General features: G+C 38.4%; 1 protein-coding gene across 1 annotated transcript; it reads left to right on the top strand.

The window, feature by feature from the left end:
• Positions 1-13934: 13934 nt before the first annotated feature.
• Positions 13935-55497, top strand: VGLL3 (vestigial like family member 3). Its single transcript, XM_068968132.1, has 5 exons — positions 13935-14060; positions 26015-26300; positions 37110-37643; positions 54660-54792; positions 55371-55497. Exons 1-5 carry the CDS (start codon positions 13935-13937, stop codon positions 55495-55497), a joined length of 1206 nt encoding a protein of 401 aa, XP_068824233.1.
• The last annotated feature ends 16592 nt before the right edge of the window (positions 55498-72089 follow it).

Raw genomic sequence — 72089 nt, 5'->3', positions numbered from 1 at the left:
GGATTCCTTTTTTATTAAATCTCTATTTAAGTATATAAATAAGTAGTACTATAAAATCTTACAATTCTAGCCAAAGTTACTAGAGGAAAAATAATCTCAACAAACTTTACACAGGGAGCCTGCTGACTGTTTCAAAACTGCGTGAACAGAGGTACAGAGTTTCAGTGAACCTCCAGTGAGTGAGAAATTGGTGAAGCAGGTGATGATGCCACTTGCTGTATGTCCCTGGTGGATTCACTGGAGATAAAGTCTCATTTTTATTAAACAAACAAAACTAGAAGGACTGAAAATAGACTCATTATTAAATTATAAGTAGGTGAAACTTCATCCTTGGAGTCTTTACATGAGAGCTTCAACTTGTAACAAGCACTGTGTGCTCTGAGCTAAACACATCATAAGAGAAGTAAATAAGACAGAGAAGTGGCACTTTATTAGATGTTTAAAGTCATCAGGGAAAAAAATACCATCTTGAATCAGAGTACAAATAATATCTCTGTAAGAAACCTTGCCTAAGAAATTCTTGCATGGATGTTTTAAAAACAATCTGCAGAGAGAACATGCTGACTCTTATAAGCTTAGCCATTAAATCTCACCAGGCTGGAGAGAACACAGTAGTGCAAAACACAACAGGCATGTGCCATGCACAACTCTTGCATGTCCTGTGCCCTAGATTGTCTATGGATTCACAGGCCTGACTGGTTGGCTTGTGCATTTTCAGATCTGAACTCTTAAAAGGACCCACAAATTATTTTTTTAAAGTATTTAGTTGTTCTGTAGTTTGTCTGTTTCACAACTTGCTGAGGAAGGTTTGTGACAGGGAAATAAGCTAACATTTTGAAGTTCAGCATGAGTTGATTTCTCCCCTATGAGCTTTATATATAGTATTTATTAATCCTCACACAAGTCCTATAAATAAAACTATCTCCATTCAGACATAAGAAAACTGAAGTTCAAACTTTTGTCTGGAGCTAAGGCTTGTGCTCTTTTCATCCTTCATGTAAGTATCTGAAGGCTCTTTGTGACACTGATTTTACTAGTCACCCTGCAGCACAGCCAGCACCTGCTCACTTGGTAAGGAGCTCAGCCAGCTGGTGACTTCCCTGATCAATGTCCCCTACAAGACTTGCTGTCCTGCCCACCTGCCTACTCTGCTGTATTCCCTTCAAAGTCTCCGTTTCCTACAACGAAGGCCACATTTCTGGTAATATCAAAGGTTATTTGATTTTCTTCTCTAGTTTTATTGAAATAAAATTGACATAAATCTGTAAATGTTTTTAGAGAAAGGAATCCTTCTACATTGCTGGTGGCAATGTAAATTAGGGCAGCCACCATGGAAAACAGTTATGAAGTTTCCTTAAAAGAACAAAAACAGAGTTACCATATGATTCTGAAGTCCCATTCCTGGGTGTATATCCAAAGAAAACTCTAATTTGAAAAGGGACATGTACTCCAATGTTCATCGCAGCATGTTTTGCAATAGCCAATATATGGAAGCTACCTAAGTATCTATTGACAGATAAACAAATAAAGGAGATGTGGTGCATATGCATAATGGAATATCACTCAGCTGTAAAAAAAAAAAAAAAGAATGAAATAGTGCCATTTGCAGCAACATGAATAGACTGAGAGATGCTCATACTAAGTGAAGTAAGTCAAACAAAGGCAAATGTCATATGATATCACTTATACATGAAAAATAGGCTCACAGACATAGGACAAATCTTATGGCTACCAAAGGGGAGACGTCAATTTCTAGGATTGTGTCCGAATTTTTGCAACCCCATGGACTGTAGACTGCCAGGCCTCTCTGTCCATGGGATTCTCCAGGAAAGAATACTGGAATAGATTGCCAGTTTCTCCTTGAGGGGATCTTCCTGACCCAGAGATCGAACACTCATCCCTTGTGTCTCCTGCATTGGGAGGCAGGTTCTTTCCCACTGGTGCCGCCTGGGAATAACTGAATCACCTTGCTGTACAACGGAAACTAATGTAACATTGTAAATGAACGATACTTCAATTTAAACAATGTTTAAAAACTGTATAAGTTTAAAGCCTAATATGTAATATGACTTATGTACATCATGAAATGATTACCATGGTAGGTTTAGTGAACATTCATCATCTCATATACATTAAAGAAACTGAAAAAAAAAAAGTTTTCCTTGTGATAAGACTTCTTACAATTTACTGTCTTAACAGCTTTCAGAGATAATGTCAATTATCTCTACATTGTTGCACATTACATCGCTAGTACTTACTTACAACTGGAAGTTTATACTTTTTGACTACCTTTATCTAATCCCACCTAGCCCCACCCCGACTTCTGGTAACCACAAATCTGATACTGCTTTTAACAGATTATGAAAAGAACCAAATAGAAGCAAAAAATTTAACATAAAAGGATTTATCAGGAAAACAAACAAACAAACAAACAACTTCTCAATTCTACCCAAAGAGGAAATTTTGAAGCTACTTCTGTAATCCCTAGCGATTAATTTTTTAAATGCATTTCAGAACTTTCGGCTCTTCCCTGATGGCTATGAGGTTAAAGTGTCTGCCTCTGATGCGGGAGACCTGGGTTCGATCCCTGGGTCGGGAAGATCCCCTGGAGAAGGAAGTGGCAACCCACTCCAGTATTCTTGCCTGGAGAATCTCATGGACGGAGGAGCCTGGTGGGCTACAGTCCATGGAGTCTCAAAGATTCGGACACGACTGAGCGACTTAACTTTCAGAACTTCCAGGAGCTCCCTACTCACTTCCTTCCAAACCAGTTCTTAAAGCCAGAAACTCAGGTTCAGCAGGAAATTTTAATTAAATTGACCCATTAGACAAATAATTGATGAAGGAAATTTCTGTGAGCCTTATTAATTCTTTTATCTATCTTTTAATCTCTTTCACAACACAAACACATAAAATTAAATACAAATATAGACCATTTTGTTAGACTTAGTGCTCATTAATTTTTATATAAAGTATGGTATGATGATATTTTTTTAGAAAACACGTGTTTTGGAATCAGACCTGGGGTCAAATCCTGACTAGGCACTCACCAGGTAGGTGATCTTTAAGCTATTTAATTTTTCTGACTTTTAGCTTTTTCATATCTAAAATGGTAACACCATCTAATTCATGGGATTTTTGTGAAAATTAAATGAGTGAGAGAAAAGGAATCTTAGCATAAACGCCTGGTTCATTGCAGGTGCTCATAAAATGTGAGTTCCCTTTTTTCATCATCTTCCCCATGAAGACTCAAAAATACTGATCCATATAAACCTACTACATTATTCATCTTCTCATAAAGCACATGCTTTAAATCATCTAACAATTCTATAACCTACATTTTGGGTGGTGAAACATCTACTGCTGAACAAAGCCTATCCCTATAACGGTGACAATATTGAACCTCAAACGAAATTATCCTTTCATAAAGCATACAATCATGATTTCATTAAGTATAATATAGTAGTGAATATGAATAAAATATGGGCTTCTCAGGTGGTGCTAGTGGTAAAGAACCCTTCTGCCAAGACAACTGAGGTAAGAGAAGTGGGTTTGACCCTTCAGTCGGGAAGATCCCCTGGAGGAGGACATGCCAATCCACTCCAGTTCTCTTGCCTGGAGAACCCCCATGGACAGAGGAGCCTGGCAGGCTATAGTCCATAGGTTGCACAGAGTCAGACACAACTGAAGTGACTTAGCATGCATGCAAGAATAAAACATATATATTTTATTTCTTCTTGGATCATAGTGAGGAGATAGGAAGAAAAAGAGGGGGTTAAAAAAGCCTATATATCAAAATAAGATAAATACTAGGAAGGAGATGTGAGCAGACTGTTATTGGAGAGAATAGTGGGGGCAGAATAGGGGTGTACTTTAAATTGAAGAATGTCTTTGAGGAAGCACGTTTAAGCTCTATATGGTAAGTAGGCCAAGTTGGAGGAAATTTTTTCCAAGGAAAGGGTGATTGCAAAGACTTAGGGAGAGGGCTCATTGGACTGAAGCAAGTGGTAGGATGACATGTGCTAGAACAAAATTGCAGAGTGGATAGGACAAAATGGGTAGAAATGGTACAGGTTAGCTGGCAGAGGCAGAGAGAAAGAAACATAGAGAGAAAGAGAAAGAGGGGAAGAGAGAATTTATGATTTAAAAAAAAAGCATTATATTCACCAGTGAGTTAAAACTTAGTAGAGCTAGCTGGATTAAGAGTCAGATGCTGCTGCTGCTGCTGCTGCTGCTAAGTCGCTTCAGTTGTGTCCGACTCTGTGCGACCCCATAGATGGCAGCCCACCAGGCTCCCCTGTCCCTGGGATTCTCTAGGCAAGAATACTGGAGTGGGTTGCCATTTCCTTCTCCAACGCATGAAAGTGAAAAGTGAAAGTGAAGTCACTCCGTCGTGTCCGACTCTTAGCGACCCCATGGACTGCAGCCTACCAGGCTCCTCTGTCCATGGGATTTTCCAGGCAAGAGTACTGGAGTGGGGTGCCATCGCCTTCTCCATGAATCCTTTATTATTATTTCTTGAGTTGGTATAAATTACTTCTTGGCTTCCCTGATGTCTACGACTGTAAAGAATCTGCCCCCAAAGCAAGAGACCCAGGTTCACTCCTTAGGTCGGGAAATCCCCTGGAGGAGGACAAGGCAACCCACTCCAGTGTTCTTGCCTGGAAAATCCCATGGACAGAGGAGGCTGGCAAGCTACAGTCCATGGGGTAACAAAGAGTGGGAAACAACTGAGCGACTAACACTTTCACTTTCTCATATATATATATGATATATATATATATATATTTTTTGTCAATCTGAATATGATATTAGCATTTAAACATTGGTTTATGCATTTTTTGAAAAGATGTGGTTCCTAAACATGGATCAATTTTTCACCTGGTGGTCAACTGAAGAAAAGGCAAATTTTTCAGTGCTGGAGGTTAAATTGTCTGTTGAACTTTCTGAGACACAGTATATGTGATTTTGTTCACTGCGGGGGTTTGAAGAAATTTTCAATAACAATTTGGGCCATGCATAGTTTCACTTGCTTTATTTATTGACTTTCAGTTCAGTTCAGTCACTCAGTCATGTCTGACTCTTTGCGACCCCATGGACTGCAGCACACCAGGCCTCCCTGTCCATCACCAACTCCTGGAGTTTATCCAAACTCATGTCCATTGGGTCAGTGATGTCATCCAACCATCTCATTCTCTGTCATCACCTTCTTCTCCCACTTTCAATCTTTCCCAGCCTCAGGGCCTTTTCAAATGAGTCAGTTCTTCTTATCAGAATGCCAAAGTATTGGAGTTTCAGCTTCAACATCAGTCCTTTCAAAGAACTTATTTCCTTTAGGATGGACAGGTTGGATCTCCTTGCAGTCCAAGGGACTCTCAAGAACCTTCTCCAACAGCATAGTTCAAAAGCATCAATTTTTCTACACACAGCTTTCTTTATAGTCCAATTCTCACATCCATACATGACCACTGGAAAAACCATAGCTTTGACTAGATGGACCTTTGTTGGTAAAGTAATGTCTCTGCTTTTTAATATGCTGTCTAGGTTGGTCATAACTTTCCTTCCAAGGAGTAAGCGTCTTTTAATTTCATGGCTGCAATCACCATCTGCAGCGATTTTGGAGCCGAAAAAAATAAAGTCAGCCTCTGTTTCCACTGTTTCCCCATCTATTTGCCATGAAGTGATGGGACCGGATGCCACAATCTTAGTTTTCTGAATGTTGAGCTTTAAGAACCCCATATAAGATTTATTTCCATTCCATGAGTCTTGGGCTCTGGGCTAGATGCTAATTTTTGTAAGTAACTTGCATATAGAGGTGATTTGAAGATGGATGAGATCTCAGGATGAGGGGATAGAGTAAGATGAGGAAAAAAAGCCAAGCAAAAGACTAAAAAACTAGATATTTAGAGTTTAAGTAGAGGGACATTTGGTGAAGGAGATTGAGAAAGAATAGCCAAAGTATAAGAAGGCAGATTATCAAAGAAGGACATAATGGTAGGATGTCAAGAGAAGAGGTGTAAGGAGAGATTAATCCACAGTTTCAAAATTTACAAAGCATCAATTAGGATGAAGTTAAAGACATAAAGTTAGAATTGTTGACATGATCATTACTGGTGACATTAATAAATTTTGGTGGGGTGATGAGGCAGAAATATGATTGTATATGGGTGGAAGAGTGAATAGAAAAGGAGAAGGTGGATTTTTGAAGGTTGGTAATGGTGGATAAGATAGGAGACAGTAGTTATAAGAAGATGTGGGTCAGCATGCCGGAGGAACACAGTGAAGTTGCTGGGCACTGAAGAGAGTACCCTGAAGGAAGGTGATCTTAGATGACAACTGCTAAGTGGTTTAACTGTTTTACATGTGACTTTTGATCTTCTGTTTTTATGTCTATTCTACTAGTATTATCAGCATCACCTTTTGGTCCAGACAACTAGAGTCTCTCCTTGGCTCCTGAGATTTAGAGAGCCTCTCACTGGTTCCTCTCCTATCATGCCTCTGCTCAGAGGTAACTGTAGGGCAAAGGGGACATGCCCACCGAAGTCCTCTCTTCTAGCCTCCCCTGCCCCCCATTAAACTGGTGATTAGTTTCCTACTGCTGCTGTAACAAATCACCACAAACTCAGTGACTTAAAGCAATGCAAATTTATTGTCTTATAGTTCTGGGGGTCTGAAGTTCAAACTGGTGTGGTTGGCAGGATTGCATTTCTTCTAGAGACCCCAGGGGAGCCTACTTCATGCCTTTTCCAGCTTTTAGAGGTCATGTACTTCTTGGTTCATGTTTCTTTTCCATCTTCCAAGTCAGAGATGGCCTGGAGAGTCTTTCTCGCTTCCTGTCAATAGGACACTGACTCTTCTGCCTCCCTCTTAGAAACACCCTTGTGATTACTTACACTGGGCTCACCCAGATAACCTAAGATCATTTTTCTATCTTCAAATCTACTCATTAGTAGCCTAAATTCCACTGCAGTCTTAACTCTCTTTTGCTGTATAAGATAAACGTATCCATAGGAATTATTCTGTCTAGAACACCTATGTTTTTGTACTCAAGGGTTGACAGCTTCCTGAGTAGACGAACCAAGTCTACTTCTTCAGAGCCATACTTCCTAGAGCAGGCTGCGTTATCAGTGGGCTCGGCTGAGACCAGAGGGCTAGCCAAGAATCAACTCTTTATACCTTAGGAAGAATGTTTGGATACACATGGTGAGCCATCCAACACATGCCCTGCAGATCTCATTTGTTTTCTCACACTAAGACTCTAAGCTAAAGATAAGCCTAGCTTTCATCCTTCTAAAACAAAAGGCAGCCCCTGCTTTGCCCTATCTTATCCCAAGAGATATTGGGGAAATCCACTTCAAGTTACCCCTCCAAATGAAACTGGTTTGCGGAGTTCACCTCATTAAATTCCAGCTAGAAAATTTGGAAGTATTCTGGGAAATTTGGTGTGGTGCCAAAAATATAGTGACTATAAATCCTGACTCAGAGAGTTGGAAACATTGAAGGTATTCTAAGTATTCTATTGGTGGTTTCCCAGGTGGTACAGTGGGAAAGAACGTGCCTGCCGACGCAGGAGATACAAGAGATGTGGGTTCATTCACTGGGTTGGAAGGATCCTCTGGAGTAGGAAATGGCAATCTGCTCCAATATTCTTGCTTGGAAAGTTCCATAGACAGAGGAGCCTGGTGGGGCTATGTCCATGGCATTACAAAGAGTCACATACAACTGAGCATACACACATACAAGCATTCTATTAGAACCGCAGTGGCTGGAATATAAAACAGTAGGAGGATAAACACCAGCTAGGCTTGAGTTTCATGGCACTCAACCAGAAGAGAAGCGGGGCAGACTGAAAGAAGAAAATAAAGATAAATGAGTAATTTTTGAGGAACTTGAACTCAGAAATGCAAATCATCAAATTTCATCCCATTACTATGTTATTCCAAATAATTGTGACACCTCTGCATGACAGATATGAAAATAAGTACATCATTGGTCAGACTGAAATCTCTGATCTGGATGACTCACTACTGTTAAATGCAGTCAGCCTACATTCCCCCCAACCCACTCCTTTTTCACAACTCTAGGTTCACCAAAAGATGATCTCATCTAAAACCTTGGCTTATATGCACAAATGAATATGCATGAATAGGTACATGTATGCACACCCACATATATATGTGTGCATGTAAATATATATATATGCATGTAAATATATATATATGTGTGTGTGTGCATCTGTTTTATATATATATTATTGTGGGTGGTAGAAAACTGAACTAAGAGACCAGACACCAGGAGGCTTTGATTTTAGTTCTGCCTCCATTTCCTTCGTTGTTCAGATCAGTCATGTCTGACTGTTTGTGACCCCATGGACTGCAGCACATCAGGCTTCCCTGTCCTTCACCATCTCCCAGAGCTTGCTCAAACTCATGTCCGTTGAGTCGGTGATGCCATCCAGCCATCTCCTCCTCTGTCCTTCTCTTCCATCTGCCTTTATCTTTCCCAGCATCAGGGTCTTTTCTAATGAGGAGGCTCTTCCCTTCAGGTGGCCAAAGAATTGGAATTTCAGATTAGCATCAGTCCTTCTGATGAATATTCAGGATGGATTTCCTTTAGGATTGACTGGTCTGATCTCTTTGCATTCCAGGGGACTCTCAATAGTCATTTCCAACACCACAGTTCAGAAACATCAATTATTCGGCATTGAGCCTTCTTTGTGGCCCAACTCTCACATCCATACATGCCTCCTGGAAAAACCATAGCTTTGGCTAGACGGACCTTTGTTGGCAAAGTAATGTCTCTGCTTTTTAATATGCTGTCTAAGTTGGTCATAGCTTTTTTTCCAAGAAACAAGTGTCTTTTAATTTCATGGCTGCAGTCACCGTCTGCTGTGATTTTGTAGCCCAAGAAAATAAAGGCTCTCACTGTTTCCATTGTTTCCTCATCTATTTGCCATGAAGTGAAGTGACTGGATGACAGAATCTTTTTTTGAATGTTGGGTTTTAAACCAGCATTTTCACTCTCCTCTTTCACTTTCATCAAGAGACTCTTTAGTTCTTCTTTGCTTTCTGCCCTAAGGGTGGGGTCCTCTGCATATCTGAGATTATTGATATTTCTCCCAGCAATCTTGATTCCAGCTTGTGCTTCATCTAGTCCAGCATTTTGCATGATGTACTCTGCATATAAGTTAAATAAGCAGGGTGACAATATACAGTCTTGATGTACTCCTTTCCCAGTTTTGAACCAGTCCGTTGTTCCATGTCTGGTTCTAACTGTTGCTTCTTGCCCTGCATACAGGTTTCTCAAGAAGCAGGTAAGGTGGTCTGGTATTTCCATCTCTTGAAGAATTTTCCACAGTTTGTTGTGATCCACACAAAGGCTTTAGTATAGTCAATGAAGCAGAAGTAGATGCTTTTCTGGAATTCTCTTGCTTTAGATCACTTGTTTGCTTATCTTTGAAAGAAGATGTTGTAGATTAGATGATCATTTTAATCTCTTCTATTCTAAAACCCTAAACTTCTACCTAGGGGAAGTCAGACATATCTTCTCTCCTACAAGAACTCCAACTTAGCTTTCCTTAATAGGAATTCTCCTACTTCTCTGTCTGGGCATAATTTATCTTCATTTTCTTCTATCAGTGCAGGATAGGGAGGAAGAAAGACACCAAAACATATATATTGCATTCTAGAAAATTTTGCCAAACACCTCCAGACTTTTGAGTCTATGACATTGGTGTCTGAGAACTACATCTTTGTCATACATTAAATATTTGCAACATACTAAACAGAGGCTCTATGGGGCATGAGGAAGATGCAGAAATTGGAGCATGAACATGTTTGAGCTAGTTTTGCCTTTATTTTCTAAGTCAGCAAATAGAACCTGAAAATGTTCTAAATGTTACATATACAAGATATATATGATTCAGCAATAGTCTAGTGGAGGAGACATATTGCACACATAATTGTACAAAAATAATCAGTTTTAGACATATTATCTGAAGATAAAGTTGGGAGGTCTCAATTCAGATGGCTGAATGGACAGTTGCAGGAGATGGTGACATAGGTAAGAGCCAAAATTTGAATGTTAAAGAGTTGGGACTGCAGACTGTCAAGAGCTGCTGGGGAAATTTTTCTAAAAAGAGGGGCAAGCATCATTACTTTGTTGGATTTGCAGTGACTGGAACAGAAGAGAATAGGACAAATGGATCGGAAGAGGTTTGAACTTGAGGCCTGGAAATCAGGTAGGTGCCTCTTGCAGGATTCTGGGTGAGAGATCTCCCAGTGAACTAAGGATCATAGCAGCAGAGATAAAGAGATTAGGGGAGAGACTCAGTAGAAAGGTGTAAGTGGGGATGAAATGGACTCCAAGACTGTATGTGGAGACTGTGATGTTGGATGATAACCAGATTTCCAGCTCAGTAACTAGGATGGCAGTTTCAATACCTGAAACGGAGATCAAAAGAGGAAGATCAGGTCCGGGCTATGGGGACAATATTAGTGCTATTATGACTGAGGTCCTACAGAACATCTGTATGGAGCCACCCGGACAGAAGGTGAAAAGATAAAATCTGGAACAGAACAGAGAAGATGGGTATGACCAGTGGTTTTCGACTTGAGCAAAAGCAGTAATAAGTATTTTAAATGAATGTGTATATGTCTTACTTATTGTTACCCTATTTATTTAACTTATACACAGACCACATCATAAGAAAGGCCTGGCTGGAAGAGTTATAAGCTAGAATCAAGATTGCCAAGAGAAATATTGCCAACAGCCTCAGATATGTGGATAACACCACTCTAATGGCAGAAAGCAAAGAGGAACTAAAGAACCTGTTGATGAGGGTGAAGAAGGAGAGTGAAAAAGCTGTCTTAAAACTAAATATTAAAAAAAAAAAATAAGATCATGGCATCCAGCCCCATCACCTCATGGCAAATTGTTGCTGTTTTTCAGTCATTCAGTCATGTCCAACTCTTTGGGACCCCCATGGACTGCATCCCATCTGGCTTCCATCCTTCACTGTCTCCCAGAGACTGTACAAATTCATGTCATTGAGTTGGTGATGCCATCCAACCAGCTCATCTTCTGTTGTCCCCTTCTTTTCCTTCCTTCAATCTTTCCCAGCATCAGGGTCTTTTCCAGTGAGTTGGCTCTTTGCATCAGATGGCCGAAGTATTGGAGCTTCAGCTTCAGCATCAGTCCTTCCAATGAATGTTCAGGATAGATTTTCTTTGGGATTGACTAGTTTGATCTCCTTGCAGTCCAAGGAACTCTCAAGAGTCTTCTCCAACAACACAGTTCCAAAAGATTAATTCTTTGGTGTTCAGCCTTCTTTATGATCCAACTCTCACATCCATACATGACTACTGGAAAGACCATAGTATTGACTATAGGGACCTTATGTTTCATGGCAAATAGGAGGAGGAAAGGTGGAAGCAGTGACAGATTTCCTCTTCTTGGGCTCTAAAATCACTGCAGATGGTGACAGCAGCCATGATACTAGAAGATGATTGCTTGTTGGTAGGAAAGCTATGACAAACCTAGACAGTATGTTAAAAAGGAAAGACATCACTTTGCCGATCAAGGTCCATATAGTCAAGACTACGGTCTTTCCAGTAGTCACATATGATTGTGAAAGGTAGACCATAAAGAAGGCAGAGCACCAAAGAATTGGTGCTTTTGAACTGTGGTGCTGGAGAAGACTCTTGAGAGTCCCTTGGACAGCAGGCAGATCAAACCAGACAATCTTAAAGGAAATCAGCCCTGAATATTCATTGGATGGACTGATGCTCAAGCTCTAATCTTTCAGTCACCTGATGTGAACAGCTGATTCATTGGAAAAGACCCTGATGCTGGGAAAGATTGAAGACAGAAGAAGAAGAAGGGGATAGAAGATGAGATGGTTGGTTGGTATCGTCGATGCAATGGACATGAACTTGGGCAAACTCCTGGAGATGGTGAGGGACAGGGACACCTGGCATGCTGCAGTCCATGGGGCTGCAAAGAGTCAGACATGACTAGGCAACTGAAGAACAACAACAACTGATAGGAATATATCCTCTTTTACAGAAAGCACAATGTCTAAATGGTGAAAGCCCTTAATAAATATATGGTTAATTTTCAATTAATCAGAGAATGAGCAAGTGAATAGGAGCTACTATGAGTGGCTAACAGTTCCTATCCAATTACTACAGTTTGTATATTTGAGTGTATGAGGGAGGGCATGTGTGAGGGTACATGTGTTTATATATTTGTGTGTCTGGCTAGTTATATATAACCATACACACATTTATATTTATAATATTTTAAAAATTAATAATGTAAACAGTATGTTAATACTATACATCTGTATTAGTCTGCTAGGGCCTCCATAACAAGACGTCACAGACTGTGTGGCTTAAACATAGAAATTATTTTGTCACAGTTTTGGAGGCTAAAAATTTAAGATAAAAGTACCCTCAAAGTTAGTTTCTGATGAGGCTTCTCTTCTTGACTTGCTTCTCACTAGGTGTTACAAGCCTGCCAAAGCAGACAGACCTCTGGTATCTCTTCCTCTTCTTATAAACACATCAATCCTAGATTAGGACCTTGTGTTCATGACCTTTATTAACCTTAATTACCTCCTGATAGACTGTGTCTCCAAATACAGTCTCATTGGGCGTTAGGCTTCAGCATGTGAATTTAAGGGGACCACATCTGTCTGGAACATCAGTACAGTTGACATCCAGATTAACTTCTCAAAGGTTAGTTCCTGCAAACAAAAAGAGATTGTTCTGTGTTACTTTGCTTCTTTACAAAGTAAGTATAATTCTTTACTACTTTACTTGATTATATTGAAATACAATTATATTGGAGAAGATTGTAAAACACTTGCAAACAGATCTTTAAACAACAGCTGGATGTAGCTTTAATCGCGTGCCACTGTTTGTTATTTTATGGAAACCAGGCTGAAAAGGCCAGAAGAGCTTGACATCCCACAGGAGGTCATACCATGAAGGTGTAAACTTAAAGCGGAGATTGTAGAGAACCGGGCTGCATTCTTGGCATGTGCGCTCTTGCAAGGAAGTTAGCACTTATGGTTATATTTAATGTAGGAGCTAATCCCACTTCATTTTGCGCCTGCTTTGTTTTACCTCTTAGTACACTTGGCCTTCATTTAGCCTCGGCCTCTACGTTGGTGTTCCCTGTAAAATCTCGGTGCTGGGAAGCCCTCACCCCCGGCGGCCAGGTGACAGGAGATGGGCTGGGAATCCGCGGAGCTTTTTAAGGGCGTGAAGCCTCTCGCATACCATTCCCTCCCACCATCACCCCATTGCCGGGAGGCGGAGAGGGCTTCCAACTTCGCTCCAATCCGCGGCCGGTCCTCCCCGGGGTCCCCCTGCTGGGCGACCGGCCCGCCACCGGCCGAGTTGGAGGAACTTCGCCGAGCTCCGCGTCAGACCCGGAGAGGAGAGCGCTCCCTCTCCTCCCAGGCCAGCCCCCTCCCAGTGCCCCCGCCTCCTGGTCCTCGCCCAGCCGGGAGCGTCGGTGATAGGACGAGCCCCGGGCGTGCATTGTGTATATGCAAACCAGAGCCCGGCTCCCCAGGTCTGCCCAACCCGGGCCGGCGCTCCGCAGCGGCTGGCGCGGCCGTGGGCGCCAGAACCCCGCACTGTCATGTCCCCGCCGCGCGGCGGGCCACTGCGTCCCCGAGTCGCTATATAAGCGCAGGCCAGGGGACACCCAGAGGGGCTGAAGATGAGGGTGCCCGCGCATGGGCCCCCGCTAACTGCCAACTCCTCCCGAGCCCGCGCGACGCGCGGAGCCCGCGGCCGCCGAGGATCCGCCTTGGCCGCAGTAGCTGCAGCTGGAGCTGCGACAGAGGCGGCGGCGGCGCCCGTCGCTCCAGCGCGTAGAGCCGCGGCCGCAGCCCCGGGGCCGCCGCTGCCCCGGCTGCCATGAGTTGTGCGGAGGTGATGTATCACCCCCAGCCGTATGGAGCGCCCCAGTATCTGCCCAACCCCGTGGCAGCTGCAACCTGCCCCACAGCCTGTTACCACCCGGCGCCCCAACCTGGCCAGCAGGTGAGTCACCGACCGGGCAGCCTGCCGGGGGCGGGGGCGAGGGGCACGGAGAGTATCGGTCTGGGGCTCCCGCGACGACGTCCCTCTGGGGTGGGTGGCGCGGAGGATGCTCTGAGAGTTGCGGGAGCGCCCTTGAACAGAAAGCCATCGGAAGAGAAGAGCAGAGCAGAGTTTCGGGAAGGACGAACAGCCAGGTGGACGACGGGTGGGGATTCCAAGTGAGACGTTACCTGGCTGGGGGCTTCAGTGAGCTGTGGTGATAGCCACCCTAGCTCTTAGGGCTCAGTTCTTTGAAGCTCGCCAAGGGCGCCTGTTTTAAGAATATGTGAGTAAACTTCCTTTAAACCAAGTATTTTGTTTCCTTCGAAAAGGTGGAGTGTAGGTTTTCTTGATTAAGAGGATGAAATGTGTCACTGACACGGGGGAGGCTATCCGGAGAGTGAGCTCACGGATTGTCTCTTCTGGGACTTTTCTGGTGGAACATGGGTCTAGTGTGATATTCGTCAAATTATATTAGAAGGTCTTTGTAAAGTCTGTCTTCTTCCATACTGTGACTTAGGGGGCAAGTATTGATCCCCAAATCCCTCATCTATTTTTAATTTCATCAAAGCACAGAGGTGCTATGGTTCAGTCTATTGGACAGAACCCTCTCCTTTCCTAGCCAAGAAGTAACCTTGAATCACTGAATGCTGTATCTCCACCATGCCCAGAGTGACTGAATGCTGTTAGATAAGAAGGGTTCAGGAACTAGAGAGATGATAGTATTCCTTTAGAAGGGAGAATAGGGTTCTGAGGAATTTAGCACTCGGTATCCCTGGATGTTCCTTTCTGGATACCACAGAGTGTCAAGGGTTAGTCAGCCTACATAAAGCACATAAGTGAGCACGTGGCTAGGGTGTACCAAAATAGGGTCCTCAGACTCTGGGAGTTAGGGTGGGTTGATTTGGTGAGACTTAAAAAAATGTGATTTATGTACTCTGAGGTGGAGATACTTATCAGGGATCCAGGTGCGTTTCTAATAATAACATCCACAGTGTTTATTGATTTTTTTTTTTTTTTTTTAGTTTCTTAAAAACCCTGTGCTTTATTGTGGTCTTCGGGGTTTGGCTCTTTAATTAATCTGGTCATTTAAAATATTTCCTCTACTTCTGTCTCTTTACTAGATTTATTGTGCTACTCTTTGGAAAGAAATGATAACTTCTGTTTATAATTTAGGGACTGAAATTCAGCTGATTCTGGAAGGGTACATACTCTAGATTCGTATGCTAAATAGTATGAGCTTAACCAGGACAACTAGGGCAAAAGAGGAAGGAGCCTCACTTGGTGGCTTTTTTTTTTTAATATTCATCAGCTTCAGCATTTAAAAGCAAGATTACTTTTAGGGAGGGGAATGGGAAAACTGTAATTTGTGGTCAAGGGTAATAGGTTGAAACATTTTGGTTAGGCTTTTTGTTTTGATTCTTTGGCTTTAATATAAAAGATATAAGTAATAGAGAAAACCATTTAAATCCAAGTCAGGCAAGTGATGCAAAGAGACATTGGATATCTGTTTTAAGAACACTCTGTTCCAGATAAACCACCCTCTTCTTCTTTCCTTTCTTCCATCTCAGACACTGTGGAGGCCTTCAGTTATCAATTGGAACATAGATGAGCAATAAACTTAAACTTTATTAAGCATTCATTAAGGTATTTTTCCCCGTCAAAAATAACTTTAGCAGACTACTTTTGAGTAAGATTTTATTTTCTAGTGTTGTGGAAATAGTTGCATTAAAATATGAATATTAGGTGAGGGTTAGAATTGGAATAAGTTTTTGAGCTAGAAAATAAAGTTTGGTACCAGAAAAATTGTAAATAACTAATCATGAAATATAGTTTTTAATAAAAAATGACTTCAATGCCTTATCTAACTTTTGCAGTAGCCCCGGAACTCAGTTCCCAAATTGCATTCTTTCGCTAAGACCATGAACAAATAAAAAATTGAGCTTTGTTTTTCACTTAAATTGTCTACCTTGATGAGTATCACATATTAGTAAATAGTAATTTCTGCTACCCTTTGGGCTTCTGTAGATATTGTTTAAGTAGGTGTTAGGCTGAGTTGAGCTTAAGAACTTTGTTGAGAAGTGTGCTTGAAATTTTCATGTTGCTTTTACTACACTGGCTTGTTTGAGATTTTGTTTTGTGGAGTAAAGAAACTATTTGACTATAACTGGCTAGCAAAATAAAAGACAGTAGTGTAACCACTGTTCTTTTACTGTCAGGAGTTTATTTTGATGACCTATATTTTCTGTTGGAAGAAAGATTAAATCAGGAAATTGTTATCAGGCTGACAACATTTTTAGACTATGTGGTGTGTGTATGGGTGAAGTGGGACTAATATTGACGTCCTCAACGTAGTCATCTGAGAATACATATTTTGGTTGTTTTTGCATTCCATAAGTTTTTATCATCATTATCCATGAAGATTGTTTTCTCTGTACATGGGAAGTGACCCCTAGTAGCGTCTTGCCTGAGAGACAAAAATAAGAGCTACAAGCCCTACTACACTTTAAAAATTGATTTGTTGAGGACAAGAAGCAGAAAAAGTGATGATAGAGTGACAAAGTTTAATCGCCACTTAGAAAATGTTAGGAAAGATAGCATTAAAGTTTTTCTGTCACTTCTGTATATTCAATTATTGTATCTTTGAATTGATTTTTTTTCCTCAAAGCCATATAGCTCTGAAGTCTTTGTAAATTATTATGTTATAATGGTTTATTACACTGGATTTTAAACTTAAGTATATTTTCCTTTTAATGTATGATTATATAGCAGAAAATTCTTTTTGAAATAGTAGAACTTCATACTCTAGGCACATGTACTCTCAGCTTTTCCCCTGAAAGCGCAGTGTTATGTTTGAAATTTTAAGTTTTATTTTTTTATTTGAACATACTATACATTGTTGGTGGGTAATAGATTAGCACTTTATGTAAATATACCTGTAGAGTCAATTTTATAGTCCTTGACGTTACTTCCTGGAAACTGCATGGCTGTGCATACATAGTACAGTGTGGTTTCTAGAGCCAGGATTTGTTGAGGGCTGCTAAGCTGTCTGGTCCCCGTGCCCACCATTTCTTCCGAGCTTGAAAGCAGCAGCCCCTACTATCCCCTCAGGAGAGCTCTTGACCCAGTCTCTTATCACATGCTCCAAAGGCATGATGACACTGCAGAACATGGACAGAAAGGAATGTACTTGTATCCTAGTAGCGACAGTAGGAAAAATGAAAAAAAAAAAATTTTAGATATGTGTCAGGAAAAATTGAGGGAAATAATGTGAAATCATAAATTCCCTTCATACTCTGTGGATTCCTCATCTTAAATGCGGGCAATCTGCGGTTGTCTAAAATCTCCCTCCCCCTCCCCCCATACTTTCATAATGTTAACATTAGGGAGATACTTAGAGCTTTCAAAACTGGGTAGCTCATAGACGAGGCAGTGAAAACAGAGGAGATTGTGCATAAGAGTTTTTAACAGTCACACTTTGGGCTTCATATATTAGTATATTTAATCTCCCCTCTTCCAGGGTGACAGCTGGGTGACTATACATGCATGCTTCCACTTAAGAGAATTAAAAGTCCTGGGATGCAGAACTCCAGTTATAAGTTTATAAGGGATTTTTCAAGCTCTTTCTCTGGCCTCTGCCACTTTGGTTAGGTCATAAAAATCTCTCCGAGATTCTGTTTGTTAGGGAAAAAAACCCTGGAAAACACGCACTTCCACCCCTCCTTTTCCAGATGGAGAAATGCATGTTTATAGGGCTGAAAGGCCTGACTAAAGATTTCAAAGCTAATGGGTGACAAAATTAGGACCACTGGATCCCCTGCTCCCTAGTATAGCATCTTTCCACCATACCATGTGGTCCCCTAAGTTTTTTTTTTTTTTTTTGCTATTGTGCAATAGGCTTATTTTTGTCTTTAGTGCTCCAAATCAACTTTTTGATAAAGAAGATTAATATGCAGTAGATTCTTTGGCCTTGGGGCTTGAAATTCTTTCCAAGTCCTTGGTAGTGTACGTTTTTAGTTTAGGCATTCCAAAGTATTTTTGCAAGCATTTGTATTATGCTAATGACTTTTGCTAGCCATGTTGCATCCTTTGTTGATGAAGCAGAATATCAGTTAGCAAATGAACATGTATTTATTTGAAAATAATATTCAGGAAGTGGTATTAACAGTCAGCTTTAAGTGCCTTATATATTATTGCTATTCCAACATAAGTTTAGATTCATTAAGAGGAAAGCATACAATTACATTCTAAATAGTTTCAATACACAGGCCACTTATTTAAGTGGGAGGATCTAATTTTCTTGCAACTGTAAGCAAGGACTTAAGTGGATTTGTAAGAGTTCATATAGGACTTCTTTGAGAAAGAACAGCCTCTCTGATTCCATATAACACAAAATATAACACTTGACTGTAGACACTGAGAAGTTTCAAGTGCCTCAGAGCTTTATGCTCCCAATAACTTTCCAGCCAGAAAATTCAAAGCCAGAAGGAAAATTAAACTTTAAACTAACTAAACTGAACTGTTGTCTCTGGCAATCAACCAAAATGGAGATTACAATACCGATAGTACGGGCAGGCTGGAAATCCATAAAATCACAGGCAGTAAGGCTTCATTCAGCAGAAAACCAAATGCCAGGACAAGGAAGCATTCTGTGGAAATTTAAGTTAAGGATATTTTCTCTCAATGCATGGAAGTCCTTCTTTACCTAGTGCTTGGTAGAGGCTCACATCTCACAGAGTTGGAGAGGACCAGGAGATGATAAAGGAAATGAGGGTGATCAGGAGTTAGAATAATCCCTCATGGTACCTCTTTTCGCAACTACAGAAGAGATGTTGTGCTGACCCAATTCGGCAATATGTACATTTCTATCTTTTATCTTTCTGTGCAAAGGGGATTTTCAGTAAAACTAAAAATGTTATGCTTGGCTATTATACAGAGTGAAGTCAGAAAGAGAAAATCAAATATTGTATATTAAAGCATATATACGGAATCTAGAAAGATGGTACTGATGAACCTGTTTGCAGGGCAACACTGGAGATGCAGACATAGAGAACAGACGTGTGGTCACAGAGAGTGGGGAAGGAGAGGGTGGAGTGAATGGAGATAGTACCATGGAAACATGTACACTACCATATGTAAAATAGCCAGTGGGAATCTGCTGTACGACTCAGGGAACTCAGACCCAGGCTCTGTGATGGGGTGGGAGGTGGCAGGGAGGTTCTAGGGGGAGGGGACAAATGTATACCTATGGGGTGATTCACATTGATGTATGGCAGAAACCAACAAAATATTGTAAAGCCATTATCCTTCAATTAAAACTAAATAAATTAAAAAACAAAAACAAAACGAAAAATATTATGCTTGGAATGCTGAAGTCAGATTCTAAAGCGAATTTGAGAAGTTAAGTGACTGCTGTTCTAAAATCTGGACACTTGAATCTCATTCTCATAGGCCCTATTTCCAGCTCGCTTTAAAAAGAAATCTCAAAACTGATAAATCTAGTAATATATAAAAATTTATGGTATTATCTCTAGGAAAGACATTTTCATTCAAGAAACAAAGCTCTCTAATACTTAAGTTTCCTGACTCTGGCAGAGACCAGTGAAGGAAATGATTTTGGTCAAAACTTTGCACTGAATCTTTGAAAAAACACCTCTTTTAGCAGCTGGTTTTCTACTTTAGCTTTTCATTTAGGAAGACCCTAAGAATGCCTTGAACCATTAGATACAAACATTTGCTGCTAGAAGTAAGTCATAAATGCCATGTTTATAGATATTTCAGCAGATATCAGATTTATGCCCGTAATTTACAAGTATGATCCAAACTAGGGTAACAACTATTTTTCACTTGTCTCCTACTTTAGTAAAGAAGAAAAAAAAAAAAAAAAAAAAGAAAAGAAAGGAAAGGAAGAAAGGCCTGAAGTGAACACGTGTCCTTTTCTCTTAAAACTGTATTATTTTAGTGTGCCAAAACACTTGTCCTTAGTGGATAGGGTGAGAGGATTCGAAGGATGCCTCCTTTCTCGTTCCTGTGAAGATAGCTAAAGGAATTACCCAAACTAATACCTAGGAATTGAGCTAGATGACCTATGTCTGCAAAATAATTAATCTTCACTGATCTGTAGGTTTTTTTGGCCAGTGTCCTGAAAAATCAGAAGAGGCAGCCAACGTAAGAGACAAAATTAAGTGTGAATTTGTCTAGAGCTCCAGCATGTTGCTTATTAGGATACAGAATTGTATAAGACCTCTGAGATAATCAAGTCAAAATTCCTCATTTTCAGAAGAGGAAGTTCAGGGCCAGAGGTTTCAGTTCTTTACCCAGATTTGTGGACTAGTTTTGGTCAAATCTCCTAAACCATTCCAGTTCTTCTTTCTACTGTGTTCCCTTCCCATCTGGGCATCCTTAGAAGCAAGAAAAGCAATTAGTAATTTACCCAGTGTTACTTATTTTCTCATATAAAAATTTTTGAATATTAGCTACTTGGAGAAATTAGACAATTAGCCAGGTAAATAAACCCTCAAGTTCTCTTTATCATTTTCCTTACAGCCCTCTCTCAAATGCTGTGACTATCATTTTTGTGGCTCCAAGTCTTTGCACAATGACTGACACAAAGTAGGAGTTAACTGACAATTCCATGAATAATAGATAAATTTTTAAAAGTGAAATCATACCCTAAATCTAGTAATAGGATTATACAAACATACCAGAAATTTATACGTCAGAAATGTTGTTTCATTCAAAGAAGTCTGTTTGAGAGAGAACACATACCCTCATGATGTGATCATTGCTTAAAACATTTTGGGAATGCAAATTTTGAAATTCTCTCTCAGCCTGTGGCACATTTTTTTGAACATCTTCAAAACTGGAAAATGTTCATCCTTTAAGGGGTGGGTTTGATTTTTTGATAATGACCAGAATCATTGAGCAGCAAGTGTGCTCATAAAGAGCTAGTGTTATTTTTGGTTTGCTTCTTCTACTGTTAAGAAAAATAAAAACAAACACGCAAAGCTAACAAACAACTCTTGAGGTATGAATGTATCTTGTAAATTGATTCTGCTCATATTTCCAAAATAGTATTTTCAGAAAAACTTTATTTTGTTTCTGACTTGCTAAGGGGACAACACATTTCTAGATATAGAAGGGCAGGTTCCTCTAGGTATACACATATTTTGAAAAACAATGTTTTATTTAATAACCATATTGTGATATGTTTGCATTCCTAATTTTTAAATGTTATAAATAACTTTTGACTTTTCTTAGCATATGATACCATGCTACCTGTGGGCTTCTGTTTGCTTATTCAATTAAATATTATATAGAGGCTCATTTTCTTTAATCTGTTTTCTTAGCAGATGCTTTCTAGTCAGATAGAAATAAGTTCTAATCCCATGCCTGCCATTTACTAGTTAGATGCTGGCCAAATAAATCAGCTTTTGTGTATATAAATTGAGAATAATTGTTTAGACTGAATATTTCTGCACCGGTGAGAGTTAGTGAAACAAAATACATCAAAGTTCTGTGAACTATCTTCCTTATCCTGATCCTCACCCGGACCTCCCTCCACCTATTCCCCCTCCTTCAAATAGACTAAGGGCCAAAACTTCAAGTCTCTCTGAGATAGATTTTAAAATCTGTTCCTCAAGTAAATTCAGAAAAATATGATCAAAGATCAATGCACTGCTTTATGGGATTTATAGTTTTGAAACATTGACTAGAGGCTAGTGGTCCTTTCTTATAGGCCCTAACCTTATCTGTCAGGATGAAAGAACCATTGCCTTAGAAAAGATAGTCAGTAGAATTTTTTTTTTTAAAGTTATTTCCAAATATTCAGTGATTCATTAAAATATTTTTGTTTCCTTAGGAAAAAGTTTCCACATATGCACAGTAATCATTTGGCATTTTGTAGGCTTAAGCCTTGGGGAGTTAGTGGTATTTGGCTCGTGACATGGAAGTCTTTCTCTTGTCAGACAAATCCTTTCCCCGGCACATTCCTGTGCGAGTTTGTTTCTGCTGTGCCTGATGGCAGTCTGTGAGGTGGTTTAGCGTGGTTTGCACTGCCTAGCCAGACTTCCTTCACCCTGCTGCTTTCAAGCCTCTCAGAGTGAAGTTTAACTTTGTGGCTGTTAGCTCAGTCATTGTTTCCTCGAACTGAGGGTTATTTTACCTGAAGAAAACTTGCTATTATTCTGCAGTGAGGGGTACATTCAATAAGCCAACTTGCAGTCTTTGACATTCCTTCTGATGACTTATTTTTGTTAACAATTCTTAAGTGTCTAGTAAGAAAAGCATGAATATTTCTGACAGACTGGGCTATTTTTAGGGAGTGATAGTGCATTTTAAGAAAAATATGAACCACATTGCCTTTCAGCCTTGATTCAGGAAATCTATCTAGGTTCTGATGATTTGAGATTTATTTTTAACGTTTTGAATTTTGTATATTCTTTTCAAGAACAAAGATCATGCTAGGGAAGTTTCATTCCAAGGAACATACACCAAGTAAATATAGAATATGGCAACAGCGTACATAAGTAACATACTTAGTTTTTTTTTTTGGGGGGGAAGGCAAAGGACTAATTTACAGTCACAGAAGAACAGATAACAGAAGGTAGTCAGGGCTTAAGAATCAATGGGGAGGAAGATTAGAAAGGTGTGAATGTCAGCATGTGAATCAATTGCTGTTTTAATTTTGTGTTCCCATTTTCCTCATGCTCACACTTAATGTTCAAGAAATGTGTGTAAGTTCAGTGTGGGCCTTTTAGGAAGCTATCTGGCTAATCAGATACTTTAGAATTCTTGTTTAAACCAGTGATGTTGATGGTGAGGTCATAAATGTGCTTGTGTTGTAAATGTAAATATTTAATTGGTTCACTAAAATATTTGTGAAAATTGATGCAACTTTATCTCAAAAAAAAGTGAAAGAAGTGACAGTAAATATGCTTTATGTCTCGTCCATTGGTCGATAGACCATAGGCTCCTTTTCTATTTTATTTGTTGGATCGTCTCCAGCAAATTCATTTAATTAGTAGAAGATCTGTCCCACAAAGCTAGGAAAGAGAAAAAAAAAATTATTTTATAATCCTCCCCCAAGTGTATTTAAATAAAGGCATATAATATAGATATTCACGTAGTATCGTGTATATTTGAAAGGAATATTTCAATATATATTTGTATAAAACCATATGTATATATATAGATGTGTATTATATATAGGAAATATAAAGATTATAGAGAATCAATGCATCCATTCACAGAGAATTGACAGATAAAAGGTATTTTGATACAATGGAAGATTTTGCCTATCTTTTCCCATTGCTAGTGAAAACTGTGTAAATTTTAGATTAGTTTATTTGTATCCAATCACTTAACAATTGAGCCCCAAAGAATAACATGAAATTCTATAGCAGTTGGAAAATTGTGTAATCTTTAATAGACTGAAAATGTGTGGTTTAAATTCAACTGCCAGCAATGTAAAAATGAAGATATTTTATTCTCATCATTATTGACCATAATACTATGCTGTATTTGCATACAAACGGAAGCGAAGTTTGTATTTGATTTGCACTTCTCAAGTCTTTCACATGTAACTTATTTTATTTAAGGATCGATTGCTAATTGGGAGAAAATAAACAATTGCCTTTCTTTGGATAATTATCATAGCCAGGGCTCTTTCATTTAAAGAATAAATGTTAAACAAATGAAACAAGTAGATGCAAAGCCTGACTCTCACAAACTGATTCTGTGCTGCATGTTAACGCAGAAGAAGAAATCGATTTAGTAGATAATACTGAACACTTGTGGCAGTGAAGCCACTCTGTAGTAGTTTTAATTTTTTCCCCATATAAAAACAGTGCTTCTTTCTAACATGCCTGAGAATTTGGCAGAGTGTGTGCATTTGCTTAAAACCTTATAACTTCGGTAAATGCACATGTGAATAGAGAAACAGTGCCATCAAGAAATTATACTATTCGTTTAACTTCATAATGGAATTTATAGTCAGGAGTAACTTTAGAGGTCAGTTAGTTCAATACTCTCATTGTATATATAACCTATGTTACTATGGTGTTTTTATTATTGAAGTTAAACATAAACATGTTCAAATCTGTGCAAAACAGATTGTAAGAATTTTGTAACCACTCAGTCATTACCAATTACTTATTAATCAGCAAGGCATGTTCACTCACAGGGAATGAATTTTCTATTCATCATGAATCGATAACCTTACTGAAACAAATTTTAAATAAAAAGGAATATATATGTATGTATGTATGCATATGTAGGTACACAGACACACACACACACACACACACACACACACGTATATATAATAGCCCTAAATAATAACCAACTGCTTGTAATGTGCCTGAACATTTCAGAGCCTACCTCACATGAGAACAACGTATTCATTGCTGGGGAAAAGGGTTAAGTTTTTTGAATGATGCGTTTATAGTTTGTGGCTATGGATTTTGAAGCTAGTAGTTACCATTAGAAACATTAAGAATCTGGCTTAAGTGTTTTGATAACATTTGACAATCTATGCTTACTGATTTTCTGGAATGATTCACTTCTTATCTACTCACATTCACTTTCCAGTATGAATTTTTCTCTGGAATAAGAACAATGGTATAACAAATGGTCAGGTTTTGTAGGTATACAGATGATAGGATGTTTCTTTTGTCGCTAAAATAATGAATTTTAACATTTTTAGCATTATCTTTTTATATATAATTTATAGTAAAATTGTTGATTGTAAAAGTGATATGTGCTTGATGGGAAATATTTGGAAATACTGGAGAGCAGGAATAAGAAAATAACAACTACAAGCCTATCACCCAGAAAAAGAATACAAAGCATAACATTTTGGTGATTTTTTTCCACACTACGTATCCTTCTCTGCCCTCCTCTGACACACATGTACACACATGTGTACATCTATCTGTATATTTTTCATATTCATTCTGGGCCCACCACTTGTACATCCTGTGACCTTTTGCAAGTTACTTCACTTCTCTGTGCCTCAGTTTCTTCATCTTTAAAATATGAAAAGTAATAATAACAATGTTTGTTATAGGATTGTAAAGATTGAATGGGGTAATAAATATGTGTCAGTCATAATATAAACTACTTATATAGCTATGATTATGTATTTTGAAAATATTTTTAAATTATCAGGTGTTTTTCACTTTGATTTGAAATCCATAGTAGCCATTGCTAGTACTTGTATTATTTTCAGTAAGTCATCTTAATACCTTTTTTCCCTCCTTTTATGATAATGGTGGTAAGTGGAACATCTAAAAAATATGTTCCATGCAAAATGGATCTTCACACAGGCTTATTTTGTCATTTTAGTTTGATTTTTGAGAAATGAGTTCAGCACATCTGCCCAATCCTTTTATAAGATGCTACATTCCTGTTTTTATTTTAGTGTATTTCATTTATGAAAAGCTCTTTTCTTCTCTACCCCTCCCCCAGGCAGTGAGGCCTCCTTCTCTATTCCTCCCCATGCTGAACTATAATGTTGCTGTACATTAAATCTTTAAAATAGAAAATGAGAACAAAAGTGGAAGGGATATGTCACTTTCTTTTTTAAAAATTCCTTCTCCTTTTGGTATACCTAGGTTAAGAAAAGAAAAACACAACTGCCTTTCACAGTCTGAGAATATGCCATGGGATGAAGGACATTTTTTCCCCCACCAAATCTGAAATAACAGTCTTTTTTCAGGGTGGGAAGCAGAAAGCCGCTTTGGGGAAGGGGGTTGGGGAGAAGGAGTAAAGCAAATGAAGAAGAATCAGTTTGTGAACATATGTTAATATTTAGAGTCTTTTTTTTTTTTAAGTGAACAGTTAACTAGTTAATGCTTTTTTTTTTTTTTTTAACAAACTGTCTTTGATACTGTGTTTTGTTTATTCCATCCCAGAAGAAGTTAGCGGTATACAGCAAGATGCAGGACTCTCTGGAAGTCACCCTTCCCAGCAAACAAGAGGAGGAGGAGGAGGAGGAGGAGGATGAGGAGGAGGAGGAGAAAGACCAGCCTGCCGAGATGGAGTACCTTAACTCTCGCTGTGTCCTTTTCACTTATTTCCAGGGAGACATTGGGTCAGTAGTGGATGAACACTTCTCAAGAGCTTTGGGCCAAGCCAGCACCCTTCATCAAGAATCTGCCATTTCAAAAAGCAAGATGGGGCTAACCCCCTTATGGCGAGGTAAGAATTCCAGAGCAGATGCTCTCCAGGCCACTGGCTGTGTTTCGCAACCGTCTGTACCAGGTTCCAGCTGGAGACCTGCCCCTGGAGGACGGATATCCACTCGCTTTTTAATTTTTAAGGACAGCAAGGAATTTCTTTCAGACAAACAGCTGGATCAGTTTTGTCACATGTGGAATGCAGGGTTGGAAAGGATGCAGTCACACCCCTTAAATTCCTCATGGAAAGTAGTGATGCAACCGGCCTGAGTTTATAGTGGCAGGACTGAGCTGTGAAGCACCATTCCTTAAGCCCCGATGGCCCAATTTGGATCTCTAAATAATGGGCGTGCCTGGATCAGTGTTTAAAAATTAGCTCTTGCTCATTCCACTAGGTGCTATGTGGTAACATAGCAGAGATCTGAGTCTGTCCCAGGAATACAGACTTTGAAAGCCTTCTGTGTTTGTTTGCTTGATGGCTTACTCTGTCCCACTCTGTTGTGATGTTAACACTTTGTAGTGTACAAAACAGATATCAGTGACTGTATCTGCCTGATTTCTGCTTTTTTTTTTTTTTTTTTAACCTCAGTAAAGCAAAGCAATAGATCGGGCTTCTTCTCCTTTATTTTCCTCTCCATAGAGGTCACAGAAGTGTGTTCAAATCTTATTTCTGACTCACAGAAAATGATCGGGTGACAACTTAATTGAAATAAATACAACATCAGAGAAAAAACAATCCATCATTCCAATGATCGGTTTAGAGAAATGCATTATGAACTTTTCGTCTGAACTCACCTGGTTCCAAGAAGAATCTAGTGAAATTGTTCTCAAAGTGTGGTTTCCAGGACTGGGAACATGAGCATTGCAAGGGAACTTGTTAGATATGCAAATTCTTGGGCTAAGCCCCAGACCCACTGAATCGGAAACTCAGAGGTAGAGTAACCTATGTTTTAACCTCCCAGGGATTCATGTGCAGGCTCAGGTTTGATAGTTATAGGTCTAGTGCTGTGAAAATCACAGATTGCCGCCTCCTAACTCAAACCTTTGAATCAGACAGAGGGTCCAGAAGGAGGCTCTGGGAGTTACTGTAACAAGTGCCCCAGGCGATCCTGTGATGAGGAAATGCTGGACACCTGTGTTAGGGGCGGGTGAGAGGTGATGAGTGGCTGCTTCCTTCTCAGCATCAGTAGAAAGGTTTGTACTTGCCTGCCTGTCTGCCTGCTTTTCCTTCCCTTTCCTCCTGTTCCCCTCATTCTATCCTGTCACCATCCCTCCCTTCTCTTCTCCCTCCTTCTAGTAAATACGGAAATGTTAATATACACAGAGACTGTAAAGAGGAAGGTGGAATCCATACTCAAGTGACCTAGACCTCGACATAGGTGAATTGGGAAGCATACTGCTTACCTGATTAGTAGTTATGGACTTACCAAAGAAACGTAGTCCTTCCAACTCTAAGATGCTAATAGAACCAATGATGTCCTATTAGATAGCATATTGTGAATACTTTTAAAACTGTGGAGGGTGAAATTAGGAAAAGTTCAGCGACCTAGCTGACTTTGATAAAGTGTTTGATATATCAATAATAAATCCTATCATGACAGCCAGTCCTGGGATAGTGAGTGAAACTGTCAGTCACTCAGTTGTGTTCGACCCTATGCAACCCCGTGGGCTGTAGTCTGCCAGTTTCCTCTGTCCATGGAATTCTCCAGGCAAGAATCCTGGAGTGGGACGCCATTCCCTTCTCCAGGGGAAAATGCAGTGCTTAATTCTTTTAGCATACTGACATATGCAGCCCAGTGACCACTGAACTTGGAATATAGGAATGAAAGTTCCAAATTACACATAGATGTAAGAGTGATCGTCTAAAGTATCATAACCAGAATAGTTTTAAGTGAAGCGTTGTGTAAATGTAACAACTCTACAATTCATTGTTTTCCCATAATCTGCGTGACTTAATGGAGAGGACCTTTAGAAAGATGTCAAATTTTAGCACTGAAAGGGTGGATAATGGTAGTGTTTTAGTATCATTAGAAGTTTCTTCACATTATCTTGAATTTGGCCTACAAATCTGCCTCCTGTTTCATTCATTGACATTGACTTATGCAGCAGATATTTATTAAGGTCCTGCTATGTTCTAGGTAGTGGGAATATATCAGTGGACAGGAGAGTCTAAGCTTGTACACTCATGAAGCTTTCTAGTAAAAGAGAGATAGTAAATGTATCAATATATTGAGAAGCAAGGTATTGTTTTACCATGTTTTATTTAGGGTGACAATAGATGGTCTAAGATTTTTATTTCAGTACATACCCAAAGGAAATAACAGTGCTTCTCATCACACAAATATCTAGAGGAAGATTACTGCTGCCGCGTTGCTTCAGTCGTGTCCAACTCTGTGCCACCCCATAGACGGCAGGCCACCAGGCTCCCCCATCCCTGGGATTCTCCAGGCAAGAACACTGGAGTGGGTTGCCATTTCCTTCTCCAATGCATGAAAGTGAAAAGTGAAAGTGAAGTCACTCAGTCTTGTCCAACTCTAAGCGACCCCGTGGACTACAGCCTACCAGGCTCCTCCGTCCATAGGATTTTCCAGGCAAGAGTACTGGAGTGGGGTGCCATTGCCTTCTGGACAGATGGAACAGCCAGTGCAAAGGACCTGAGGAAGGACTGAACTTGAATGTTCAATGGGAAGCCAAAATGCTGGTGTAAGTGGAGTGAAAGGAAAAGGTATAGGTAGAGACCAGAATTTTTAGAGCTTTGTAAGTTAGTTTATCAGAGTATCACAGGATGCTCTTCAATCTTCATTTATCCCTCTTCAGCTAAGACTATATGTGTCCTGTTTAGTTATCTCACATCATTTCTCCAGTACTCAGGATAATGCATTTCTATGTGAAAAATATGAAATATAAATTGAATGATCAAGTGATTAAGTTAAATGAACCAAATTCATACTATGTACCCAGGATAAGAAAACAAAAAAGTCCTTAATAGAGAATTTATAGTAATAAGTTGTATAAATCTTTGGGTACAGTGTTATTTATAAAATAAGGGACTTGAATTAAGGGATTGTTGAAGTCTTTTCTCCATGAAGCTGTGATTTCAAATGTATTATTTACTATCCAATTATAAATAAAACTTTGCCATAGTTGTGAATTGGTGTTTTTAGTTAAGTGTACATAAGTTGAATAAGATTCATAGGAAATCCACAACATAAAATTAAGGATTTGGTAACAATGTTATAGAAAAATGTAATGGGGATTCCCATGTCTGGTGAAGAGAGTTGCTTCAAATATTAACTGCCAAAGCAGCACCAATTTGCATAACGCTGTCTTTGGTTGGATTACGTTTGTTTTGGGGTTCAGAATTGGACCTTATTATTGCCTGGTGGCAATGTTATCCTCGATGCTCAAAGTATCTCTGAGAGTAGCTTCAACTATAATATGTGTTTATTATTACTCATCTCCTATTGTTGTTGTAAAGATTTTTTTGATGATATATATGAATAATTTAGCATAGGGCTTGATGCAAGGCATTAACTGAAGGTCAAATGACTTTTCTCTCTTAAGTAAGTTTTCACTCATTTGGCACACAGAATACCAACCTTGTATCTTTATTCAGAAACATTGTTTTCTGGAAGTTTGTATTCCTGACAAAAAGCACAGTGTCTTGAACATACTAGATACTGAAGGCTATTGACAATTTTGATGGCCATGGCAGTAATACTTTATGAGGAACTGTTGACCAGCTGTATTAAATTAAAGGGTTTAATTTATGGCATGAGGTTTTTTTTATAGTGCTGCACAAGTGCTGCAGTGCTTCAAAGGAATTTAAAATTGAATTATGTTTGACTGGTGAATATATTTCCACAGTAAATCTTCAGGCAAATGATAGAGTGTCAGCTAATGATGGAATTGTGGTCATACTTTGAGCTTGTATCTTGATGGACTTAGGAAAGTCCTCTTTAGATGTTTTGTGACTTTTCCTGTCAAAAAACTGACAGGAAATATTCGTCCTTTATTAGGCACAACATCACATGAACTACCTCTTCTCCCAGTATGTCTTCTAATGGATTATATCGGGCTCCTCAGCTAAGAAAACCTAATGAATCTGATTGTCTCATCCCATCCAAATAGAAACATCAGCTTCAAATGTATCTATTCACTGATTTCAGTGCTTAAGTTTTATTACAGAAAGTGTGTATGTGTGTGTTTGTGTGTGTAGGAAAAGGGAGTAGTTAAGTCAAGACATAGCCAAATAGATCACTAACTTAAAAACTATGCTGAACGGTAAACTTGATATTTTTTTTTTTCTTTTTATGGTTGCAAAGTAAATATATTCTGCATAATTGATCTACACAGTGTCTTCTTGGAGCAACATTCTCATAAGAAAGATCTCTCAAAATGAGCATTAAACTTAGACAGCAAAAAGGAAGAAGGGGAAGGAGGGCCTGTCTCTTGGGTCAGCTAACCCAGGGAAGAAGAGAGTTGAGTGGCCTCTCCAGGAGGCCATTGGAAGTGATCACTGTGGGGAAGTTTAAAATAAACACTTTGGAGATGATTTGAGGCCTGGTTTATCTCAGTTACCTGCCTTTAAGGATTATGGACATCTGATAGCGCCCTCTGAAATTCTCATTTTAGAGTCACAAGGACTATTTTGAGCAACTCTAGAACAAAATATGTGGAGCGCAATCTTTGTACATAATGGTAACGATAAATTACTGAGTGACAGGTAACACTGGAACACGTATCAGTTCACCTCTGACCCCAAAATTTATTTTTATAGAAAGTAGAATAAGAGGAAGAAAATTGTAGACTGAGAATGGAGGAACATTGCTTTTCACTAAGGTTAATTGAAAAGATAAATATGAACTTTTAGCATGGATGTTTTCAGTCAGTATTAATTCTATGTTTTCTGGAAATTTTTAAGATCTTCAGTTCAGTTCAGTCGCTCAGTCATGTCCAGTTCTTTGCTACCCCATGAACTGCAGCACGCCAGGCCTCCCTGTCCATCACCAACTACCCAAGTTTACTCAAACTCATGTCCATCGGGTCGGTGATGCCATCCAGCCATCTCATCCTCTGTCGTCCCCTTCTCCTCCTGCCCCCAATCCCTCCCAGCATCAGAGTCTTTTCCAATCAGTCAACTCTTCGCATGAAGTGGCCAAAGTACTGGAGTTTCAGCTTCAGCATCAGTCCTTCCAAAGAACACCCAGGACTGATCTTCTTTAGAATGGACTGGTTGGATCTCCTTGCAGTCCAAGGGATTCTCAAGAGTCTTCTCCAACAACACAGTTCAAAAGCATCAATTCTTTGACACTCAGCTTTCTTCACAGTCCAACTCTCACATCCATACATAACTACTGGAAAAAACCATAGCCTTGACTAGATGGACCTTTGTTGGCAAAGTAATGTCTCTGCTTTTTAATATGCTATCTAGGTTGTTCATAACTTTTCTTCCAAGGAGTAAGCCTCTTTTAATTTCATGACTGCAATCACCATCTGCAGTGATTTTGGAGCCCCCAAAAATAAAGTCTGACACTGTTTCCACTGTTTCCCCATCTATTTCCCATGAAGTGATGGGACTGGGTGCAATCATCTTTGTTTTCTGAATGTTGAGCTTTAAGCCAACTTTTTCATTCTCCTCTTTCACTTTCATCAAGAGGCTTTTTAGCTCCTCTTCACTTTCTGCCATAAGGGTGGTGTCATCTGCATATTTGAGGTTATTGATATTTCTCCCAGCAATCTTGATTCCAGCTTGTGCTTCCTCCAGCCCAGCATTTCTCATGATGTACTCTGCATAGAAGTTAAATAAGCAGGGTGACAATATACAGGCTTGACATACTCCTTTTCCTATTTGGAATCAGTCTGTTGTTCCATGTCCAGTTCTAACTGTTGCTTCCTGAACTTTTAAGTTCTTAGGAACCCATTTTTCATTTTACTATAGTCTTCATTTTTGGTGGCTCAGACAATAAAGAATCTGTCTATAATGCGAGAGCCCTGGGTTCGATCCCTTGGTTGTGTAGATCCCCTGGAGAAGGGAATGGCTACTCACTCCAGTAATCTTGCATGGAGAATTCTATGGAGAGAGGATTCTGGCAGTCCCCAAGTCCATGGGGTCACAAAGAGTCGGACATGACTGAGGGGCTAATACATTTACTTTCTTCTTTTTCAAAATTAATAAAATATTTTTAAAATTATATGTTTAATTTTCTCTTACATAAAATGTTTCTTTAGATTTTTTTCAGAAAAACTGAATGTTAATGTAAAACATATCCCAGCTACTGTGAAATTGAAAAGAACCTCTTGATGTACCATGTTAAGCTCTTTTATGTCTCTAAGACATATTTCTGTTAAAAATCACAGCAGTGAGATTACTGGGTATGCACTGGATTGGTTGTATTAGACAGTTTATTTTTTTTTCCTTTTTGTTGTTAGAAATAGGGTATGTATGTTTGTGTGTAATATTTTGTAATCCCAAATGCAAACGGAACCAAAGTATATCTAGACATTTTGTACGTGTTAGACTCAGTGTGAACGTTATCCAAATGTTGTCATTGAGCCCAAAGTCACCATAGAGTGTTAATATCACATAGTTCTGAATTGCTGAAAAGTAATATTGCATGGAAATACTGTGTGCAGTTTTTCATAAGCTTTTTCATCCAAAAAATGTGGCTGTGATTAAATACTTGTAAGCAAAGAGTCATGTAATGAAAAAAATTTACATACATATGAAATAAGCATACTGATTCCCAGGCATGAAACAAAGAATATCATCTGTTTCTTTGTATCAAGAATTTCTTTTTTAACAATCAAGATACCAGATAGTGATTTTGAAATGTAGACTTGTGCATAAACATACTTTCTATTCAATATCTTTTCATTTATTTGTAGAATGCAACATTATTTTTTCAAAACACTGCATTGATCTCTGCAAACTTTATGTTAATCTCAGGAGACACACTGACTGGGAAAATACTAAGTTGCTTCTAATTTGATTTTTCCCTGGCACATTTTAAAGCTTTGTTCAGCCTTTATGGGGTGTGTTTTTTAGAACAGACTTCTACTTTCCATGATAACATGTTCACTAATCACAATACAATATGTAATAAATAGGATAATATTTTTGTAAGGAATTTTTTCATTATTTATATTTCTTCATGCATATCCAAAATGTGTAAACATCTGTACAATAAAATTAGGTCCATGGACATGAATGAAAGAAACAAAAGGAAAGCATCCAGGAAAATGACATATACTCTCTGTATTTTTGGCATTTTAACAGGAGATATTAATAAGGAGAACTCTATCTCTGGCACACACCTGTGGGTTGAGTTCAGCTGTTATAATGGGATTCTGGTCCCACAAGAGATAAAACTTATGAGCAGAATGAAGGGTTTGGAACCAAAGACTGGATCTCTGAGAGCAAAGGAGCCCGTTGGTGGTGGCAAAGCTACACTACGTAATGTAAAAAGCCTCTATAAAATCTTTTATGAGTTTTAAACTTTAAATGTTGACAGCTTTCACTGTGAGTATGATAGAAATATTCTACAAATGTCCATCATTTATAGGCTTCCTGGGTGGCACTAGTAGTAGAGAACCTGCCTGCCAATGCAAGAGACACAAGCAACATGGGTTCAATCCCTGGGTCAGGAAGATCCCCTGGAGAAGGGCATGGCAACCCACTCTGGGTATTCTTGCCTGGAGAATCCCATGGATAGAGGAGCCTGGCAGTCCATGGGGTCGCAAACAGTTGGAAATGACTAAAGCAACTTAGCACTGCCATCATCTAAGGCAAATTGAATTTTCTTCCTACACCTTATACAATTTTCTTTCTTGTCATTAGCAGCCAGGTTTCATATGTCAGAGGAGGACAGTGCTTAAATAGATCACATTTGCCCAATGCCAGTAGGCTTGACTTTAAGTGCTATTTTCTAATAGATTGTGATTGCGATAAAACTAAGTCATTTGAGTAAAACTTTGCCAGGTCTGCTGGAAGGTTTGAAGAATAGTTTGCTTTTCATCCTTTGCCTCTATAAGATCATCATTTACATTTCCTCAGGGGTTTGAGATCCAAGGAGATTCTGGGCAGGGGCTAGGGGGAGACTTGAATTGAGACAGTGAAAAGTTGTCTATCTGTGGATGGGGTGGATGATAGCTCTGCCGTGAGGCTGACAGGGAGAGAGAGGAAGAGCTTACAGTGTAGTGACTTTGCCTTTAGTGAAGGTAAAGAAAGAAAATGTTTGAAACAACCCAGTGATATCCTAATTATGTTCATCAAAGTACATATATGGGGGTTGAGTCAAGTTACTTAAGATTTCCCTGAGGTAAACAAACAAACAAACAAAAAAACTGTCCTGGAAGTTTATGAAGAACATGACATGTCCACGTTCTTACTTCATAAACTTTTATTTCACATAAACTTTTTCATATAAACTTTTATTTCACAATATTTCTTGGGATAACCTTCATTTCATGGAGATATCTAGCAAGGTTCTTTTATGTGGAACCCAGTATAAAAATACTGTTGTACCGTACATGCATAGCTAATGTACTAACCACCTTATCTTTATAGATAGAAATAATCCATAGGACATTTCACAGAATGGTTAGACGCATGGGGCCAGAAGATATGTGGAATTAAATGAGCTCAAATGCCTTATATTTGATTGGAAGATACTAAGCCACAGATAAGCCGACAGATCACTTGGGGTCCTACAATAAGAGAGGATGGTTGCTAGATACCAGCTCTAGACCTGGGCTTTCCAGACTCCCAGGCCAGGGCTTGCTCAGATACCTGTGCCAGAGGCAACAGGCCATGGCTGGAGTAGCTATCTCTCTAAACACAGATCTGACCATAACCCTTCCTAGGAATTATACTCCATAAAAATTAATTTAAAAAGTAAAAACAAAACTCCTTTTAAGCTCACCTCCTCAGGGTAGTACCCACATTTAGTGCATGGCTTGTAAGGCTATGAAAAGCCAACCTAGATAGCATATTAAAAAGCAGACACATTACTTTGCCAACAAAGGTCCGTCTAGTCAAAGCTATGATTTTTCCAGGAGTCATGTATGGATTTGAGAGTTGGACTATAAAGGAAGCTGAGTGCTGAAGAACTGATGTTTTTGAACTGTGCTGTTTGAGAAGACTCTTGAGAGTCACTTGGACTGCAAGGAGATCCAACGAGTCCATCCCAAAGGAAATCAGTCCTGAATGTTCATTGGAAGGACTGATGCTGAAGCTGAGGCTCTAATACTTTGGCCATCTGATGCAAAGAACTGACTCATTTGAAAAGATCCTGATGCTGGGAAAGATTGAAGGCAGCAGAAGAAGAGGAAGACAGAGAATAAGATGGCTGGATGGCATCACCAACTCAATGGACATGAATTTGAGTAAACTCTGGGAGTTGGTGATGGACAGGGAGGCCTGGCATGCTGCAGTCCATGGGGTCACAAAGAGTTGGACACGACTGAGCGACTGGACTGAACTGAACTGAACTGTAAGGCCATACCCATGTGGGTCCTTCTTGGACCGTAGTATGTTTGCCAGCATCCGCCCACTGAGTCCTTTTTTGATTCCTCAGATGCTGCTTTGTGCCAGTATGTGTTCTCCTGGCCTTTCTCCACACACTTTTTCATTAGCCTAAAACACTCTTCCCTAACTCTTCATATGGCTAGCCCTCCTGACCCTTTTGATTTTGCTGTTACTTTCTAAGCCAGTTTCAATGCCCTGTCTGTGTATTTCCCCTCCTGAGAGCACAATCTAAGTTACATTGCTCGTGTCTATTTACTTCTCTGTTCCCTGCCAGATGTGACTGAAGATGGCATCTGTCCAATCATCCCCAGTCACCCCATGTTTCATATGTAGTAGGACATCTATAAATATGTCATGAACATTGAGTGGAGAAATTGAAGCAAAGCCGGGAGTTGTTCTCTCTCTTGCTTATTTATCTCCAAGTGCTATTCTTTGATATCATTCCCCCCTTCTCAATATCTCCTCCAATCCATAACCCACCTGAATCTCCTCCACTCATGATTTCCACAGAATTTTCACCAAATTCTAGGTGTTCAGGTTATAGTTACAAGTTTGCTGACTTGTGGCGCAGTTGTGATGAGTGACAACCATTACTTGCCTCAGCTTCTACATCTCTAAAATGCGGATAATAACAGTAACTACCTCATAAGTTTGGAGTGTGGACCCAGTGAGATCAATCCATTAAAAGCTCCTGGCCTTGTATCTGGTACTACTGGGTCACTGATATTAAATATAAACTATTATTATTTTCAGTCCAGAAAGTCCCAGACCTCTATAGAAAAACTAAACTGGGAATACATCCTTCTTGATGTAAAGTGAGTGCTGGCAAGTATCCTTAAGTATGATCTTACTTCCCTTTGTTTGGGCATTAAAAAGGTTAGTTTGAATGAAAACTGTATATGCCTTTAAAAGAAGTTGGTAAACATCATTTGCAATCTACCTGAATCATGTCTATGGCATAACCTTTTTTTTCTTAACCTGTGACGTATGTACCCGTGACCTCTGCTCAGGTCTAAGGGCATTAAGACACACAGGAGAAAGCGAAGTTTTCCAGTCCTAGACTTGTCCACCTCAGCCTAGACAGTGACCCCCTAAACTAAGCCCCAACGCTGGGAACTCATTCACCATCTGGGCCCCTGCACATTGGCTTGGCGTGAAACCTGTGACTGGTATCATTCACCTCTGTGTGGGGAGAAAAAGAGTGCATACTCATTAGCTTGCTTGAAAATACTGGACAAGTAGAGGCAAGTCTATCCCAGAACTGAATCTTATGTAAATAATGTTATTTTTCTGTCTTCTCAGACAGCTCAGCTCTCTCAAGCCAGCGGACTAGTTTCCCGACTTCCTTTTGGACCAGCTCTTACCAGCCCCCACCCGCACCCTGTCTGGGGGGCGTTCATCCTGACTTCCAGGTCACTGCACCCCCGGGCAACTTTACGGCTGCCGACCCCAGCCCCTGGCCGGGACATGGGCTGCATCAGACTGGCTCCGCCCCTCCACCTCCAGTGTCGGAGTCCTGGCACTACCCGCTGGCATCTCAGGTGAGCCCGTCCTACGGGCACGTGCATGACGTGTACATGCGGCACCACCCACCGCACGTGCATCACCGCCACCACCACCACCACCACCACCATCACCACCACCCTCCTGCGGGCTCCGCCCTGGATCCACCTTACGGGCCCCTGCTGATGCCCTCCGTGCGTGCGGCCAGGATTGCCGCGCCCCCGTGTGACATCACAAAGACGGATCCAACGACAGTCACCACCGCTACCTCAGCGTGGGCCGGAGCCTTTCACGGGACCGTGGACTTAGTGCCAAGTGTGGGCTTTGACGCAGGTGAGCCTGGCGATTTCCTCCTTTCTGTAGAAAGAAGAAAAATGCCTGAAATGAATCACTGAAAATGGAGGGTGTTTTAAACATTTTGAAGTATTTTTTTTCTCTTACATGGGAAGTTAATCTTTGTCCATATGGTTTTCAGTTCACCGTTTTGCAACAGTTCCTGCATTCCTGCAGAAACTGGTGTGACTACCTGAGAGAGGTCTCAGAGCTTTTCTCCCATTTCTTAAGCTAGTAATCTGTTTATTTGAAGTGGAATCTCTGGTACCTTATGTTTACAAAGATTTAAGCACATTGGTTAAATCCCCCATGTCTCCGTACTCTCTAAGGGTGATATGTAATGCCTGACAATTCAGATCTAGTATCTTTCAGTAATTTTTCCTTCTCTCTTTTTGTCAGATCTCACGTATGATGTATAAACCAAACTACTTTCTGAAATGCAATTCATGGAATATAATCATGGTGTTTGAAAAGAATTAGGAAATGAATTTTAAAGGAATGGATTTCTCTTTTCCTCCCCCTTTTGTTCCTCTTCATTTGTCTTTTGTTATTTCCCTCCTTCCTTCCCTCTTTTCCTTCCTCCTCCTCCTCTTTCCTTTCTCTCTCTTATTTTAAAGCATCAAACTTAAGAGGCTACTCTAAAATTTATATTCAACAGAATTGGGGAAAAAATAACAGTAAGGAAAATCTTTCTTCAAAGGACATTCAGCTCCTCTCTGGAATTCACTAGTTGTGAAAGCCATGGTGTTAAATGCTCGAGCTTGGTTTTTTGACCAGACTACTCATATTCATAGTGTTATTTGTTCCAAGTTCACCAAAATCGCAAACATCAGAGGCTAAAAAACAAATCAAGTCAGTGATTATATCCCCAGAAACTACATTCTAAAGTCAGCCACCACCACCTCCAATCCCAGGTTCTTTTCTGAGAATCCTTGTGAAAAATTAGGACTTTCTTTCCAGAGGTTTAAGGAAACACACTTTGAAATTTTTTATAAATTTTAATTATTTCCTTATTTTTCCCTTGCGATGAGAAAACTCACCCTTTTCATAGTGTTCCTTAGTTTTCCTCTTTGTATTGTTGCTGTTCAGTCACTGAGTCATGTCCGACTCTTAGTGACACTATGGACTGCAGCATGCTAAGTTCCTCTGTCCTCCACTACCTCCCTGAGTTTGCTCACATTCTTGTCCATTGAGTCAGTTATGCTAACCATCTCATCTTCTGCCACCCTCTACTCCTTTTGCCTTCAGTCTTCCCACCATTAGGGTCTTTTCCAGTGAATCAGCTCTTCCCACCAAGTGGCCAAAGTATTGGACCTTCTGCTTCTTACTCTTCCTTATTCTTCATGTGTTATTCAGTCGCTCAGTCATGTCCAACTCTTTGTGACCCCATGAACTGCAGCATGCCAAGCTTTCCTGTCCTTTCCTACCTCCCAGAGTTTGCTCAAACTCATACCCACTGAGTCAGTGATGCTCTCTAACCATCTCAGCCTCTGCTGCCTCCTTCTCCTCTTGTGTTCCATCTTTCAGATCATCAGAGTCTTTTCCAATGGGTCGGCTCTTTGAGTCAGGTGGCCAAAGTATTGGAACTTCAGCTTCAGCATCGGTCCTTCCAATGAGTATTCAGGGTCGATTTCCTTTAGGATTGACTGGTTTGAACTCCTTGCAGTCCAAGGGACTCTCAAGTCTTCTCCAGCACAACAGTTTGAAAGGATCAGTTCTTTGGCACTCAGTCTTCTTTGTGGTCTGGGTTTCCCAGGTAGCGTTAGTTATAAAGAACCTGCCTGCCAGTGCTGGAGACATAAAAGACAGGTTTGATCCCTGGATTGCGAAGATACCCTGGAGGAGGAAATGGCAATTCACTCCAGTATTCTTGCCTAGAGAATTCCATGGACAGAGGAGCCTGGCAGGCTATAGTCCATAGGGTCACAAAGAGTCAAACAAGACTGAAGTGACTTAGCACATAGCACACACTTCTTTATGGTTCAACACTCATATCTAATCTGTACATGACTACTGGAAAAACCATAACTTTGGTATATGGACCTTTGGTGGCAAAGTGATGTCTCTGCCTAGATTTTTAATATGTTTAGATTTGCCATAGCTATTCTTAAAAGGAGCAAGTATTTTTGAATTTCATCACTGCAGTCACTCTCCACAGTGATTTTGGAGCCCAAGAAAAATAATCTGTCACTGTTTCCATAGATGTTTCCCCATCTATTTGCCATGAAGTGATGGGACCAGATGCCAAGATTATAGTTTTTCGAATGTTGAGTTTTAAACCAGCTTTTTCACGCTCCTCTTTTACATTCATCAAGACTATTTAGCTCCTCTTTGCTTTCTGCCATTAGAGTGGGATCATCTGCACATCTGAGGTTGTTGATATTTCTCAGCAATCTTGATTCCAGCTTGTGATTTATCCAGTCGGGCATTTCACATAATATACCCTGCATAATATACTCTGCATAAAATGTACAGCCTTGATGTACTCCTTTCCCAATTTTGAACCAATTCATTGTTCCATGTCTGCTTCTATTACTTCTTGTCCTGCATACAGGTTTCTCAAGAGGCAGGTAAGGTGAGCTGATATTCCTGTCTCTTTAAGTGTATTCTTAGTGTACAGGATTTTAAATCTGAATGCCAATCACAACAGAGAACTCCACAGAGTAACAAATCCTTAGCATCCATTTATGTTCATCCTATACCTAAGTAGAGCATCCTTATCTTGATTAACTGGTTCTCTGCTAAGCTTTTTAATGTTTCTCATTGCCTAATGTCTCCATTTCTGCTTCCTGTTTAGTCTTTGGGTTCAAGCTGCTTTTCTAAACTGTCAGGCAAGAACTTGGTTCCTCCTCTCTGTAAGAAGAGAATGTGATGAAACTGACCACCACAGGTTTGCCTCCATCCTTTGCCACATACTAGTAGAATGAGCTACTAGTTTGAGTCGTTTGATGCCTTGGGCCAGATCGAATGAGAGTCCCAGTGAGTTAGCTGCCATCATTGGCAGCCAGTCTCTGGAGGCTCTCAATTTCCTAGTACTTGTGTGGCCAGGCTTAATAATGCTTTTAGAAGCAAAGGGAACATTCTCTTCTTTCTTAGTTTGGGCTGCTTCAGCAGAATACTATATACTGGGTGTTAAGTGAAGTGAAGTCGCTCAGTCGTGTCCGACTCTTTGCGACCCCATGGACTGTAGCCTATCAGGCTCCTCTGTCCATGGGATTTTCCAGGCAAGAGTGCTGGAGTGGATTGCCATTTCCTTCTCCAGGGGATCTTCCCAACCCAGGACTTGAACCCGGGTCTCCCACATTGCAGGCAGACACTTCACCGTCTGAGCCACCAGGGAAGCTACTATATACTGGGTGTGGTAAACAACAAATATTTAGTTCTCACAGTTAGTTCTCTGGGAAATCCAAGACCAAGGTGCCAACACATTCAGTGTCTGGTGAGGGCCTACCTCCTGATTCATAGAGACTTTCTCTGCAATGTGTCCTCATTTGAGGTGGAAGGGACAAAACCAGATCTCTGCACTCTCATTTCTAAGGGCATTAATCACATTTGTGAAGACTCCACCCTCTTGACTTATTCTCCTTCTGAGGACCTCATCTCTAAATACCATTATACTGAGGGATAAGATTTAACATGTGAACTTTTCAGGGATATAAGCATTCCGGCAGTGGATGTGATTGCCTTTGCTCTCTGTTTCTGTCATTGATTACATACTTTTGTATTTGATTTTGATATGAGCTTGATTCACTGATTCATTGTTCAGAATTTTGGCTTGAAATAATCTCTTTGGAATGAAAAGTCATCCTCCTACCCTCAGGAAGTAGGACAAGATTTTCATTCTCTATGAAGAACCTAGAGAGAACCCATGTGGGTATATTATATAATAGTTCTTAATGCTGAGCCATGAATTAATGTGTATTGAGTACCCACTATATAAGATATTGCCAGAGATATTATATATATATATTTATATTATAATAAATATATAATATTAATTTATATTATAATAAATGTAAATATATAAATAAAACATTTTATTATCTACTATATAATGATATATATTAAAATTATATATATATATATATATATATCATTGCTTTTAATTTTTAAACTAAATCTGAGATGGATCTTCTCTAGTTCAGTTACTAATAAGGAAATGGCTTGGTTTTCCTATTTAAAAACATCTTCCTAAATCTCAAATGCTCAAGCTATATTTGACCCCAAATCTGCCCTAAACTAAAGCATTGTTGGGGTAGCATCTGCCTTTATATGTAGGTGAATGAAACTATTGATTAAAACTGTTATCTTAGACTGAAAATGATTAATATTAAGGAATGAAGATTTATCTGTAGAACATACGTAGTGCTTCTCTTTGTCATTGTGGATTTAGGATGATGATCATGATTCATTCCTGTCCATAAGTTTAACCCAGTTGAACAAACAAAGACAAGGGAATCAAGAAGATAAAGGTTAAATCATAGCATAATTATCACCTGTGTGTGTTTAGTTACACAGTTGTGTCCGACTCTTTGTGACCTCATGGATTGTAGCTCGCCTGGCTCCTCTGTCCACGAGATTTTCCAGGCAAGAATATTTCCGTGGGTTTCCATTTCCTCCTTCGGAGGATCTGCTGATCCAGGGATCAAACCCACTGAGCCATTGCATCAGTACAAATTTTTAGGCCAAATTAGAGATCTTAAATTAGGCTTACTACCACAACTGAGCTTTCTAGAATCTTCATTTAAATTTAGATTCTGGTAGATCCAGTCCTACCGAAATATTCTCTTCAGAGAAGATTCCCATAGACATCTTCCTTGGCGCACAATTTAGAGCCTTGTTACTGTGAAAAGCGATAATGATTGGTTAGGTTTGCCTCAAAAAAGTATAAACTGAGGCATGCCTTACCTTACACAGGTAGTAGAAGGAGCATACATCTCCCTGCATGAGGTCTGACCCCAGAAAGAGAGGATGGAAGGGATGAAGCCTTCAGGACTCATTTTCCTCTCCTAAACTCAGGCATCATATCAAATATCAAATCTCTCTCTTCTTTTAGGAAGGGTTAGGAGTGTTTTCAGTCAGTTTCCTCAAGAAACAGACTCTAAGACACAATTTTGCCTGTAGAAAATTTGTGTAGTAGTGTTCTCAGGACAATATCTTTGTACAATAAGAGAAGAATTAACCAGGAGAAGTCTCACAATGAAAAAGTTCAACTGAAACTTAATGGATTCTACAGGGAGTTCTGGAGCTGGGATGGCCTTTTAAAATTATCCTGCCTTAAGTCAAGGTGGATGGGCTTTTATGTTCTCACTTTGATCAGTTACTGTGTGTATTTGCACTTCGAAAAATAGTCATTACATTAGGCAAGGTGGCCTTGTTCAGCTGAAGGCAATTGCCAGAAAGAGACAATTGAAGGCTCTATGCTGCGAACCTCAGGAAAATGAGTATCGCAACACAGAATACAGAGAGATCTGACAGTCCCCAGCGTCCACACAGAGGGACAGCAGAAGAATTACAACAGCAAGAGTAGCTGTAACAGTAGCTACTCTTCCACTTATCTCACCACTTGTTAAAGGATAGAAGTTTCTATATCATAAGCCCAAGCTGGAAAGGTTAGATGGTTGAAAAGAATGAGAGTCCCTGTATATAATTTGTGCGATGTTGACCTAACCATGCCACCCAAAACAGCTCATAACTCAACATCTATGTTAGGTGGCTATTGAGCAGCTGTGAAAAGAGCCTGCATTCAGGTTATATAGGCATGAAACTTTCCAAAGTCTAGGTTCTTAGGCCACCAAAGTGTAGGTCATTTTCACATTAAGAGGCAAATAAACTAATCCAATTTTGAAAAGTATTTGGTAAAGGATACACTTATTTCCTCAGGAGGGAAGAGGTTTAATAATTATTAGGTACCTTTTTATTTTGCAGTCATTTAATGAAATTAAGAAGTCTAGGAGGTGACATATTATGTAATGCTTAGTGACATAAGAAAGTTTTAGAGTACCTTGTATGGTATAATCCAAGGGTCAGTAAAATTCTTCTGTAAATGGCCTGATAAAAATATTTAATGCATTGTGAGGATCACAGTTTTTGTTGCCACTTCTCAACTCTGCTTTCATAATATAGAAGCTACCACAGACAAAAAAAAATGAATAAATGATGTACCTATGCCCAATTAAACTTTGATGGACACTGAAATTTGAATTTTGTATGCTTTTTGTGTGTCAGTGAAAATGATACTTATTTTTTTCATTCCTTCTTTCTCAACCATTTAAAAATATAAAATCCAGTCTTCCATTCTTAGCTCATGGATTATGTATAAACAGATGGTGGGCCTGATTTGGTCTATGGGCTATAGTTTGCTGACCTCTAGTATATATAGTCCCATACAAATCCTTTTTAATCTATCTATATACGTACATATGCATGTATGTGCCTGAAAGTATATACTCCAACTTATAAAGGTCATTGCTGCTAGTAATTTGTGTGCACAAGAGCTTTGAAGTTAAACTGCCTGATTTTATAAGCCTAGCTCTGTGCCTTGCTAGCTACAGAATTTGGGGCAAATTTTTAAATTGCTTGGTGCCTTTAATTCTTTATCTTTAAAATATATCTCACTGGATGGTGTTGAGGATTAAGTAAGTTAATGAAGTTAAACATTTAAAGATGTGCCTTGCACATAATAGATACAATATAAATTCTAGCTACATAAGAGAAAGTGATCAGACCCTCACTCATTTTAGCTTTAAAAAATTTATTATCGAACAATATTTCACCTATCATATACTTCAGCATGTTAAAGCCTACAGTTCAGTGGGTTTTAGTATGTTGATGATGTTCTACAAGTATCTCTATATATCTAATTATAAAGCATGTCTAGTACCTCCACAAGAAACCCATAACTGTAAGGAATCAGTCCCAATTTCCTTCTTTCACTATCCCCTGGAAATCACTAATCTGTTTTCTGCTCCTATGGGTTTTCTTTCTGTGGAAATTTCATATGTAGAGAGTCATACAGTATGTGGTCATTTCTGTCTGCCTTCTTTCCCTTGGCCTGGGTTTTCAGGATTCATCCATGTAGCATGTATCTGAACATCATTCCTTTTTGGGGTGGACATTAGTCCATTGTATAGGTATACCACATTTATTGGGCTTCCCAGGTAGTGCTAACAGTAAAGAACCCACCTGCCAACACAGGAGACATAAGAGAGGTGGGTTTGATCCTTTCCTCGGTTGGGAACATCTCTTGGAGGAAGGCATGACAGCATACTCCAGTATTTTTGCCTGGAGAATCTCATGGACAGAGGAGCTTGGTGTGGGCTATTATCCATAGGGTCACAAAGAGGCAACCATGACTGAAATGACTTAGCATGCATGTATGCCCACATCTTGTGAATTCATTTATCAATTTTTTTTTCCTACTTTTTGTCTAATAAGGATAATGCTGTAATGGATACTCATGTAACAAGTTTGTGGGTGAACATATATTTTTAATTTTCTTGGGTATGTACATACATAGTAGAACTATGGGGTTGAGAGTACCTCACTTTATTTTGAAACCTGTTTCTTAAAGATATAAAGAGAATATATTTTAACTGTAATTAATTTTTAATTAATTAAAATTAATTTTTAAAGATTTATTACAGAATATTGTAATATAGTAATAAAATAGAGTTCTGCAGTTTGGTAACAAAAAATTCTCTAAGAATAAGGAGAGATAGTCCGTCTTTTCTGAAGGGCTCAAGGTAAGGTGAGGAGAGTGAGGTGCCGCAACACAGAAAATAAAAAGATATTCACTTTCTGGGGCATGCAAGCACATAAATCCTTAAATTTTGCCTCACCCTGCCCTGGCCCTACTTTCGCTATCATTTATTGCTCCCTCTGTTGAATGGATATTACATATAGATCTCTTGGAATGATCAGGGTGTTGATATAATTGTAGAGCATCTCTGTCTTCCCTCCTTGTGCAAAATATCCTTCTTTACCAAAAGGCTGTTATCAAAATCTCACATAAAACTCTCCTCTTTTCTTTAGCAGTCACAGAACTGGGTTCTGTTCCTTTAGAACAGTAGTTCCTAAGTGTGATGAGAGGCTTAACTGAAAAATAGATTTTTGGTGAAATTAATTTTTTAACATTGCCTTCTCTGTACATCCAATTGAGATCAGAACTCAGTTTAGTATATAAAAGGCTGTTATGCATTCTTTAGTAAAGAAACATCTTAAATTTTGCTTAATAGGAGATTTTTCCACCTGACTTTCTTTTGGGCACATTTTGTTTTTAGTATACTTATTAACTTCTCATAGAATGCTCTTTGGGAAATGCTATTACTGTTTTTTCATCATAAAAGCCATGTAGTTTTCAACTTCTACTAGTAACTTTCACCTAACATGTAGCTACTGTGAAGAGGTATAGTTTAGAAAGGGTAGATGGGTCTGAAGAAAATACCTAGAAGAGTAAACTGAAGAAGAGAGGACTCAGAATATGGAGGATTAAATTCAGTAATCTCAGAGTGTTGTATGGTACCCTTTGTATGTCAGTAAGAAGAGAGTTAAATGTAGAAATATTTGTGATTTTGATACAATGTATTATTAGATATGTATATGTGAATGCAAGAATATCATGCTCAGATTTTTTAATGATGACATTAGGTAAATTCTGACTTACAATTCATCTTTTAGTGGCCATAACCAAAAAATGCATCTTATGGAAATGCTTTCATATTTTCTGTTATTAACAACAGTTTCCCTGATGTAGAACATAAAATGTTGCATATTCTAGTCAGTTTGAATTAATTTGTCAAGTAAGATTTGTTAATGAAGTCTTTTTTTTTTTACTGAAATACAAAGTTGACTTTATTTGTAAGTTCCATTTCATCCACTGGATTTAAATTTACAGAAAGGAAAAAGAGTCATGCTTTGTGACTTTTTTCCTGTAAACACAAGCTGCTCAGGGCTTGAGATGGTTTTCATCTCTAGATTCACAGATTTACTTTTCTTAGCATCCCTCATGTTATTTTAGCTCCAATTTTGTTATATATATTTTTTTTACTTTGAGAAATGTCACAATAATTCTATATAAAATATATATAAATAGCTCAGAGTTGAGGTATGCATGTTTTTTTTTTGCTAATGTATATTTAGGTAGCTTAAAATTTAATAAACCAAACAATAATCAATAATATTCTGTAGTATATTACAGGTTCAAGAAATCTGGAGCTAAAAGAGAATTAACATATATTTATGTACTTTCTGGTTTCTCAAATATTTTGTCATATAAGCAATAACTCTGTGTGTGTAGCTCTTCTCAGGTGGCACTAGTGGTAAAGAACCCACCTGCCAATGCAGGAGGCACAAATGTGACATGCGTTCAGTCCTTGGGTTGGGAAGATCCCCTGGAGGAGGGATGGCAACCCACTCCAGTATTCCTGCCTTGAGAATCCCATGGACAGAGGAGCCTGGAGGGTTATGGTCCATGGGGTCACAAAGAGTCAGACACAACTGCAGCGACTTAGCATGATGTGTGTGTGTGTCTGGCATGTGCATGCAGTTGTCTCTGGCTCTTTGTGACCCAATGGACTATAGACTGCCAGGCTCCTTTGTCCTTTGAATTTTCCAGAATTTTCCAGACATTGATGAATATACCATCAGGTATTAAAATCAAGATTATTCATCATAGGATGGAACAGAGTTCCTCCTAGACAAAGAAAAACTGTAACTACAATAGTTGATAGATATGAAAATTTCTTGCTAAATGGAGGTTATGAAATTTTCCAGGAAAACTCAGGAAACTACTTTTCTAGTATTCTTACAAATTTTGAGGCATGTAGCAAATTATTTCTGAAGAGGGTTTTATATGGATGGGCTTAACTTGGGGATACATATAGTCTGTTAAAAAACCTGGAAAAAATATTTTTGAACTCCTAAATTGTGATAGTGGATAGGGCACATTGGGCAACAATAGGGAAGTAAAAAGTTCACAAATGACCTTATCTTTTTTTTTATTCTTCATAGACACTTTGTGTCTGAAAATATTATGAGTAAAATCACCTTAAATAGTTTCCTGAATTTTTTATGGTATTCAGTTCAGTTCAGTTCAGTCACTCAGTTGTGTCCGACTCTTTGCGACCCCATGAATCGCAGCACACCAGGCCTCCCTGTCCATCACCAACTCCTGGAGTTCACTCAGACTCACATCCATTGAGTCAGTGATGCCATCCAGCCATCTCATCCTCTGTCATCCCCTTCTCCTCCTGCCCCTAATCCCTCCCAGCATCAGAGTCTTTGCCAATGAGTCAACTCTTCGCGTGAGGTGGCCAAACTACAAATATATGTATGTATAACTATAAATTTATAGTTATACATATTTTTATATTTATACATATGTATCGGAGAAGGCAATGGCACCCCACTCCAGTACTCTTGCCTGGAAAATCCCATGGACGGAGGAGCCCAGTAGGCTGTAGTCCGTGGGGTCGCTAAGAGTCAGACACAACTGAGCGACTTCACTTTCTCTTTTCACCTTCATGCACTGGAGAAGGAAATGGCAACCCACTCCTGTGTTCTTGCCTGGAGAATCCCAGGGACGGGAGAGCCTGGTGGGCTGCCGTCTATGGGGTCGCACAGTCGGACATGACTGAAGTGACTTAGCAGCAGTAGCAGCAGCAGCAGCAGCATACGTATGTATATATACTTATACATATATATATATATATATATATATGCAGTGCTGTGCTTAGTCACTCAGTCGTGTCCAGCTCTTGCAACCACATGGACTGTAGCCCATCATGCTCTTCTGTCCATGGGAATTTTCCAGGCAGGAATACCAGAATGGGTTGCTATGCTATGCTCCAGGCAATCTTCCCAATCCAGTGATCAAGCCCAGATCTCCCACATTGCAGGCAGATAGATGCTTTACTGTCTGAGACACCAGGGAAGCCCATATATATCAAGTTTAATCTGAATCTTCTTATCTGAATATTTTGTGAAAAAAACATCTTTCATAAATGACAAAATGTATTTTAATGCAATCTAAATTGTAATTATTGCTCACAATTATTATATAGTGTTCCCTTAGAAATAGGCTAATTAAATTACTTTTTTGCTTAGGATCATGGTGGTCAATCTTGCTTAATACTATAGGGATGCTTTACATTGAAATCCATTAGAAATATAAATACCTTTGATCAGATGCAGGAAATAAAAGGCCAGGTTAAAAATAGTTCACTTACTAGAACAGCAAATGGACAAGCAGTTTCTGTCTATGAAAGAGAAATGGTTATCAAGTTACCACTTGCTCTTTCATCCAGCCTGTAAATTACCATCTCTCTAGATCTCATCTCAAAACCATGCTTTCTTGAAGGTGGTCTGGTGCTGACAACCCTGGGCAAAACTTAGGCATGAAAGTTCTCAAAATAACCTTGCTAAGCTATTTTAACATCTCACTTTAAAATGTTATAAATTTTGGTATTTGGATCACTAAGGCTATCAAAATCATGGAGCTTTGCATAAAATAACCTTTTTGAATTTGTTTCTCTCTATAGATTTATACATTTATGAAAAAAGACTAAAGGACACCTAGAGTTACCAACCTAAGACATTTGAATATTTACCTGATAACATAATGTTCCAACTCCAGGTTTTACAGTGAAAGAGAGATGTACTAAATTTGGAGAGAAATCATCTCAGTTCAGTTCGGTTCAGTCGCTCAGTCATGTCCGACTCTTTGCGACCCCGTGAACTGCAGCACGCCAGGTCTCCCTGTCCATCACCAACTCCCGGAGTCCACCCAAACCCACGTCCATTGAGTCGGTGATGCCATCCAGCCATCTCATCCTCTGTCGTCCCCTTCTTCTCCTGCCCTCAATCTTTCCCAGCATCAGGGGCTTTTCAAATGAGTCAGCTCTTCGTATTAGGTGGCCAAAGTATTGGAGGTGCAGCTTCAACATCAGTCCTTCCAAAGAACACTCAGGACTGATCTCCTTTAGGATTTGGATCTCCATGCAGTCCAAGGGACTCTCAAGAGTCTTCTCCAACACCACAGTTCAAAAGCATCAATTCTTAGGCGCTCAGATTTCTTTATAGTCCAACTCTCACATCCATACATGACCACAGGAAAAACCATAGCCTTGACTAGACAGACCTTTGTTGACAAAGCAATGTCTCTGCTTTTTAATATGCTGTCTAGGTTTGTCATAACTTTCCATGCAAGGAGTAAGCGTCTTTTAATTTCATGGCTTCAGTCACCATCTGCAGTGATTTTGGAGCCCAGAAAAACAAAAGTCTGCCACTGTTTGCACTGTTTGCACTGTTTCCCCATCTATTTGCCATGAAGTGATGGGAATCATCTAGAGCCACAGTAATCATTAACAATATAGTATTAATTATCTAAAAATATGAAAGCACTAACACATTTTTCAGTATAAAGAAAAGAGTGCATTAAAGCAACATATATGGTAAAATCTCAACTAAAAGCCATGTCACTCTTTCTACTTTACCACTTCTTTGGAGCAGAGTTATTACTCATTTAATATGTTTATGAAGGTTGTGGGTTGTGGGGTTGGTGGCTTATTGTAATCTTTCCTAACATTATTAATGATTTTTACAAATAAGGAAATTAATGAATTTTATTTAATAGGGTCATAAAATAGAATAGACAGAGAAGCTTACTTCTAATCATTTGATTTCAGCAGGGAGACACATTAAATGGCTTTTTAATATAGAAGCCAGCCCTAGAACTATGTGATTTTTCAGTGACAGCCTGTGCTCGTCGATAGAGATTTACAGATTTCTGGATACTTACCTTGAAGGCATTATCTTAATTAGGATAACTAAAATGTCACAAAGAAATAGTTGTGGATTAAAGAAAATACTAGGAAGAATATTTGTAAATGGATACTTCCTGTGGACTTTTACTATTTTTTGACAGTTTATTATGACTTGATAACATAACGACTCTAGTAATTAACAGCTGATTGTGCCACTCTTTCTGCAAACCTTTGTTTCTCTTTTGGCCTGTGGCATAAACCTATTTTCCACTGAAAGGAAAAAAAAAAAAAAAAAGAAAGTATGTTACAGTATTTACACAGTCTTGAATGGTGTTAGTTGTATAAGGCACATGTCCAGAATGACAGTTCCGTGACCAGAAGGGTAATGGAAACCATCTTTGAGATGCATGTAGAATGCCAGTAGATCCCAGCCAGAGAGTGAGCTCTGCATTAAAAGTAGCAGGATGGTGAATCAGAGGGAGAAATACATTCCAGAGCACTGCTGTCAGTTTCCAGCATCCAGGGCTAGATTCTGCAGGACTGTAATGAAACTCCCTTGCTGTCCCAGAGTGCTGTAGATCTTCCCCATTCTCTATCCTGGCCCTTCATCCAGAGGGGTGCATGCCTGCGTGTGTGAGTGTGTGTGTGTGCGCGCGCGCACTTAATCATGTCCTACTCTCTGCGACCCCATGGAGTCTCCTCTGTCTATAGGATTTCCTAAGCAAGAATATTGGAGTAGCATTGCCATTTCCTACTCCGGGGGATCTCCCAGACCCAGGGATCAAACCCATGTCTCTTGAATTTCCTGCATTGGCAGGTTGATTGTTTACCATCGAGCCACTTGGGAAGCCCATCCTTAAGATGGTGCCATAATGTTACAATGCCCAAAGCATGGAGGTTTCTTCTCAGAGATTCTCTTTCAATCTTACAGGACAAATATAGACACCTTCTGAGAGAATTCTGAATGTTTTAAGGTGCATTTGTATAATACAAATAAATGCCTGTGTGTGTGTGTGTGTGTGTGTGTGTGTGTGTAAATCCTTGTAAAGGACATCTTGGTTAAGGGAAAATGCTATTTTCATATATTGCTGTTACAAAATTAGAGAAGTGTAAGTTTTGTTTTGTTTTTTTTTTAAAGTAAACTTAAATATGTACTACAGTTAAAAATTCTCCTAAATTTTGACCCAGCATTCTTCTCTTTTGAATCTGTACCACACAAATACAAGCAGCAGCATGTGAGGACAGGTACAAAAATGTTTATTGTGACAATGTTCGTAATATCTCAGAGGTGGAATTAACTGATTGCCATTAAGAGGGGATCTATGAGTGAAGTATGTTTTGTGTGATGTTGCTGACTTAAAAAAAAAAAAAAAAAGATGAAGAAGCACATTTAGATGCCCTTTTCTTAAAAAGACTTTTTGATATGGACCGTTTTTAAAGTCTTTATAGAATTTGTTACAATACTGCTTCTGTTTTACATTTTGGTTTTTTGGCCCCAAGGAATGTTGGGATCAGGGACCCACCTGCAAACCCTTCATTGAGAGACAAAGTCTTAACCACTGGACCACCAGGGAAGACCCTATATGCCTTTTTTTTTTTTTTTTTGAAAAAAACAGATGACAAGAAATCCTGTATATGTATTTATGCATTTCAATGAAAGCAGAGAAGACTAGCTTGTTAATTTGTGTTTCCTTTTGGGACTGAAAGTATTGTTGTCACTAATGTGGTTTAAGGAGGAGAGAAGGAGGAATTCATAAGAGAAATATATGTTTGAGTGTGTGTGCATATGTGTATTCCTGTGTATATATGAGAAAGAGACAATGAAAAAGAGGAGAAATATTGATTTTTATCAATAATTTACTCTTCCTCCCAAACTTAGGGAGCTAAGATGAAGAATTGATGATAAAATGATGATAAATGTATAGGCAACATTAATCTTTGCAGTGTTTATGGAAAAAGCAGAGGACCAAAAAATAGATTCCTGAACCTGTATTTTATTTTAGCTATATTGTGCTGAGCAAATCTCAAAATCTCTCCACTCTTCTTTCTTAGATGCAAAATAGAGATGATACTTCCTACTCTGACACAACCAGGAGATTCCAATGGACTAATGCACACGGCTGTGTTTTCTAGACTGTGACACATAGTGCAGAACTGAAGTTCTCATTCTTCTTCATATGTATGGTACTCTTTAAACAGGAAAACAAAGTCACACTGGAGATGTGAGGCATCATGCATGATAGAGATGCAACCTTCAAATCTTCCATCACTTCCTGTTTCTAGTTTAATTTATTTCTGTTCTTGAAGAATAGCTGTAATATTTGTCAGAGCCAAATTTCCCAGTAGTGGTATCAGCTTGTGTTGGCCAATCAATGAAAACTGGGTACTTTTATATTATTGGGCAGATTATGAGAAAAGGGAAGATAAAGAATCAAAATGATAAGGATTTGAAGGGTCATCAGAATATTTTCACATTTTAAAATATAGCTTTCTCCATCTGGAACTCTCTACCATGTGGTTCTGTTCAGTTCAATTCAGTCGCTCAGTAATGTCTGACTCTTTGTGACCCCACAGACTGCAGCACACCAGGCCTCCCTGTCCATCACCAACTCCCGGAGTTTACTCAAACTCATGTCCATTGAGTCAGTGATGCCATCTAACCATTTCATCCTCTCTCATCCCCTTCTCCTCCTGCCTTCAATCTTTCCCAGCATCAGGGTCTTTTCAAATGAGACAGCTCTTCACATCAGGTAGCCAAAGTATTGAAGTTTCAGCTTCAGTGAATATCCCAATGAATATTCAGGACTGATTTCCTTTAGGATGAACTGGTTGGATCTCCTTGCAGTCCAAGGAACTTTCAAGCGTCTTCTCCAACACCACAGTTCAAAAGCATCAATTCTTCAGCGATCAGCTTTCTTAATATTCCAACTCTCACATCCATATGTGACTACTGGAAAAACCATAGCCTTGACTAGACAAACCTTTGTTGGCAAAGTAATGTCTCTACTTTTTAAAATGCTGTCTAGGTTGGTCATAACTTTCCTTCCAAGGAGTAAGCATCTTTTAATTTCATGGCTGCAAGTCACCATCTGATTTTGGAACCCCTCAAAATAAAGTCTGCCACTGTTTCCACTGTTTCCCCATCTATTTGCTATGAAGTGATGGGACTGGATGCCATGATGCTAGTTTTCTGAATATTGAGCTTTAAGCCAACTTTTTCACTCTCCCCTTTCACTTTCATCAAGAGGCTCTTTAGTTCTTCTTCACTTTCTGCAATAAGAGTGATGTCATCAGAGATTACTAAAAAATATATCCTACTCACTATGATTATGGATTGTTGGGATGTTCTTGTCACTCATAGATTGAAAGGAAATTTTATGTGCAGAACAAGGAAGTTAGACTATGCATGTAGTTAAATTCACCAAAACTCTGTTAATAAAATATTTGCTATCTCCAAAAGTTGTGAGCTAAAATGTGTTCTTTTTCCATTCTAGTATTAGTTTTATGAACAAGTTTCTATGGGTAGCTATATAAATTGGATGGCATCTCTTGCTTTCTGAAATATTTTCTTAAAAATTGCAAGCAAATGTGGGCTGCACAATTTTCTTTTGTTTTCTTGAAGGAGTTGTCATCAACTCCCTGTCATTGGGATTGGCGATTTTGTCAAAGTATACAGGGTCTTCCCAAGAGAAGCTTATTTGCTTGTCTAGGAGGGGAGCTATAGAGATTGAAAAAGTGTTTAATTATCGCATGATTCCAATAACCACTCTAAGCATTAAAAGTCTTGTTTCAGTGGTCAGCATATTTCATATCAGCAAATTATTTTTTCAGTACTGCTTTCCTATTTACTGTATCACATATAGCAGTACATCTAAAAGAAACAGCTCCTATGACAAAATCTGTTTCATAACTTGTATCCAGGCAATTTTACATTAACTTTGAAATAGCCTACAAAGATTCTATACAAAATTTTACGTGGCCGGTGGAATTGACAAGTTCTTTTTATTCACTTTCTGGCTAACTTTTCTCTTATTTTATTTATCAACAATATAATGTTTCACCAACAGTTGTCTGTGGCCAACATGTTCTGAATTCCTTGGCAAAAAGATGACCAAAAAAATTCTTGCAAGAGACTGATGAGAGGCCCAAATATGCCATTTTTTGTTTGTTTGTTTGTTTGGTTACAGCCTGATATACTAGGGATTTAATTTTTGTCGACCACAAACATGTGTTATAATGCTTATTTTCATAGCTGCCTTGTTTGAGCACTATCAGATGACACTTAGCATCTTCACAGTCATTGAAACCCTATTTATGTTTGCTTGGATTGGACAGAAGTTTCTGGAATATGTCAGAGAGCACGCTTGTGTTCATGTCACAGAGAAGTGAGATGAAAAATTACTGATGTCAGTGAAGAATTGATCTATATGCAACATGTCTCATTCTTACTGAATATTTTCCAATATGGTTTGATTTAATGGGGAGAATGATTACTTAAACTAACTAGCCATAAAAGATATATTGTACTTCTGCAGTTAAAATGTGAGAGTCCTTAACTAACTCAGTTTCAGGTAGAACACTTGTGCTGATGTTGTGTCCTTAATTAAGGTTTTATGGATAAGCAGTGGATCCAGATTACCTCTGCCTCTGGTTGGATTATCTATTTTCTGGATCATAAAGCTGTCACTGCATAACCTAGAAACCTTTTTAAAGATGCATGTTTGGCTGCATTTGTTATCCAGCAGATGTCTGGATACTTAGAATCTCTTGAGAGTATTATAACTTGTGGTTTCAGTTACAATAAATGATCCAGGCTTTTCTTTCTTTCTTTCTTTTTTTTTTCTTTTTTGGTCTTGTTCCTCTCCAGTTCTGAGGGAAAGTCTGTAGAAGAAATTATAGAAGGTATTTTATTTCACTCTTCCCCATTCCTTTTTCCCTTTATTCTTTGTCTCTATCTTCAAAGTTACTTTTTATCTGCTTTTGAAAGTGAGGTCACTGACTTGGTGAGCAGTGTCTACACACCATATTGCACCTTCCGGGCCCCAGCTTCTCTCAGCCAAGAGGTTATCACACTGACGTTCATGTTTTGAGCATGGTAAATTGCTGCTATGATCAAAAACTCTACTGAGTGCTCTGTGGTGACCTAAATGGAAAGGAAATTAAAAATAGAGTGGATAATGTATATGTATACCTGATCCACTTGCTGAACATCAGAAGCTAATACCACATGGCAAAGCAACTATCAGTTCAGTTCAGTCGCTCAGTTGTGTCCGATTGTTTGTGATCCCATGAATCGCAGCATGCCAGGCCTCCCTGTCCATCACCAACTCCTGGAGTTCACTCAGACTCACGTCCATCGAGTCAGTGATGCCATCCAGCCATCTCATCCGCTGTGGCCCCCTTCTCCTCCTGCCCCCAATCCCTCCCAGCATCAAAGTGTTTTCAAATGAGTCAACTCTTTGCATGAGGTGGCCAAAGTATTGGAGTTTCAGCTTTAGCATCATTCCTTCCAATGAAATCCCAGGGCTGATCTCCTTCAGAATGGACTGCTTGGATATTCTTGCAGTCCAAGCGACTCTCAAGAGTCTTCTCCAACACCACAGTTCAAAAGCATCAATTCTTCGGCACTCACCTTTCTTCACAGTCCAACTCTCACATCCATACATGACTACTGGAAAAACCATAGCCTTGACTAGACAGAACTTAGTCAGCAAAGTAATGTCTCTGCTTTTGAATACGCTATCTAGGTTGGTCATAACTTTCCTTCCAAGGAGTAAGCATCTTTTAATTTCATGGCTGCAGTCACCATCTGCAGTGATTTTGGAGCCCCCCAAAATAAAGTATGACACTGTTTCCACTGTTTCCCCATCTATTTCCCATGGAGTGATGGGACCAGATACCATGATCTTCATTTTCTGAATGTTGAGCTTTAAGCCAACTTTTTCACACTCCTCTTTCACTTTCATCAAGAGGCTTTTTAGTTCCTCTTCACTTTCTGCCATAAGGGTGGTGTCATCTGCATATATGAGGTTGTTGATATTTCTCCCAGCAATCTTGATTCCAGCTTGTGTTTCTTCCAGCCCAGCATTTCTCATGATGTAACCTGCATATAAGTTAAATAAGCAGGGTGACAATATACAGCCTTGACATACTCCTTTTCCTATTTGGAACCAGTCCATTGTTCCATGTCCAGTTCTAACTGTTACTTCCTGACCTGCATACAGGTTTCTCAAGAGGCAGGTCAGGTGGTCTGGTAGTCCCATCTCTCTCAGAATGTTACACGGTTTATTGTGATCCACACAGTCAAAGGCTTTGGCATAGTCAATAAAGCAGAAATAGATGTTTTTCTGGAACTCTCTTGCTTTTTCCATGATCCAGCGGACTATACTCCAATAAAAAGTAAAAAAAAAAAACACAAGGAACAACAATAACAAAAGAACTATCAACTCTATGATTTGTATTTTATATTGTCCAAAAGGTCAGTTGTAGAATGACTAGTTCAGATTTGTAATTACATATCCTGATGCTTAAAGTACTTGCCAGTTCCCTCCTAGCTGAGCATTTAAAGTGCAGGAATCTGAGGAAGTAGATATCGGTAAGGACAAAAGCTGCAGAGTCAGTGCACAAATTTGTGGTTTTGGAGGGAGGAGGGTTCTGAGAGAGCAGACAGACTAAGTGTGCTTGCGGCTTGGGCCAGGAGCAGAGGGAGACACCTGGCCACTGAACTGCTAGCCACCTGCAATCTTGGCCTCAGGTGTATGGTCCCATGCTTCTTCCAATAATATAGTAAATTATAGTCTACCAATAACATCAAGTTCAATGGGCTTTAAATTTCTCCTTCTCTTTTGAATCTGAATTAAAGATATTTGACAGGTTTAGACAGCTTTCACCTCATTGTTTCTGACAAGACTACTACATGGACATTTTAAGACAATTCTAAATGTACCCAGGAAGATACCTCTACACACTGAGAATGCTCCCTCTGCTAATAAATGATTATGCATTCATAGTTAGGCATCTTTTGTCATTGTTTTAGTATGTAAGAGTTGTCATGATACATGGATAGTTGTAATTCAGTTTAACAATAAATTTAATCTTTGGTCTGGTTCAAGAATACATTCTTGTTTGTGATGACTTTTAAAATAATTATTGTCCAAAGTTTAGGTAGTAAGTATGGAGGTATTTAGTACTCATTAAATTGGCCAAAAATGTGTGTGACACATGAAAAAAAATACTAATATACAAAAGGCATTTAGAAGTCAGTGAGGAAATTATTTTGTTATTAATCAAAGCATAGAAAGTCAGCTAAAAGATAAAACACAGGAAGAAATACTAAATCACATAATGTTCAGCTTCACAAGAACTGAAGGAAATGCAAATTGAAACAATTAGATACATTGAATTTATAATGATAATAGTAAAAATATGAATATTGATGCAAACTACCTGCAACATTTACCACTCACCATGAACTATGTAAGTATAAATATATTTATACACATGGGTTCAGTGATTATACAAATGTATTTTCAGGAAGCTATCTTACCTACCAAAATATTCACATAAGTAACAAATATATTTTTATACACACACCACAGTGTGTGTATTCAAACAATGCATATCTATATAGAATTGAGTAATTTATGGTATAGGGAAGAATGAATATTGTGCATATTGAAGAATTAATATTCTTCAAAAGAGTTGATTGACATATACTGACATGAAATGGTTTTGCAAGTCAATATTGCTGGTGAAATAATCATTGTTGTCACATAGGATAAACAGTGGTGTATGTATGTACATCTGAAGTATACTCAGCAAGCTGTGTGATGACAGAGTACATTATATAGAACTTTTACTTTCTAAATACTTCATAACTTGATCTTTAAACAACAAATCTATGATATTTTGAGGGTTTTTTTTTTTTTTTTTTGAAGTTTTAAAAACAAATGACGGGAATTCTTCCTGATGCTTAAACATGATCTATCTTGATATTTACCTGCAATGAAATCAGTTCCCAAATTGAATAGCCTTCCACTCTTATTTTTACCCCTTCGTTAGTGTTAAGGTACTACCCCCGTTTAGATCTTATTTAAACGTTCTTCATTAGCATTTAAACTGATTGCCCAGGTGCTCAAACAAATGCAGTTGTGTGATAATTATCAGTGATAATTTTATAAAGTAGAAGAAGATAACGTGACTGTCTCTCACATCACGTAGCTTGTTATCATTTGGCAGTGTGTCAGTGTTAGATGTGACGCTGTTGGCGAACGTTGGGTATTTTGATATAGCAGCCAGTACAGCGTTGTGTATATTTATATTTGTGACAATTATGGCTTTTCTCTGTTAAAGCAAGGATGAAGCAGGTATTCATGTTTTAAATGTAGAAATAAACCACCAGCGTCTTTTAATATAGTATCAAGCATTCTGATCCACAGGGGTTTTCTAGACTCAATATCTATGAAACTAAGGATTTCATTTAAGTATTTTCTTTACTTTTCAGTCATTAAATATTCCACCTGCACATCCAGGTTTTGTGTTCCTATTTTTCTTCCCTTTTTATCAACAGCATATTCACCAGTGCATGGTTACCACATTACTTCTTTTATCTCCAGCAATAAAATTAATTGGAATCATATTAAAGTTACTTAAGAGTGATAGTGATGTTGTCAAGGGATTATTCTTCTTTAGAAGTAGGATATGCTTTTCTAGTGGATATGACTGATGATCACATGGTCCTGAAACTCAGATGTGCTGGAGTAGAGCATTTTCAGTAAGCCAGTTTATTATTTACTTCTACCCAATAGCAGAAAATTTAGCTTTTCAATTCATTTTCTCTAAATTTATTTTATTCTAGTATAGTTGATTTACAGTGTTGTTGATTTCTGCTATACAGCAAAGTGACTAAGTTGTATATACATTCTTTTTCATATTCATTTCCATTATGGTTTATCAGAGGATATTGATTATAGTTCCCTGTGCTATAATTACTTCACCAATTCTGAGTATTTGTAGTCCAGCCCAATGGTTTCTTCATTCCTCAGTTTAAAACACTGTCCTACTTCTAGTTGAACCCTCTTCCCAGATGCTTCCCTCATTCTCTCCCTAGGGATTGCCTCTGTTTTCCCAGTTAGTCTTATCCTGAACATTGTTGATTAAGTGGTTGCTGTCTGCTTCTTAGCTTTGTCATTTCATTCCTATCTTGCTTTTGTTTGCAAACATATCGCCTCCCCCACCATTTCTCTGTGCATTCCCCACACAGTGCTCCACTGATGACTACTTCATTCGGCTTCTTAAAGTTTGTGATGCCTCTGAGGTGCTCAGCTAGGGTGGCTCATATCATTTTATCTGCCACGGGGTACCCATATCACAGCTATGGGATAAAGAGGCAGGCCTGCCAGAAATCTCTCTGAAGCAACTTCTGTGTCCTTGTTTGGGGAGCCCATGAGAAATTTAAGATCTTTTCATCAGACACCTAGGAGTTGAAGGAAACAAGGGAGGGGGAAGTTTCTAGGCTTTCTCTGCTTAGGCACACCCTGCTGCCATCTCCACCTCCTTATTCCTAGAGGTTTATTGGAAGAGAAGAAATCTGTGAAGCAATAGGCTCCCAAAAATTTCAGCTAGAAAATGAGTTACAATGCCTTGTTACATAGTCAGATTCTTCAAATTTTGAACGGAAGTCCTAATATGGTCTCTTTTAACCAAAACTTCTTTCCTACTCCCAAGTATTCAGTGTATCTTTCCTATGTTTGTACTTCTGTTGTTCTATTCCTGGATTTGGATTTTCTTTTTTCTTTTGATGGTCAAGTGGTGGTGGTATTGGAACTGAAGCGAGGAACTGGGTCTCTGGGCTTGTTTTCTTTCAGGTTTTTCTCCTGACTTGATCTCAGACTCTCAAACTCTGAAGCGAACAGTGTGATGTCTTTGTTCTTTGGGCCCGTTTCTGACAAACACCTCATGAGTCAGATGGCCACCCTACGTCTCCAGTTTTCATACTGTGGCAGTTTATTTGGGTGGGGGCAGGGAGGAATGGTTACACATCTATTTATAAATCATGTCCTATTACACGATCTGAAGTATAACAAACTACTGTGCAATCATCTTCTGTGACTTAGAAACGCTTTGCAAATGTATAGTTTTAAAAAACACGCAGAGTTATTTTATTAACACTGGTATCAGTTCTGATAAATCAGGGTGTTTCTAAATAGTGCAAAAATCAATATTTAAAATGTATTGACTTTTCTTTGAATTGATTTAATGAAAGGATTTTGACTCTGGGAATTCCAAGAATAGAGGCTGATGTCACAGCCTACAGACAAGATAATCCACAAAAGGGGAGCCATACACCCATGGCGGATTCATGTTGACGTGTGGCAGAACCAATACAGTATTGTAAAGTAAAATGAAATCTGGAAAAAAAAAAGGGGAGCCATATACATTGTGGTTAAAACTATTGACTCTGAAATCAAACCTCCAACATTCAGTCCTGGTTCTACCACATAATAGTTGGCATAACCTCGCTTACTCTCAATTTTCTCATTTGTAAAATGAATATATATATATATACATTATATATATATATATATATCACATGATTGAAAGAATTAAATGAGATATTTCACATAAAATAGAACAATATCTAGTGTGTTCAGCCCTAAGAAAGTGTTTGCTACCATTATCATTATAATGTTTATTTTACTTTCACTGAAAATATCACAGAGTAAATAATAAACCTAAAACTGAGTTACTAATATCAAGAGATAAACCTGAGTGATTTCAGCAAGCCAGTAAGTAGATTTCAAAATGTATTATAAACTAATTTCATATAGGTTTGAGTTTGAGGAGTGAGAAGCAAAAAAAAAAAAAAAAGCCTGAATAGTAGCAAAATAATAGCAGAGTGGATTTTATGTTCTTGTAAGAAAATTTGGGGAATCCCCAAGTATCTGTAGCTCATGTAAGGATCATGGATTAAAGATATATGCATCCAGTCCCATCACTTCATGGGAAATGGAAGGGGGAAAAGTAGACAGGTTTTCCTTTCTTGGGCTCTAAAATCACTGTGGGGGCTTCCCTGGTGGCTCAGCAGTAAGAATCCATCTGCAGTGCAGGAGACACAGAAGACTTGAGTTTGATCCCTGGGTTGGGAATATCCCTTGGAGGAGGGCATGACAACTCCCTCCAGAATTCTTGCCTGGAGAATCCTATGGATGGAGGAGCCTGGCAGCCGATAGCCCATAGCGTTGCAAAGAGTTGGACATGACTAAAGCAACTGGAGCACAAAATCACTGTGGACAGTGACTGCAATCATGAAATCAAAAGACTGTTGCTCCTTGGAAGGAAAGCTATGAAAAAACCTAGACAGCATATTAAAAAGAAAATACATCACTTTGCCCAACAAAGATCTGTACAGTCAAAAGTATGGTTTTTACAGAAGTCATGTATGAATGTGAAAGCTGGACCACAGAGAAGGCTGAGCACTGAAGAATTGATACTTTTGAACTGTGGTGTTGGAGATGACTCTTGAGAGTCCCTTGGACTGCAAGGAGATCAAACCAGTCAATCCTAAGGGAAATCTACTCTGAAAATTGTTTGGAAGGATTGGTGCTAAAGCTAAAACTCCAATAGTTTCTGATGTGAAGAGCTGACTCATTGGAATAGACTTGGGTGTTGGGAAAGATTGAAGGCAAAGGAGAAGCGGAGTGGCAGAGGATGATATGGTTAGATAGCATCACTGACTCAATGGACATGAATTTGAACAAACTCCAGGAGATTGTGGAGGACAGAGGATTCTGGCATGCTACAGTTCATGGGGTTAAAAAGAGTGGGACATGTCTTAGTGACTGAACAACAACAAGACCACATTAAGAATCATGGGTTAATGATTTTGTCTCCTTTCACCACTGGGAAAACTAAGTGTACTGACAGATTCTTAAATATTTTAATCTTCCTTCAACAAGTGTTTAACAAGAAAAATCATATCCCTGTTACAACTTACTAGTAGTAGAGTCTTTTTTCTGTGGTTGTTCCTTTTCTTTATACTGACTTTGAAATTTACAGGTATGGATACCTGGTAATCAAAGGAAAAGTTGTATTTATGTCCCATCATTGAGAAGAAATTAAGCCAAAAGGACAACATAAGCCATTTAATATGTTGTAGGCCATAGGTGAATTGATTTTTTTAAGGTTTGCTTTGGAGTCATGCAGACTTGGAAACACAGTTGAAGAGCGAGAATTATTCCAACCATTAACTCTGATTAGAATATTTAGGACTGTGTTAAGTAACATAATCCTTGTCCACAGAAAAAGGCTAACATGATTTTGGTGGAGTCATCTCTCTTTGCAAACTAGGAATTGCTTTTATTTAAGAAGAAAAAAAGACACTCGAACTACTTGATGATTCCAACACTATTCATGACTTGCGGTGCTGACATTCTATAGATTGATGGGGTCTTCAAGTGTGGAAAATACTGAGTCATACAGAAGATGAGACGTTCTAATAATGAAAAAAATATTTATGCAGTCAGCAGATTGTCGGTTAAGGTGGTTTAGATTATAAAAGTCACCCAGCGGAGACTTTGTCAGGTTGCAAATTATTCTGACCACAAAATTATTTGAAAATGAATAAAGCAAACTTAGAGTGAGTTGATATGCCCCAGATCCTTTTTATTTTTTTCTTTCTCCTCCTCTTCTTTTGAAATGGGAAAGGGAAACTGTGGCCTCTCTGTCTAAACATAATGCTAGTACACGAGATAAAACTTAAGATGGCACTAATCATTTGGCATTCAGAAAGAGTTGCTTTTTCCCAGTATACAAATGCTATAAAACCAAAGATCGTGCCTTGTGGTTCTATGAGCTGCTTCTTTGACTCCTTTTTGTTCTTTTCCCTTTTATGTGATTTGTTTAGTGTAGTGTCTTAATGACTCCCATAATGACTGACTAATTGTAACTGTTTTGTAATGACATCCATTGCTTTACACAATTATTTGACAAGTTAAACGACAAGAAATAAAATCACTACAGATGCTTTAGTGGGGCTTCTCTGGTGGCTCAAATGGTAAAGAATCTGCTCACAATGTGAGAGACCCGGGTTCGATCCCTGGCTTGCGAAGATCCCCCGGAGAAGGAAATAGCTACCCACTCCAGTATTCTTGCCTGAAGAATTCCATGAACAGAGGAGCCTAGCGGACTACAGTCGATGGGGATCACAAAGAGTTGGACACGACTGAATGCACACACAAATATTTTCTGAAAGAGGAGGCAATAAAAATAAGTAAATGTAGTTCACTGCCTCAGTCCAAAAGTATCATCTGATGTTTGCTGAAAAGTGGTAACTGAAACTCTGCCTAAATATGCCCTAGAGATCAATTGTATCATTTTTTCCCATGTCAGTTCCTTTTGAGATTAGAAATAAGAAAGCTTCATTTATATTATTTATTATTCATACCTACTCCAGTAAGATAAAAGCCACAGTAAAGAATGTGTACTGTGCTAATAGCACTGCTCCAGTCTAGAGTTTTGGTTGGCTTTTTGAAACTTATGAGCTCAGTTGTCACTTTGGTTTCTGTATCTCTAGTGCATTGTAGAAAATGCCCATTCTCAAGTGCTACACATATTGATACTTTTCTATTTCTCACACCTTTTCTAGGTCTACAGCATCAAGACAAGGGCAAGGAGTCACCGTGGTACTGAAACACACAGTATTATCAAGTTAAATTGGAGTGTGAATCCATGGTTCCACTGGGAAAAGATGCTGCCAGGGACTGTCATTCTGCAGTGGGACATGTTAGATGTGGAAGGAAAAGAGGAAGTGCTCTCCAGCTGACTTTGGTTTGGAGCCTTTTCTTGGGAAAGCAGAATGAGTCCTAGACATTGAAGAAAAGCATTTTTGTTTATTTCTTTCCCTCATCTGAGCCTTTGCCAACTGTGCAACTCTATTTTTCTTTTTGTCTTGCTTTTATCAATACATGGTTTAATTTTTGGTTTGACTTTTTTTTTTTTTTTCCCCTTCTTTTTGAACAAGTTACCTTGTCAGGAAAAGATGAACCACAAAGAAAATGTTCATTCTTTCAGGAACACAATTTTGTATTTCTATGTTCTTCTATTTTTGTAAAAATACAGGAAGTTTGATTTAGCATTGATGGGCTATTTTTGAGGGATTTTTTTTAATATTGTAAAAATTGTTAAGTTCTGTTTAAAGAACTTGCTCTCAGAGAAGCACTGGCTAAAGTGTTTAAAATGCTTGTCTCTAAGATGTCTGTGATATGCTCTGTGCTCTAAGTTACCTCAAATGTTTGATAGTTTCTCCTTTTTGCAAAAGTAGTACCATAGCCAAGCCAGTGTAGTACTGTTTTACATTAAGTCTCAGTGAAGAGTTACTTCCATGATAGCTTACTTAGCTCTGAGTTACATGTGTAGCTTGAAAAGGAAGTTTTTTAATGATCACACTAGAGAAAAGCTATTCATTACTTTGATTTCTCCCAAAGATTGCTTGGAGGTTGACTAAGAAAGTTTTCATAAACTTTGAATCAGATGGAGAGTTTGCCTGAAGTATATAATTATCTTTGTAGTCCATCCAACTTTGATAAAATGGAACCAGAATTTACAACCAACTACTGGAAAAAAAAAAAAAGCATTTAACCATGCTATCTTTGAGTGCCAGTGACTTATTTTTCTTGTTTATAATTATTCATTTATGACAATTTTAGTCATATTTTAAGTGAGTTTTTCCTGAAGGTAGTTTGAAAGGATTCTATTTGGGAAAGTACTAGACACATGACAAACCCTTTCACTCAGTGGCTGTTTCTGAGAGTTTTATCCATCATTATAAGTTGAAGGATAATGTATTGCATGTGTATTGTTTTAAACAGGTTTTGGTGAGTCTTATTTGTTTAATTCTGGTTTTAATTGATCTGATTCTTTTTAAGAAAAAAATTGGGGGCAAGATAAATTTTTATACTATAATTACTGAAATTAATTTAATAAATTAGCAATTTATTGTTTGAAATTTATTGCTGGGGACTCAGGATTCAACTTGATATGTCCTTCAGGATCTAAATAAGAAAAAGTTGGGATAATCATTAAAATACAATTAGGAAAAGATTAAGGTTATCAAATAGCAGTAATTGATATTTTAAGAACTTTCAATATAAAGTCCATTCTTTCAGATGCTTCCAGAGTTGGGTCATGTTAAAAAAGTAGTGTTACATAGATGTTTTAGTTTGTTAACAATGTTTCTCAAATTTTTCCCATCCCTGTCCTCATCCATATGAAATTAAATGTTTAGTGAAATATCATTTTCCATCTTAAATAGGATAACTTATATCTATGAACATTTTAACTATAAGAACAACACAGTCTGCATAGCTAGGCAAAATTCTCACAGATCATTTTCAAATATTTCCCTATTGTGCCATACTCTTCTTTGCTGGTGGGTGCATCTTATTAGTTATAAATTTATGCCCTCTCTTGTATTTTCATCACTATATTTCTTCTTAACCAGACTCCATTTAACACGGTATACACATTTACCTAATGTGAGGTCCAAACTTAAGGAATCGTCCACTTACTAATGATTTACTAATGATATAAACTTAGATTTCTAGGGAGTGGCTCGATTAAATTATTGACATTTTGATCTGCAGTTGGCTTCCCTGGTGGCTCAGACGGTAAAGCATCTGCCTGCAGTACAGGAGAACTGGGGTTCGATTCCTAGGTTGGGAAGATCCCCTGGAGACGGAAATGGCAACCCACTCCAGTACTCTTGTCTGGAAAATTCCATGGGCTGAGGAGCCTGGTAGGCTACAGTCCATGGGATCACAGAGTCAGACACGACTGAGCGACTTCAGTTCAATTTTGTGTTTGTACTCTGCCTTTATCTGTGTAGCACAAGGTCTAATGCATCTTTAAAACTGGTGTTATTTTGTATCCTCCTGAATTCCCAAAGGCCAGTGTAGCAGCCATCCCATGGGTGGGGATGATTTATTTTTCTCTTCTTCGCTTGGAACCTGGTAACTATGCAGTTTCTCTTAGAATTGTGTGGTATTCCAGTTTATTCAGATCACTCAATTGGATTTTCCCAATTTTGAGAAGAAATATATCAACTCTCTGCTTCTTTCTTTACTCTCTAGTGAATTGAGTTGAAGGAGAGAGAGCTGACAGATAGCTTCACCCTAAATTTAGGGTGACACTGTGCCCTGTGTCATCCCTGGTAGCTATCTTATAAAATATTCCTCGGCTCTGAGGACCCAAGAAAAGTTAGGGACCTAAATTCTGCTGTACACAGGAGACATTTGTGAATAAGATTCCCCATTGAAAACAGGCCCAGGTGGTGTTGGCACTTTGCAAAGACTGGATCCTTGCATATGCAAGAAGTGGATCAAAATCTAAGTCAAAGAAAAATGGGTGTGTCTCTGTGATTGGCATGCCTTTGTTACCATTATAGTACCATAACCACGGGATGTCATACAAGGGATAAGTTGTAATTTAGTATGGTGGTCTGAGTTTAAGCTTAAAATGTTATCATTCGTTGGATGGATTTTCTCCCACCAAAAAGATACAGTAGTCTTGGAGGTTTCCGTACTGTGTTATTGAGGGCTACCATTTCCCTCTTCAGTTTCGTTTGGAAACACTCCTCTTTTGGTTATTTTTCAAATTAGTCTTTATTCAGGCTTTCTAAAGATCTGTGAGCTAGACCCTAGGAAATTATCTCATTGATTTTCCATCTAATCTATGCTTCGACCACTAAACTATCATTATCTGAGGAACAATAAAATAGTGACTAGTTAGATCCTAACAGGTTATTTGGTTCCTCACTGTTTAATTGAAAAACACCTCTAAATGTTTAAAAATCAATGTTTCATCTTAATAAGGTTAACAGTCCCTTCTTAACTTTCCCGTTTAATTTTTCTCCCCTCTCTTTCCTCTTAAAGTTATGTGCATTACTATTTTAAGCAAAAAATAACGGGGATTGCTCTACATTTTGCCATGAGAACAAGTGGATTGCAAGTAACTGAGGAATTAATTTCTTTCATGTTGTAACAACCTTTAAAAAAAACCGCAATTCCAGGCACTGACATAAAATGTGCCCTCATGAAGCTCCTTATTTATTATGCAAATAGCAATCAGATACTATATTTTAAGAAACTGCATTCTGTCCCTTACTGAGTCGCCCTTGGTTACATAATATATGCCAAATTAAGAAAATGGGTCAGTGACACTAAGCAGTAGAAAAGGACAGTATTTATGTTACAATTCTGACTGGAGGATGAATAGAGAAGCAATGAATCAGTGAACAAAAACTGACTTGGACATTAGGTCATTTTCTGAATTCTGGCTTAGCCACAATTAGATGTGTGTTTTGGGGCTTCATTTATTTATCTTGTGAGTAAAGTAGGATAATAATACCTAACTGGCAGGCTAGGAAGGTTGGGAATTATATTATACACATACACACACACACATATGTATACACTCAATAATATGGCTCATAGTAGACATTCAGTTAATGACAGATTCCTCAAGTATCTGTCAGGTGAGTAAGTAAATTATCAAATTGAGCTCCCAAGTGTCCCTTTTCTTTACACACCCATATCTATAGCAAATTGATATACAGCTGTGCTTTTATGTAAGAAATTGTTGCAAGAGAATCTTTGTCTTCTACTAGATGTTGACAATAAAATGTAAATTTCTTAATTATTTCTGACATTTTAATGTGCTGTTTATGAAAGAAAATAAATTAACTTCTTAGTGGTATGTAGGTCCAACTCTTGAGTTTTCTTAACTTCAGACTTATATTCATCCAGAACCCTGTGATTATTGTCTCCAAAATGAAAGTGACATTTTCATGAAATTACCAAAGTTTTTATTATATTTTGGGCTTTCTTAGCACCTAGATTAAAAACATCTCCTTTGAAGTTATCTGTTTTTTCAACTTGGAGGAAAAATTGCAAAATATGGTGGAAAAAAATTTTTCCGCATGAAAAGAGGAGGAAAAAAAAAACAAAACCCTTTACAGTCTCAGTCAGCAGATTTATTTGACTTGAGAAAAAAGAAACAACTTCATTGGAAGCAGATGTTGACACTGTGTCAGTTGTTGAAGATGGAAAGCGTTCACTTGAGCCCTTGTGGTTACAAGGGAGGTATCGATGGCCATTAGAATTCTTGTGATGGAGCATCTTCACAGCAGATAGGACAGTGGAAAAGCCAAAACTATGATACCAAGACTGAAATCAACCTGACAATTTTAATTCACTGGACCCTAAAGACTCAGTTGTTTTATTTTTTCCTCCTCCAGAATAAAAGTCATATCTTTCAAAAGATTTAAGGTGGATTTTGAGAGAGAAATTAAAATATATTCTCTAAAAACATGGCCCAAGAACCCTTTATTATTGAAGATTAAAACAATATTCAAGTCATATTAGAAGAATCAGGGTAAAAATTTGGTTTAATGGTATATGTTGAAGAAATAGTCTCAAAGACATAGAGAGCAGACTTCTGGTTGCCAACGGGGAGGTGAGGTGAGGGAAGGAAGGATTAGGAGCTTGGGATTAGTAGATGGAAACTAGTATATTTAGGACTGATAAACAACAAGGTCCTACTGTGTAGCACAGGGAACTGTATTCAATATCCTGTGATAAATCATAATGGAAAAAAAGAACATGAAAAGGATATATACATATATATATGTGTGTGTGTGTATATATGCATATATGAAGTGAGTCACTTCGCTGTACCACTGTATTGAAAAAATTAACACAACACTGTAAATCAAATATACTTCAATATAATTAGAAAAATAATGTATATTGAATATAGGTAAACTGTGCACAAATGGAAGGCTCTAGAAAGTGGGGAAAAGGTGAGGTCCACAAAGGAACCTCACATCCTAATAGTTCCTCAATGTTAATTAATTGGTGACTTGATCTTAGAGACTGGGCACAGAACAGACTTTCAGAATTTTTTAGTAGGTTTTTCTCTTTTTAGTGCTCTCTGGGAATTTCCCTCTGTACACTTTTCCAAGGTATAGAAATAGTCATAATTAAATTTCTTAATTCTGTCATTTCTTTTATTGTCCATTGTATGTGCTTGTTTGAAAAATATTTTTATGGTTTCAAATAATTGATCAAACTAGTGTTCTCTTGAAACTGCAAATTGATTTGATCCAATTCAATTATCCAAATCTTCTTTTAAAATTTTAAGAAATGGTAAGTAAAATGTACCAATTCTCTTGTGTAAATAAACAGTCACACCTTCTAGAAAATGACAGGTCATCATCAGTTAGCTTCCTTGTTAACAATTTCTGGACTACTAAATTTTGACCTAAGAATAATTCTTTTAGAATACAATATTCTTTAATTAGTTGTTTGGTATATGTATAAGATGTGAACTCTTCTGTGATATCTTTTTATATTGACAGAGCTGTACATTTTTTTCTTTGCTATAACTAGGGCAAAAATTAATGATTATTTACACACTTGATTTAATTCTTTAGAGGGTTTACAATCTTAGATATGGTATCTGATTTAAAATCACTATTCCATACATGTTTCTGGATACACAATTTAGGGAAGGGTTTTCATGTGAATTCTTTGCATCATTTTAAAGTTCATATATTGAAAAAGAAAACATAGACCATTTTCATCACATAAATTTAGATCAGGTGAAAGCGTTTGTAAAAATACATAGTACAATGAGCTTTATATTTGTCACTTGATTCAGTGAACTGAAAACATAATAGAAATGTTATCTTAGAACCCTTAAATTAAAAAAAAAATTCCAGATTTATTAGTCTGATGAGCAATTTTATGCTATCTTCATTTTACATGCCCAGAAAGAGAAATTAATCTTAGCTCTATTGTTATTCTTAATTTAGAAAGTATATGTAACTCATAAGATTTTAGCTTCACAAGCTAACTATAAAATCATATATATATATATATATATATATATATATATGTTTGTTGTTTTTCATCAGGATGGAGGAAGAGACATTTTTGTATTTCTATTCACTCTTCAAATAGGTCTCATAACTATGTGTTGATGATATAAAATAATGGAGGACTTTGTAGTTAAAACAAATGTCATCTTCAGTTCAATAAATAACAATGTGAACTCGATGCTTATATTTTAATGTAACAATTTGGTTTTGTCCACATTTTTGACAATTAAGCCCTCTGTTTTTTTTTCTTATTCAGTTAAGCAACTTACAAGTATCTTTAGAAATTAAAACACCTTTAGGTGGTGGTTTATTTTTTTTTAATGGGGTTAATTTTACAGTCAAGGGATTTATGTGTTGTAGTGAGAATTGTATGGTTACAAAACAAGGGTTATAATAGAACAGGAAGTGAAATGGGCTATATCAATTACAGAATAACAGGTTTGGGAACTTTTTAATACAATGCTTCTGAAGTTATCAATTAACTCTTTAGCAGAGGTGTACTTTGTTGTTTTGCTTTTGCATTTGTTAATGTGGAACTTGCTGTAAGTCCTGTGGAAAACTTTCCTGACAATTCATTGACATTGAAGAAATACGCCTGGAGAGGAGAAGTCCAAGACTTTATATTTTTAAAGTAACCTAGAGGTTCCCTTGGAGAAGGAAATGGCACCCCACTCCAGTGTTCTTGCCTGGAGAATCCCAGGGACGGGGAGCCTGGTGAGCTGCTGTCTATGGGGTTGCACAGAGTCGGACACGACTGAAGCGACTTAGCAGAAGCAGCAGAGGTTCCCTGCATGGGCCCTCTATTTTTTTGTTAAATACATTTCTGATGTGTAACTGCAAAGCTTGGAGATCAGTATTTCAATTAGTAGACATTCATCGTCACTGGTGAAAGTAACATGACACAGCCTTCTTAACTGTTTGCCATATTCAGACTAGACAGTGTAAAGAGTTTTCTGTGGTTGCTGTAAAAAGTTACCACAATCTTAATGGCTAAAGCAACGCAAATTTATCTGGTGGCTCTAAGTCCAATATCCAGTACTGGCCTCAGTGGGCTAGAAGCAAGATGTCAGCTGTGTTCTTCTGGGGAGAACTATTTCTTTGATGTTTCCAGAGTCCTTAGCTCATGGCCTCTTTCTTCCATCTTCAATGCCAAGAACCATTAGTCAAGTCCTTGTCATATGGTATCACTCTGACCCTCTCTTTTGCTTCCCTTTTACAAATTTAAGGACCTTTGTAATTGCATTGGCCCTGCCTGGATAATCTAGAATAATCTCTCCATCTCAAGTTCTTCACTTTAACAAAAGTCCTTAGATGTGAGATAACATATTCACAGGTTCTAGGGGTTAGGAAGTGAACATTTTGAGGGTGTTATTCAACCTACCACAGTTACTATTGGATTTCAGTTAATGGTTATCAGCCTTTTCATCTAAGAGGGTTTAATGTATCACTGTAAATAGCAAGGCATGTTCCATGTTTGTAGTGGTCATCTGTGTAAGGATTCATCTACATTCACTTAAATAATTGCATATAAAGGAAATTTCTTGTTATTTCAAATATTTATGTGGTTCTTATAGTGCCTTGGAATCCAAAGGGTTATATTGTGTTTATGTCAGAGAGGCACTCAAGGGGGTGGAGAACAGGACATCTGGTGCAGATTCTTCCTAGCTGAAGTGTGTTTTCTCTGGGGACAATCATCTACCATTTAATTGTTTTGCTTCCTTTTTTGGGAATCTATGCCCATCCTGT

The sequence above is a fragment of the Capricornis sumatraensis genome, chromosome 1, assembly GCF_032405125.1.
Source record: "Capricornis sumatraensis isolate serow.1 chromosome 1, serow.2, whole genome shotgun sequence".
In the NCBI taxonomy this organism is placed as follows: Eukaryota; Metazoa; Chordata; class Mammalia; order Artiodactyla; family Bovidae; genus Capricornis; species Capricornis sumatraensis.
This window is presented reverse-complemented; position numbering and strand designations above follow the sequence as displayed.

What these genes read in the sequence shown, in the direction of transcription:
- VGLL3 (XM_068968132.1), top strand. Translation starts at nt 13,935, where the DNA reads ATGAGTTGTGCGGAGGTGATGTATCACCCCCAGCCGTATGGAGCGCCC. An exon ending in CGCCCCAACCTGGCCAGCAG is followed by an intron (nt 14,061 to 26,014) that starts GTGAGTCACCGA and finishes ATTCCATCCCAG; the next exon opens with AAGAAGTTAGCGGTATACAG. An exon ending in AAGTGTGGGCTTTGACGCAG is followed by an intron (nt 37,644 to 54,659) that starts GTGAGCCTGGCG and finishes TTATTTTCATAG; the next exon opens with CTGCCTTGTTTGAGCACTAT.